This window comes from Rhinopithecus roxellana, chromosome 20 (genome assembly GCF_007565055.1).
Source record: "Rhinopithecus roxellana isolate Shanxi Qingling chromosome 20, ASM756505v1, whole genome shotgun sequence".
In the NCBI taxonomy this organism is placed as follows: domain Eukaryota; kingdom Metazoa; phylum Chordata; class Mammalia; order Primates; family Cercopithecidae; genus Rhinopithecus; species Rhinopithecus roxellana.
Window position 1 is genome coordinate 81,794,585 of NC_044568.1, and position 61,199 is coordinate 81,855,783.

The window sequence follows — 61,199 nt, forward strand, 5'->3', positions numbered from 1 at the left end:
TGGACGGCCCGGAGTCGGGCTGATAAGGAAAACTGCCACCATTCCTTGGCTTCCTGGGTGCCTCGCTCTAGAGGGGAAACTGAAGCTCCGAGTCGAGCCTGCCCGAGGCGCCACATCCCTGGCGGGGCTGGGATTCGAACCCGCCTTCCGCCGGCGCCCCGCCCGTGGGACCCTCGGGACACTGATCCGGCCGCGCCCCGGCTCCAGAGGTCCCCCAGCCCGCTGCGGGCTACGGAGGACCCCGCGGGCCGCGTCCCCGAGCCCCCGAGCCCCCGAGCCCCCGAACCCGCCAGCACGCGCCCGTTGAAGCCCCGCCCCGCCGGCCGCAACGGGGAAGGGGGCGGTGCGCGCTCGTGCCCGCCGGGCGAGCGCACGGGAGCAGCGCCAGGATAGAGGTTCGCGAAGCCGCCATCGTAACGCAGGCGCGGTGGCCAAGTGGTAAGGCGTCGGTCTCGTAAACCGAAGATCACGGGTTCGAACCCCGTCCGTGCCTGGTGTCCAGCCTTACCCTGTAGGGTGAAGACTTTTTAGGAGTGGTCGACTCCTGCCGCATTCTGCGAGTGGATCCTTTCCCCTGGACTGCAGACCTAACCAACTGTTTTCCTTCAAGGGTTTGGATTCAAGCTCCCCTCATTCCCTCGCAGAAAGTAGAAGTCTGGGTGGTCCAGCCTCGGCGCGTCTGGGCCGCAAATCTGGCCGACCCCGGCGATCGGCTCCGTACACACAGCTACCCCTGGGACGCTACATCCCCTGGGAGAAGGTGGAGGGCTCCGGGAGTGGGGCGGGACTCGCAAACTCAAAGGGTCGGCTGCAGATCATGGCCTCAGGGAAGCTCCAACACCCTTGGGGCAAGGAGACCTCCAGCTTCTGGCGTTTGGCTTAAGGGCCCCTCCACATTCTTCTGCACAGGAAAATCCAATTTTATCCGCTCCAACAAAATCCCTGCCGTTGCCTGATACAGAGCCCACACCCAGAGTCAGCTGGTGTCTGTCTGGCTTGCTATTTTTGAAAGGAAATCCACTGTAGGCAGTGCATTCGAAAAAGAAGCATCCCTGCCCAGGCTTGGAGCAATTCTGACACGCAAATCTGAAACCTCCCGCTCTGAGCCCTAGCTTGCCCCTCTGTAAAATGGGCGCTTGTGAGCAGCTGCCGGGAAAGGCTGCTGCTTCGGAGGCGGCCTCCGTAAACGGAGCTCCCGACAGATCACACAGGTTTTCTTTGCATCACGAAGGATGCACCAAGGGGCTGCTGGAATGGCTTTCAAGACGTTATGCAATGACCCCAATCCAGGACCGCCGCATCGTGCACTCTGAAACCCAGCTTGAGTGAATTTGGGGAAACCTGTATGAGTCTGAGATTCCTAACTGGAGGAGGCGTTCGTGGAGCGCCTCCTGTGTGCCTGGTGGAACTGGATTCTGCCCTTCCCTCGGTGAACTGGCCAGGCCAGAACGGGCTCTCGGAGGGAGACACAGGGAGAGAGGGAGGGAGCAGGAGCTCCCAGGGGTAAGTGTCCCCCTTCTACAGCAGGGGTTCCACACTTGTGAGCGTGCATCCGCCTCCCCTAGAGTGCTTGTTAAACACGGATTCCGCATTCAGCAGCTCGGAGCTGGGCCCAGGTCATTTGCATTTCTAACGAGCTCCCTGGAGATGCTGATGTTGGACCGCACCTTGAGGACCACTGTTCAAACGAGAGCAATATTCTTTTTTTTTTTTTTTTTTTTTTGAGACAGAGTCTGGCTTTGTTGCCCAGGCTGGAGTGCAGTGGCACGATCTTGGCTCACTCCGAGATCTCCGCCTCCCAGGTTCAAGCAATCCTCCTGTCTCAGCCTTCTGAGTAGCTGGGATTACAGGCGTGCGCCACCACACCCAGCTAATTTTTGTATTTTTAGTAGAGAGGGGGCTTCACCATATTGGCCAGGCTGGTCTCAAACTCCTGACCTCAAGTGATCCACCCACCTCGGCTTCGCAAAGTGGTGGGATTACAAGCGTGAGCCCCCACACTAGGCCATGACAGCCATATTCTAAACCCAGGAAGGAGCCTCTGTGTAGACGTATATATAAATAGGTAAGTTAATGATATAAAAATAGCAAATACCAGTGCTTCTTACACTTCAACTTGGGGAATCTTGCTAAGAAGCAGGTTGTGACTCAGGAGGTCTGGAGTGGGGCCTGAGACTCCGCATTTCTAAGAAGTGTCTTGGGGTGATGCTGGTGCTGCTGGTCCCCAGGAGCGGTACACAGGGGGTGGAAGGGTACACATCCCCTTGGAGGGAGGTAGACTAGGAAAGCTGTTGAAAGGCTTCCTTCACTTCTTACCAGGTAAACGTGTGCTATACATTGTTTGGGTTTTCTTCAAGATGATTGTATTACATGTGCAATTTTTTTTCCGGAATCACTCTGTCCCTCAAAGCCCCCACCCTAACACAACAATAACCTTTTGGGACACAGGCAAATTAGAACAATTCAGAATTAAAGCGAATAAATGTCGAATGTTCTCGTTTTCACTGAAGCATCTATTCATTTCTTTTTATTTTACTTCTGTTTTGGAGACAGGGTCTCGTGCTATTGCCCAGGTTGGAGTGCAATGGTGCTATCATTGAAGCTCCCTGCAGCCTCAAACTCCTGGGCTCAAGCAATCCTTCCAACTCAGCCTTTCAAGTAGCTAGGACTACAGGCGTTAGCACCACACCTGGCTTTTTTTTTTTTTTTTTTTTTTTTTTTTTTTTTTTTGCTTTTTCCTGTCGAGCTGGGGTCTCGTTATGTTGCTCAGGTTGGTCTCAAACTCCTGGGCTCAAACGATCCTCCCACCTCAGCCTCCTGCCTCAGCCTCCCAAAGTGCTGGGATGACAGGCATGAGCCACCATGCCTGGCCCATTCATTTCTTTTTGAAGTGGTGCCACAAAAGATCATGTATGGGCCAGGAACGGTGACTCACGCTGGTAATCCCAGCACTTTGGGAGGCTGAGGCGGGTGGATCACTTGAGGTCAGGAGTTCAAGACCAGCCTGGCCAACATGGTGAAATCCCATCTCTACCAAAACTACAAAAATTAGCCGGGCATGGTGGTGCGTGCCTGTAGTCCTGGCTACTCAGGAGGCTTAGGCAGGAGAATCACTTGAACCCAAGGAGGCAGAGGTTGCAGTGAGCCAAGATTGTACCACTGCACTCCAGCCTGGGTGACAGGAGTGAAACTCCATCTCAAAAACAAACAAACAACAAAAACAAACACTGCTCCTGGGCAGGTAGGCCAGTATCTGTGAAAAGCATGGAATTGTCCACCTAGATGTCCTGTCCTTGTCTTTCTGTCCCCATCCACAGAATAGACCAGCACTCCTTCTCTGTGACATCACCCAGGGAGAGAGCCCATTCTCATCCATCCCCACCACTGCCTGTCTGCATCAGGTGGAGAATGTATTGGGAAAGCACAATTTACATAATGTACTGTAGATACCATTTATGCAAAACAAGTCACACAAAATGACTAAGGATATATATATGTGTGTATGAAGAAGTGATTGCTGTTTTGTTTTTTTATTTTCAAGCCTGAAAGATGACACGTAAGTCTCAAAACTGTAACTTCTCCTTGAAATCTGGGGGTGCCTGAGCTGCAAAAGCAGTTTGGCACACGCTGCAGTATGGGAAACTAGTGAGCTAAATCCTTGATACACGTTCTGTTTAGACTGAAACAGGCGAAGCTGATCATGCGTCTGAATAAACAAGACATGTTGTGTTCATTTAAACCACTTGTGTTCCTGAATCTATAAAGCCATGTTTGGACTTCTATAACTTCTGTATGAATTTCATGTCTGAAAGTCACCTTGAAGTCAACTCTCTTTGTTCTTTGCAGAATCAATCCCTCGTCTCTGTTGGACGTGTAGAGGGAAGATAAGAAGGGCTCTGATGCTGGGGTTGGGGAGGAGAGGCAGGTGAGACAGAGCCTAGAGAGACGCTTAGGGACCCCAGCATGCAAAAATGACCATGCGGGAGGGAGGAGGTAGATTTGCATAAGGAGCCCGTGGCTTTCTGGGAAAGAAGGAATTAAACTCCTCCAACCCACCTGTCTGTTCTTCACAGTTAGTGGCAGAATAGGGTTCAACAGAACTTTTCATTTATTTATTTTGTAGAGATCGGGTCTTGCTCTGTTGCCCAGACTAGAGTGCAGTAGCACAGTCATAACTCACTGTAGCCTCAAACTCCTGGGTTCAAACGATCCTCCTGCCTCAGTTTTCCAAGTAGCTGTGACTACAGGTGTGCACCACCACACCCAGCCTAACAGGACTTCTGAAGCAAGAGAGAAAGGCAAGGTTCCTGTGAGGATCCTAGCTTTAGCAAGGACGGGCAGTTTGTCAACAGAGGCTGTGCAGGAGCAAGTTTAACAATACACCTTGTGGAGGCATGAAGCAAGAGCGGTGCTGCAGTGCGAGACTCCGCTCTGCCCCTACATCTCTTGGGAACTGGTGGGAGCCTTGGACTGGCCACGTGAATGGCTCCGTGCCTCAGTTTCTCCCGTTGCAAATTCAGAATGACACACATTAACTCGCTTCCTCTGTCATGGAGTTCTTCTGACAACATTTTAAACATCCGCCACCCAGGACGGTTCAGTAAATGCTGACCCATCAATGTCATGATATGGTAGGAAGCCATTTAAAGGAATGATTGATGGGTTGATCTGACATGATAATGAATATAGTTAAGTGAGAAAAGTTGATAGTCTGGTTTTTCTGTTTGTTTGTTTGTTTTGTTTTAAAGATGTCTGGAGGTGTAATTGACATACCAGAAAACTGCACATATTTAATGTGTATAATTTGATGCATTTGGACATATGCATGCACCTGCTGATAGTCTCACCACAATCAAGAATCAAGTATTACCTTGTAATCCCAGCACTTAGGGAGGCCGAGGCAGACTGATCACTTGAGGCCCGGACTTCAAGACCAGACTGGCCGAAATGGTGAAAACCCATCTCTACTAAAAATACAAATATTATCCGGGTATGGTGCGCCCATAGTCCCAGCTACTCAGGAGGCTGAGGAATGAGAATCATTTGAACCCAGGAGGCAGAGGTTGCAGTGAACTGAGAGGACGCCACTGCACTCCAACGTGGGCAACAGAGCAAGACTGTCTCAAAAAAAAAAAAAAAAAAAAAAATTCAAGGTAATAAACATATCTATCATCTCCAAAACTTGCCATGTGTCCTTTTGTGTGTGGAGTAAGAATATTTAACGTGGGATCTACCCTCTTAACAAATGTTTATGTGCACTGTATCCTATTGTTAGCTATATACAGCAGATCTCTCAAACTTACTCATCTTGTATCACTGATTTTTGATATCTTGTTTTTGTAAAAATAAATATACATTTATCATTACATATGTGTGTATATGTGTGTCGGTTTTCGTTTCTTGGAGTGTAGAGAAAGTCCATACCCCGTGAAGGCTTCGCCACGCCTCATGCTATTGATAATATCTCCAGGTGGGGTAAGAAGTGGGGAGGAAATTGCAGAGAAAATTCCAAGTTTTTTCCTAGTATTATGGCCTTGGCAAAGAGATGCTATATGGCTTTTGGATTCACTATTTTTGCAGCAAAATGTACAAAGTTAACAACAGAAAAAAGAGAAAATATAAAGAGTAATCAGATCTCTGGGCTCTGGGGAGCAGAGGCGTTAACAGGGAGTGGCCACTTGCACGGAGATGATGCTAAGTTCCCAGTGCGAAAGCCCTGTCCTGTCATCACGCTGACCCTCTCCAAGGGGAGGCCTCCAGTCCCCCTGCCCTGTCAGATTTCCCATCTGGGCTGACATCATGCGCTTAGGAAACCTACATTCGAGAATTAAAAATGGAACTCTTAATAAGGGAACGGGTGGTTTGCAGTCGTACATGGGCTGAGAACCACATTTCAAAACCAGAAGTGTATTTCAGGCGTGAGTAGCACTTAAAAGAAAATATTGTGGCAGGCCCCTGGAAGCAGCAGACGTTGTTTATATCACATCAACTTGAGTTTTGCTGAGCAAATCACCAGGCTGGCGCACAATGAACGTTTCCCACCATTCTGGGTTTTTTTTTTTTTTTTTTTTTTTGCTTCCACCCTGCCCTTCTAATTCAGGTGAGCAAGCTGACTTTTACTTGCTGTGGGTAAAAAAGAACCCCCAAACTTAGGCCTTGCTAAATGCAAAACCTGTAACAATTCTTGAAACGCACAAATAACAAGCCCCTCATCTTCCTTTGAGAAGTATGGTAAATAGACTCTAGGATGCCCCCAAGTTATCCCTGTCTTCTGAGAACCATGCCCGTCCCCTACTCCTTGGACAGTGATATGAGCAAGAAATAAACATGTATTGTGCTAAGCCACTGAAAGATCGGGGTTGTCCATAACAGCAGCTAGCATACCCTAACAACAAATATACCACTATTCTGCCCCAAGTGACTGTGGCCCTGTGGGAACACAGGCTCTCTGCTGCCAAATCTTTGGATCATCCATTTCTTTAAGAAGCGGCCAGAAATCTGGATTTTTAAAATATGAAATGTCCTGATTTAAAAATGTCGGCCACTAAGTCAAATTTATTATTATTTTTAAATGCTCCACAGGCCAAATGAAACACATATGTGGGCTCAACTTGGCCTGCAGGCTGCCAAGTGCAACCTCTGGTCAAAAAACTTGAAATGCAGCAGCATTTATTTTTAAGTTGGTGTTGGTCTGAGAGTCGGTGCCGCAACCCTGGTCATGTGGGTTCCAGAGAAAAGTTCTATGCTGATAGGGAAGTTGATCAATTCTTTCATTTCCACTTGGGTTAGAATTATGTTAGTGTTTTTTGTTTTTTTGTTTTTGTTTTTAGACAGAGTCTCCCTCTGTCACCCAGGCTGCAGTGCAGTGGTGTGATCATAGCTCACTGCAGCCTCAAACTCCTAGGCTCAAGCAATCCTCCTGCCTCAGGCTCTCAAGTAGCTGAGACTACAGGCGCATGCCACCAGGCTCAGCCACTTTAAAAATTTTTTTTAGTAGAGACTAGGTCTTACTATGTTGCCCAGGCTGGTCTTGAACTCCTGCCCTCAAGCGATCCTCCTGCCTCAGCCTCCCAAAGTACTGGGATTACAGGTGTGAGCTACTGTGCCTGGCCTTCCTCTAGTTTCTTGACACATGTTGGCCACTCTGCCAAAACTCTGAGACTAACTTTTCCTGCCTGGGTGACCAGGTCCAGCCAGGCCAGGCTGGCCCAGGCTGGACCACCCAGCTAGACCAGTGCCTTCTCCACTTTGATTTCAGTGGACTGAGTGGCAAAGATGAAGCTAAAACCAGGAATAACCAACTATGTCTTAAAGGAGAGAAGACAGCACTCCTGGCCCTTCTAAATCTACTCATAGCATATGCAGGCATAACCGTTTATCGCCACATTTAATAGCAAATGATAATTGCTACAATTTATTGAGTGCTTAGTACATGCCAGACCATACACGCAGTTATGGGTACCATGCAACTTAACCCTTTCACATCCCTGTCATTGCTACCAAGGGATCTGAAATTCGAAAGGGCTAAGAATTGATCCCAGGTCACGGCTGCATTTCTGGTATCTCTTTTCATGGTGAGGCCAGGCTCTGAACCAGCCTCTGGAGTGACTGTGGCATCACCGCCTTAGCCGGCGAGGATCTTCTTCCCAGCCCACCAGGAACCATGGACCCTTTTGTAGATCTGGGGCGGTTTGTCTTTCTGTCCACCCAGGGCCTGGAGCTCTCGGCCTCCTGGGAGCCCTGCCATCACCACAGGGGGAGGGCACTGCAATCCCAGCCCCATTCCCTCCCTCCCTTCTTCTTTTTTTTTTTTTTTTTTGTGTGTGTGTGTGTGAGACAGAGTCTTGCCCTCTCACCCAGGCTGGAGTGCAGTGGTGCGACCTCGGCTCACTGCAACCTCCACCTCCTGGGTTCAAGCGATTCTCCTGCCGCAGCCTCCCAAGTAGCTGGGATTACAGGCACCTGCCACCATGCACGGCTAACTTTTTGGTATTTTTTAGTAGAGACAGGGTTTCACCATGTTACCAGGCTGGTTTCGAACTCCTGACCTCAAGTGATCCACCCACCTCTGCCTCCCAAAGTCTTAGGATTACAAGTGTGAGCCACTGCACCAGGCTGCTGCTGCTGCTTTTTTTTTTTTTTTTTTTTTTTTTTTTTCTTTGAGATGGAGGCTGGAGTGCAGTGGCATGATCTTGGCTCACTGCAGCCTCTGCCTCCCAGGTTCAAGCGATTCTCCTGCCTCAGCCTCCCAAAGAGCTGGGACTGCAGGTGTGCACTACCATGCCCAGCTAATTTTTATGTTTTTAGTAGAGATGGGGTTTCACCATGTTGGCCAGGCTGGTCTCCAACTCCTGGCCTCAGATGATCCACCCGCCTTGGCCTCCCAAAGTGCTGGGATTACAGGCATGAGCCACTATGCCTGGCCTGCCATTCATTTTCTAACACACCTTCATTGTGCCCCACCATGTGCTAGACCCGGCATGGTGCCAGGGCTGCTGGTCACGAGAGACGGGTTGCCTCCCCCAGGGGATTCACAGACAAATGGCAGGGGACTAATGAATGTGATCATAAGAAAAGGACTGACACAGGCCGGGAGGAGTGGCTTGAGCCCGTAATCCCAGCACTTCAGGAGGCCAAGGCAGGAGGATCACTTGAGCTCAGGAATTCGAGACCAGCCTGGGCAACAGAGTGAGACCTCATCACTACTAAAAATGAAAAAATTAGCTGGTGGTGGCCAACATGTCTGGAGTCCCAGCTGCTATGGAGGCTGAGGTGGGAAGATCACCTGAGCCTGGGAGGTCGAAACTGCAGTGAGGTGAGATGGCACAACCACACTCCAGCCTGGGCGATGGGAGTGAGACCCTGTCTCAAAAAAAGAAAAGAAAAAAGGGAAGGACAGACGCACATGGGCGTGAGCAGAGATAGCACTCACCTAAACAAACTCGTGGTGGGGCTTGGAAGGCGTGGAGGAGATGCCCGGGGGGTGGGGACAGGGGGCTAGCAGAAGATGCTCCAGACACAGAGACCTTAGCATCAATGACATAGGGGCATCTGTTCAAAAGTGGGGGTACCCGGGCCGGGTGAGATGGTTCATGCCTGTAATCTCAGCATTTTGGGAGGCCAAGGCAGGTGGATTACCTAAGGTCAGGAGTTCGAGACCAGCCTGGCCAAGATGGTGAAACCCTGTCTCTACTAAAAATATGAAAATTAGCCAGGCATGGTGGCACACACCTATAATCCCAGTTACTTCGGAAGCTGAGGCAGGATAATTGCTTGAGCCCAGGAGAGGGAGGTTGCAGTGAGCCGAGATCGTGCCACTGCACTCCAGCCTGGCCGACAGAGCGAGATTCTGTCTCAAAAAAAAAAAAAAAAAAAAAAAAAAATTAACGTGGGGGTATCCAAAGGGGGACCTTGTACAAGTCACTTCCTGTCTTTGTCTTCTGTGCCTTTGGAAGCTATTAGGATGCCCCAGGGAACTGTCAACCCCACCCATGGGGCTGAGCATGAGGGGCTGGCAGTTTGCACTCGGTTTCCCAGCATCCTTCTAGCAGTTTCTGGACTGAGGAGCCTGAGCAAGTAACTGCACTGCTGTGGCCTCAGTTTCTTCATCTGTCAAATGGTAATAAATGACAGTTCCTGCTTTGCAGGGTTGCTTTGATGGTGAAGTGGTCTCAGGTGTAGAAAATGCCGAGCACACAGTCAGGACATGATAAAAGCTTGGCACTGTCACAGGCTCTGCCCCGAAGGCCAACCGCACAGAGCAGAAGCACCTACAGCTCTGACTTTCCTTGTGTTTTTCATTCCACACAGCAAAGTTAAGGTGAGGTCCACAGGGACCTGGAATTTTATTTTACTCTATTATTATTGTTATTATTATTTTCTTTCTTTTTTTTTTTTTTTTTTTTGAGACGGAGTCTCGCTCTGTCACCCAGACTGGAGTGCAGTGGTGCGATCTCGGCTCACTGCAAGCTCTGCCTCCTGGGTTCACGCCATTCTCCTGCCTCAGCCTCCCAAGTAACTGGGACTATAGGCGCCCGCCACCACGCCCAGCTCATTTTTTTGTATTTTTAGTAGAGATGGGGTTTCACCGTGTTAACCAGGATACTCTCGATCTTCTGACCTCGTGGTCCACCTGTCTTGGCCTCCCAGAGTGCTGGGATTACAGGCTTGAGCCACCGCGCCCGACCATTATTTTTTTTCTTATTTTAAGGAACTGATGACTCTGTATATCTAAATTCTTTTTTTTTTTTTTGAGATAGGGTATCACTCTGTCGCCCAGGCTGGAGTGCAGTGGCACTATCACAGCTCACTGCCGGCTCAACCTCCAGGGCTCAAGTGATCCTCCTGCCTCGGTCTCCTGAGAAGCTGGGAATACAGGCATGTGCCACCAAACCCGGCTAGTTTTTTCATTTTTATTTTTATAAAGACAGGGTCTCACTATGTTGCCCAGGCTGGTCTTGAACTCCTAGGCTCAAGCAATTCACCTGCCTCAAGCCTCTCAAAGTGCTGGGATTACAGGTGTGAGACACTGTGCCCAGCCTGGAATTTTTTTTTTTTTAGACTGAGTATCTATTGCCCAGGCTGGAGTGCAGTGGTACCATCTTGGCTCACGGCAACCTCTGCCTCCCAGGTCTAGCGATTCTCATGCCTCATCCTCTGAGTAGCTGAGATTACAGGCACCCGCCAACACTTCCAGCTAATTTTTGTATTTTTAGTAGAGACAGGGTTTCACCATGTTGTCCAGGCAGGTCTCCAACTTCTGACCTCAAGTGACAAGTGATCAACCTGCCTCAGCCTCCCAAAGTCCTGGGATTACAGGCATGAGCCACCGTGCCTGCGGCCTGGAATTTTTTTTTTTTCTTTTTTTTTTTTTTTGAGATAGAGTCTTACTCTGTCACCCAGGCTGGAGTGCAGTAGCGTGATCTTGGCTCACTGCAACCTCCGCCTCCCGGGTTCAAGCAATTCTCCTGTCTCAGCCTCCTGAGTAGCTGGGATTATAGGCACCCACCACCATGCCCAGCTAATTTTTGTATTTTTAGTAGAGACAGGGTTTCACCATGTTCGTCAGGCTGGTCTCGAACTCCCAACCTCATGATCCGCCTGCCTCGGCCTCCCAAAGTGAGGATTACAGGCATGAGCCACTGTGCCTGGCCTCTGGAATATTTTTATAAGGCCCCGGATGACTTTAAGGAAGGGTAGGCAGCTCTTGTCATCTGACATCTCGGCTCCGAGGGCCTGGGCCACAGAAAGTTGGTTTTACTTTACTGCCCTTGACCCCAATTTCTGCTGTTACTGGCAGAGGGGCAAATACTATCAAGGCAGGTGGGCAAGGGCACAATGAAAGGCCTCCCAGTCGCCCCTATCAAGGGTCCAAGGCTGAGGTGGGTGAAGACACTTCTGGTTTCTAGGTAGCTTTGGATCCATCCTGTAAGAGCCACTTGACCTAAAATCTTGTATTCAGAAAGATTTTCAGACTAGATTCCTTTTTTTAGAGACAAGATATTACTCTGTCACTCAGGCTGGAGTGCAGTGGCACGATCACAGCTCACTACAGTCTCAAACTCCTGGGTTCAAGTGATCCTCCAGCCTCAGCCTCGCAAGTAACTGGGACTACAGGTGCCCACCAGCCACCGGGCTTGCTTGCTTTCCTCTTCTCTTTTCTTTTTTTATTCTCTTTCTGTACCTTTCTTTCCTTCCTTCCTTCCTCTTTCTTTCTCCTTCCTTCCTTCCTTCCTTTCCTTCCTTCTTTCCTTCTTTTTCTTCTTTCTTTTCCGTCCTTCCCTCCCTCCCTCCCCTCCCCTCCTCTCTCTCTCTCTCTCTCTCTCTCTCTCTCTCTCTCTCTCTCTCTCTCTCTCTCTCTCTCTCTCTCTCTTTCTTTCTTTCTACATAGAGGTCTCACCATGTATCCCAGGATGATCTTCAGCTCTTGGCTTCAAGTGGTCCTCCTCCCACCAATGCCTGAAGTTCCATCATCATGGACGTAAGCCACTGCGTCAGGCCTAGATTCGTCTCTTAATGTTCTCTCCAGAAGATATCACAGGGTGGGCACAGCCTTCTTCTGATGTGGTTGAATGAGAAAGCCATCACACCACTTCACACTGTGTCCCAAACTGGGTGCAGTGGCTCACGCCTGTAATCCCAGCAGTAAGAGAGGCCTAGGTGGGCGGATCACTTGAGGTCAGGAGTTGAAGACCAGCCTCACCAACATGGTGAAACCCCATCTCTACTAAAAGTACCAAAATAAATTAGCTGGGCGTGGCACACGCCTCTAATCCCAGCTGCTTGGGAGGCTGAGGCAGGAGAATTGCTTGAACCCAGGAGGCGGAGGTTGCAGTGAGCTGAGATCGTGCCACTGCACTCCAGCCTGGGCAACAAGAGGGAAACTCAAAATAAGTAAATAAATAAATAAATAACCACCAAAAAAACAAACTGTCCCAAGGATGCCTCTGGAAGCACCTATATTGCACCATTGTCCCATGGCTAGCATCACCATATGGCAATGGACTTGTGTGTCTGTTTTTTATAAGCCTACATTTGTTCAATCCAAGTGTTTAAAACCTATCACACAATACTTTCTGTATGTTCGCTTGGGAAGTTTCTCATTGCGGGTATTTTGGGAGGCTTGGGAGGTGGCGGTAACTGGGTGCTTGTACCCTCCTGTCCTCCTTCCCCAGGCCTCAAGGAAAGCGCCCATAGGCGAGAAGGGCAAGGCCTGTGCCCACCCTCTCTGTGCGGCCCTGGAAGCCCGGAGTCCAGGCCTTTCCCAGAGGCTCAGCACAGCTGCGGCCCTCCAGGGCTCCTTCTGCCTGGTGTGGCTGCTCCCTAGTTCTGGCTGGGGCCTTGGCATCACCCTGGGGCCAGAAACCTGGGTGCGGGTGGGGCTTCTTCCTGGGAGAAGGCCAGGGTTGGCCTCTGGGGCTTCCGGCCCAAGAGCGAGCTGTTTTCAGGAGTCTGGCAGTGCTTCCACTGCTAAACTGGATTTCAGGCCGCCACTCGCTTGAGTCACGGGGAAGCTAAGCCAGGCCTGGCAATGGCAGGCCTCAGAAGGATCCAGGGGGCATCTCCGATGGGGATTTCAATTGCAAGAAAAGGCAGGGCCCTGGCTGCCTTTGGTGGCCTGGTTTTTCCTTCTGCACTGATCCAGGTGTCACAGAGCCCAGGCAGGGCCTGAACTGGAGAGATGAGGTGAGCTTCCAGAATCTTGTGACTCAGGGCACAGAGGTGGGTGGGGGCAGCACCTGGAGGCCCCCAAGCCAGCACTGCTGCAGCTATTTTAGTTCTCCAGAGGGGCCGGCCGGGCCGTTACACATGCAGTGCCTGCTGCCCCGACTCCACCCCTCCCACCAGCCCAGTGTATTCCTTTTTTTGAGACAGAGTCTCGCTCTGTCGCCCAGGCTGGAGTGCAATGGTGCAATCTCGGCTCACTGCAACCTCTACCTTCTGGATTCAAGCAATTCTCCCACCTCAGTTTCCCGCATAGCTGGGACTACAGACACGCGCCACCATGCCTGGCTAAATTTTGTAGTTTTAGTAGAGACGGGGTTTCACCATGTTGGCCAGGCTGGTCTCGAACTCCTGACCTCAAGTGATCCTTGGCCTCCCAAAGTGCTAGGATCACAGGTGTGAGCCACTGCACCCAGCCCCAGTGTTTTCCTTTTTCACAGTTTCAGCTCAGACATCCCCTCCTCCAGGTGACAGCACCAAGCTCACCAATCACTGTTGCCATGTACTCCTACAGGAAGTCTGTCTCGGGTAATCCCCCTAAAAGTCCTATAAGGCAGGCCTTGTGACTCCTACCTTACCAAGGAGGAAACAGAGGCTCAGAGAGGTGAAGCAGTGCCCAGGGCCCCCCAAGCTGGCGACACGCAGCAGGGGGAGACACAGCCTCTCTCTTTCAATACAGCTTGAAAGACGAGCCGGCGAGGATGCTGCAGGCTGGATGGAGACAACTCCTGCAGGAAGGGCCAGGGTAGGACACCCCCAGCCCAGCCTCGCTCTGTTGCGGTGCCCTGGACCATAAGGGCAGCAAAGTGCTCACCTGTTGACTCAAGTCTCTCCCTGAGACATCTAGTTCCTCAAGGGCAGGGACCTGTGCTGTTTATCATCTTAGCTCTAGGGGCTGTAGCAGCAGCTCTGTGCCTGGCACACAGAGGGCCAGCAGGTATTAGTTCCATGAACAACTGACCTCTAAGCTTCAGTCTTTTCTCTTTTTATTTTTGAGACAGAGTCTTGCTCTGTCACCCAGGCTGGAGTGCAGTGGCACAATCTTGGCTCACTGCAGCCTTCACCCCCCAGGATCAAGCCATTCTCCTGCCTCAGCTTCCTGAGTAGCTGGGACCGCAGGTGCTCACCACCATGCCCTGCTAACTTTTTTGTATTTTTAGCAGAGATGGGGTTTCACCATGTTGTCCAGGCTGGTCTCAAACTTCTGACCTCAAATGATCCACCCGCCTCAGCCTCCTAAAGTGCTGGGATCACAGGCATGAGCCACAGTGCCTGGCCTAGCCTCAGTCTTTTCATCTGCAAAATGGGTTAGTTCAGTAAGCTACTATTCTCTATGTGCTTACGTCTTCTAGGGGTGGGGTGGGGGGAATGGGGACTGTTATTATCAGTGATCAGCTGTTGCCTTTTTTGCTACATTTCCTCTCCAAGTTGCTATTAGAAAAACCACCCCGAGGCCGGGCGTGGTGGCTCAAGCCTATAATCCCAGCACTTTGGGAGGCCGAGGCGGGCGGATCACAAGGTCAGGAGATCGAGACCATCCTGGCTGACACGGTGAAACCCCGTCTCTACTAAAAAATACAAAAAACTAGCCGGGCGAGGTGGCGGGCGCCTGTAGTCCCAGCTACTCAGGAGGCTGAGGCAGGAGAAAGGCGTGAACCCGGGAGGCGGAGCTTGCAGTGAGCTGAGATCTGGCCAGTGCACTCCAGCTTGGGTGACAGAGCGAGACTCCGTCTCAAAAAAAAAAAAAAAGAAAAACCATCCCGGGGTCCCCGTGCCCAGGGTCCAGAATGAACACAGCCTTCCTTGCCTCCCCTAGAGCAAGGAAGAAACCCCTCCAGATTTCTGAAATTAAGGCCCAAAGAGGAAAAGGGGACATGAGCAAGTTCTGTGCATCGGCTGCAACATGAGAAAGATGACCGATAATCCCAACATTTTGGGAGGCCAAGGCGGGCAGATAACCTGAGGTCAGGAGTTCCAGACCAGCCTGGCCAACATGGTGAAACCCCGTCTCTACTAAAAATACAAAAATTAGCTGGGCGTGGCGACGCCTGCCTGTAATCGCAGATACTCAGGAGGCTGAGGCAGAATCACCTACACCTGGAAGGCGGAGGTTTCAGTGAGCCGAGATCGCGCCATTGCACTCCAGCCTGGGCAACAGGAGCGAAACTCCGTATCAAAAAAAAAATAAGAAGAAAGAAAGAAAGAGGACAGAGAGTGCAAGGACACAGCAGGCAGGAGGAGAGGAGTCCAGCTCACTCCCCCTGGCTGGGGCCCCTGGGACCCCCTCTGTGGCATCAGGACTGCCCGCTGGGTTGAGTGGTGTGTTTTGTGAGTGTGACCCGTGTTGGCCAACAGAGGACAGCAAAATACATTTTTTATGATCCTGGGAGGTTCAGGCCAGTCACGTTTTCGCGCAGAGAGGCGGGGCAGTGGAGAGGGACAAGTCATGTCTCAGTTATGTGGATTCTCTTTGCGAAAGAGGGGCCACTTCTGCAATGGATTTGGGGGTCCCTGGGCAGGGGTGTGGGTGGGGCAGATTTTAGGAGGGGGATGAGCTGCTGTGGGGGCGTCTCCCTTACTGCGGGAAATGGAAAGTATTACAGCTATGGCTGGTGAGAGTGTCAGTGCCAGAGGCCAGGTCTTTGCCAGGTGGAGAGGACACCCTTAGGCCCTACCCCCAAGTTCCAGCATCTCTCCAAGAGCCCTTGGCCCCGGAAGCAGCAACAAAGTGACACTGGACTGGGGAGGAGGAAGCACAACTTTATTTTGTGGCCCGAAGGTGGGTTGGTATTTGGAGGAGTTCTTGGGAACACAGTGTGTCTGTGCAGTTTCAGCCCTGGGGGATCCAGGGGACTCCAGCCATCCCAGAGGAGGTAAGGGAACGTCCTGGGGTGGGTGTAAGAGGCTTGGAGACCCCGCCTGATGCTGCTCCTACTTTTACTGTTTGTTCACGGGGTTGTGTGTGGGGGGGAAGGGGGTGCTGAAAATTGGGGGAAGGGCCAGAAGCGCCAGCTGGCAGTGGCACCGGGTGTTCCCGAAAGAGGGGGGCAGACCGGGTCTCAATCTTCAGTGGATGCACCCCCAGCTCCGGGATACCTCAAGTGCCTTTGGAGGACTCCCGCACGCCCCTCGGGAGGGAAGTCCGGCCTCGGTTCCGTCTCTGGGCTGCGGTGGTACTGGAAGTGGGGACTCTTTACCCGCCTCCGTGCCCTCAGTTTGAAGCACCCCAGGCTCTGCCCCCCGCCCCCAGGTCGAGGCTGACGTCGCCGCCGCATTTCTAGGAATGCCCCTATCCGCTGACTATATTTGGCGAGGGTTTCTAGGAAGGTGCCCCCCCACCCCGGCCCCCGCCCCCACTCCCACCCCACCCCCACCCCCCACCCCTACCCCCACCCGGGCGGGCGCGCTCGGCTTCCAGGCTCTTGCCCTCTCTCCCGGGCTGGGGAGGAACCGCCCCGCTGCCTGGGCCGCCGCCGCCGCCGCCTCCCCAGCGCGGCCAACCCCGGGCTGGCCCAGCCCCCGCCCCGGGCCGGCCATAGGGCGCTGGGGGGGCGGGGGGGGCCGGGGGCGCGGCTTTGTGGCGGCAGCGGACCGTGGAGGCCGGGTGCAGCCCCGTCGGCTGCGCGCTCTCTGCAGAAAAGGATTTTCTATGCTCCCCGCCCATCACTTGGATCTCGTCTGGGGAGGGGCGGATTTTTTTTCTGGAAGTACCCTTCTTCTTCACGGTGGAGGATTTAAGGCTGGGCTCCAATCGAGGCGGAGGCTGCAGGGCCCACGGGGCACCCCCCACGCCTGGCGCACGCCTGCCTGGAGCCTGGGAAGGCGCAGCCCCGGAAGGGGGGCCGTGCACCCCCGGAGGCAGCAGCGGCGGTGAGTGCTCCCCTTCTTCCCGCCTGGCACCTTCCCCCAGCCTGGGCAGGGATCGCGGCAGGTGGGCGCCCAGGCCCCCAGGGCCGAAGGGGTGTGGGGCGGCTGCCTGCGGGGTGGATGGGAACGGGAGCGGGGAGGTGGCGGCGGGGGAGCGCGCGGCTCTCTCGGGATCCGGCGCGAGACGCTTGTCTGGGCTGCGATCGCCGCCGCTGCCGCCACCCCGGCTCCCCCTCGAACCCCTCCCCCGCTCCCCAGAGGGGCGTGTGAGGCCGGGAGGTAGGAAGGGGGCGAGGCCGCCCCCAGCCTCCCTAGTGCCTGGGCTTGGAAATTGACTAGGCGTTGGAGCGTCCGCGTCCCCACCCCCACCCCGGAAAGCCCGCTCGGGAAACTGACTCGCTGCGTGACCCCGATCTCAATGCCGCGCGCGGAGCAGGCCGGCCGCGCCCGCCGCTCCACGTGCGCCCGGGCCCCGCTGGCATGGGCGGCGGCGCCTGCGGGGGCTGGGCCCCGGGGATTCCGGACCAGCCGGGAACCACAGTCCCCAGAGAGTTACCGCCGCCCCCTAAATAAAGTTGTCTGCGCCCTCCTCCCGACAAGCAGGCAGCTCTCGCGCATTAGCTTTAGCTTCTGCAGGACGGGGGCAAAAAAAAACTAGGTACCAGGGTGCGGAGCGGGGTGTCTGTGCCCGAGACGACACCAAGTTAGGAAAAAGTAGTTAGAAAAAAAGAAAGAAAAGGAAAAAGAAAGGAAAAAGGCACTTTGATTTGGGAGTGGGGGGAGTGGCGTTTCTGGTTTCTCTTTGCTTCCAATCCCCACCAAGCGGAGCGTTGGAATGCGCCGCTCATGTCCTCTGAGGACACATCCATATTTATAATTTATTTTTAGGAGAAGTTGTGAAAAAGGGAGGGGGGTTAAAATGAAGAGAAAAGGTGCGTGGGGGAGTGGCCTTTCCAGAACCTAGAGGCTAATTGAGCTATTAAAATGGAAATCACTTCCCCCAATTTGGGCGCGCAGCAAATTTGACTTTAATGAGAGACGATTAAGGACACAAATAACCAAACTTTTTTTAGCTGGAGATGGCGTGAGGGGGTGGGTGGACTGTACGAGACATCTCGGACACCCGATTTATCCGCTGCTAAGGGACGTTGGGGGCACCCCCTCGTGTTCTCCGGGAAGCTTTCAGGCCTGTTTACTGGGCGAGATTGGTGATTGCTCCCTGAGGGAGGAGACACCCCGGGATCAAGCGATTCTCTTGCCCTCAGCCATGGGGTGGGCAAATGCCCCCTCCTCCCATAGCGACCCCCTGGCATTTTGGTGAGATGAACCGCCGCCCCGAGGGAACACCCAGTAACGATTCCTTCAGCGATCCGGGATTCTCCAAACTCCTGCCTCAAAGGCGGCCTGCCCCGGTGCTGTCAGCCGTGAATGGGGACTCACTTCTTAGGAAAAGAGGCTTTGGAGGCTGTGGTCTCAGAATCGGGGTTTTGAGGGCGAGATGAGTTTATGTTTTATCCAACTGGCCCTCAAAGTCCCGCTTTTGGGATCATTCTGGACAGCGAGGGACTCAGGCCCGGGCAGTCCCAGGAGGGTGAGGGCAGAGAGCTACTACCCCCAGGGAACGCATCTAAAACCCGGCTGCGTGGCGGAGCTGGGGAAAGAGGGGGAGGTCTGCTACTTGCATAGAACTAAAAGGCCCCTTCGAGGGCGGTATTCTTATATATGTGTGTTCTCAGTTTGCCGAACCTACTGTGTTTTCCAAGGGCGTCTCTCCTTGGGAGGCCGAAAAACGATGCAAGGAGGAGAAAGTACATCCCCCCTGACCACCCCCACAATGGTTTAAGGGACAGGATTGGATTGGAAAGGAATTAGTAGGATGTCAGTTGTGGCAAAGTGTTTGAAACCCCTAAATAAGGCACTCCTGAAATGATGAATTGTAATGACATTAGATTTGTCTTTACGTTTGTTAAATTAGGAGCAACCAGCTGTTTGCTTCCACCTGGAATTGCAACATTTCTTTGCAACTCTTTGCTACTTTGCTGTTGAAGGCGTTCTTTTTGTTTTTGTTTTTTGTTTTTTGAGACGGAATCTTTGCTCTGTTGACCAGGCTGGAGTGCAGTGGCGCGATCTGCAACCTCTGCTTCCCGGGTTCAGGCGATTCTCCTGTTGCAGCCTCTGGAGTAGCTGGGATGACAGGCCCGTGTCACCAAGCCCAGCTAATTTTTTGTATTTTTAGTAGAGACGGGGTTTCACGGTGTTAGCCACGATGGTCTCGATCTCCTGACCTCGTGATCCACCCACCTCGGCCTCCCAAAGTGCTGGGATTACAGGTGTGAGCCACTGCACCCAGACAGGCATTTTATAAAAGGCTGGTTAATACGTTCAGGGTAAGTCTCTAAAGCAAGGGTAGTGGGTATAAATCCCCCTCGCGGAACATTAACCTTCAGTTGTGTGTACACACACACACACTCCCTATATAGTTGTAACCTATATAGACTTCCACACACCCTAAGTTATTTGCAAGTCTAGATTTAAATTAAGTCTACACAGCAGGGAATAGAAGTGAGCCGTACCTGGAAAAAACTTTTGAACACAGCGTTCTTGATACGAGATTTAGGATTTGAAAGACATGGCACATGTACACACAGATGACATTTGTGCTGCCTTGGCAAAAACAGTTCTTTACTTCCAGAGTTCTTTCTCTTTAGTATGGGACACGATGAAACAGCACAATTTTCAGGAGCCCACAATTCCAGGGAGGCGCATGGATGGGAAATTGTCACGTTGTGAATTGTGTTTGTGCTTTGCTAAATCGCCACCCGGAGCTGACTGTCAAATCCTATTTGCTTTGCTAAATAAGGATATCTCATCAAATTAGCCTTTAATGATACTTCCACAAATAGGGTGTTTTACGTGAATTAACGAGGCCGGAACACTGACTGTTTCTCCAAGATACTGAGCTATAATGGAGGCGACGAAGCCGAATGTTAAAATTACTGAATTGTTAAGTGTGCAAAATCAGACAGAATTTAGTGCTAAATGTGAAACAATTTCTGCTTTAATGGTGAGCGTTCGCAACAGCACAAGCATTACTTATATTCAGCCGTCTGAAACTGTGCATGTAATTATGAATACATTTAGCAAACTTTTTCCCCCTCTGAGTCTGGAAACAGTCTAGTATGGTGAAGAGATTATAAATCAGCATTTTGCAGTGAGAAGTCATCATTAATTCAGCAAAGAATCACAGCTTCTTTTCAGATCCTTCCCACCACCCTCCTACACAACCCCCTAAACCAATAAGGGGAAAAAAAAAAATTCAACATGGAACTGCTGGATACACTGAATATATTTTGGCTTTTCTCTTTTTGCCTCTGTGTGAGAAACTTCATTAAGCAGTTGCTGTTCCCTCCCCAGCCCCGCCAACCCTCAAAGAAGTGTGGATTTAAGAAAAACAAAACAAAAAAAAAAAAACAAGCAACTTTGAAATTTGTTCTTAGCAATACTCAAGCCATAGCTGATCTCAGAGAGGCAAAAAATATGTTTCAATAGAAAAGAATACGGTATGGCCAGGGGTAAAATATTTAGAGGTGGTTCTGCAATGAGTATGATACTTCCTTAAAAATAAAACGTGCATTGGTGACTCAAACCAATGCAAGTTGGAAAAGTCCCTCCAAGGGACTCTGTTTCCCTTCCCAGCAACCCCCCAACTTAACGTTATGAACAGAAAGATGAAATTTCTTGCCAGATCAACTACAGCCTCCTAAAAGTCCATCAGCTCGCCCTCCTTTAATTTAGATTGTGGAGTAAATACAGCTATTTTAGCCATGAGGATAAAAATGAGTGCAGGGAAAAGTTAAAGCAAACTTGGTACTTAAAATCACTCGCCGGAATAAAGTGCGTGTGCAAACAAAACACTGCTGATCAATTACTTTAAGCAGGCATTTTCTTTCTCGCCTGAGCACCCTGAACACAGGAAAATGTAGAGTTCCTTTTGCTTCTTGTGTCTGGAACAAGGTGAAAATAAACCCTAAACAAAAACACTGACACTCACAAACATGATAGACTTTTCAGGCCTAGTAGCCAAGCCGGACTTTTCAGGGAAACAGATGGATGTTGAAAGAATTTAGAATTCTAGAGTGGACTTGGGGTTCCCTCCATCCCCCCGTGCCCAGGTGACCCCTTCTGCCCTTCTCACGACCTTTTTTCAAAGCAGCCAGTGTTCAGGTGCTGCCTTTCCAGCGTCCCCAGTTGTAGGGGACATATGCACATATTTACCAAGCTTTAAAATAAGGTTTCTGATTTTACATCATCTTCCTTATATGAAACATCTGAGTTTACGGAATCACAAAGCAAACTTCTTTCTCCATGTCCCTGAAGTGCTGCACCACTGCAGCGAAGGGGACTTCACCTGGGCGGGGCGAGAAGTTAGTGGCTGGTTGCGCCTGAGGTTAGCTGTGCGGTGTGGTATGAAAGTTTTCTCAGAGATGTGCAAAAATCTAGGCTGTCTTGCTGGAATCATGTGTGAAATCAGTGCTGGGCCTGTTGGCATTGGCATTTGTGCCCAAGACAGCCCAGACCTCTGCCAGCAAGGCCCAGATGTGGCCTTAGGGCCACTACTGGTGCCGAGATGAGTCCAGACAGGTGCCTGTGGGTCTTTCCTACCGGGACGAAGCCTGCAGCAGTTCAGCCAGAAGATGGGGTGTTTGGCTCTCAAAGGCAGCCTCCCCAGAGACTCTGCAGGGTTTAATAGCCTGGTGACCCTGTGGGCTCTGGTGAGGGCAGAACCCCGCTTTGCTAAGCACAACCTTCCAAATGCTCAAAGGGGCTGTGAGGCTATCCCACAGGCTCAGATGAGGCTATCCCACAGGCTCAGAGAAAATCCGTCCTGTGTGAGTGCAACCATTGCTCTAGAAGATTCAGAGACAAAGCTGAACTTCTGCAGCCCAGCCCCAAGCCCTCTCTCTGGAGCACTAGGGCTGCGATCCTTGGATTTGGGACGGGCCTAGGAGGCGTAGCTTCCAGCCAGGAAGACAACATATAACACATCTGAGTTACTGTGCCTGTGTTTGCTGGTCTCCTCTCCAGCTCTGCGAGGCCTCCTACTTGGGAGCTGAGCCTTTTGCTTTGATCGGGCTGGGAGGAAAACCTAGGCCAGGAGGGGCAGGGCTACAGGCTAGAAGTGGAAAGAAGTGGGCCAGGTAGACAGAAAAAGGGGCCACCAGCTAAGCCACCTTGGGGGTCGGCCCAGAGCGAGAACTGGGCTGGCATTCTGGGCTCAAACACACAAGAAAACAGTCTGCAGCCTCTCTGCTCTGACACCAACATGTGCCTGCTCCAGGAAGTCGCACCCAGCCCTGAGTCAGCCAAACCCGTGGGACTCCCATTTGGCCCCGGTAACTGGACTCCAGGCCACCAAAGGCCTCGTGGGTTCTCGATCGTATCTTAGAATGGCGTTAAAAGGTCCAGACCTGGCACTTGTAGGCCATGCCGTATTTAGCCCTAGGTTCACCGGGAGAATATTTTAGGTGCTGCTTGAAAGAAGAGACGTGGGCCCTAGTCGCCGGCTGTCACATGGCAAGGGTAGAATCGCTCCCTCACAGGCCTGGCGGAGATGGCCGGGTGCTCACTGGTACAGATGCCCAGAGTCCCTGCCAGAGCTTCAGGCCCACACGACGGGTGCCAAGGAGCCAGCTAGCGACTGGGGAGTAGGTTCTGTATGGGGATGCCTTTTCACCCCCTTCTCTATCTGAAGGCCGTGAAGCCACTTGTGTTCACAGAAGTCACAGAGGCTGTTTTCAGGCCCTCTCCTCTCTGAGATGGCCCAGTGTGATATCCCAGCCTGTGGAGTGAGCTTCTCCTCCGGTGTCAGCCATGTGGAGGGATTAACCCTTTCCCGGCTCCCAGAGTGCTGGCTGGCACAGGGGGCACCCACCTGCAGGGCCTCAAAGGTCATATGCCCTGGGGAAGACACCCTGGACTCCTCAGTCCTCAGATCTTAGTGGCTGAACAAAGAGATGGCACCCAGGACCTTAGCGGTAAAACCCTTCCCCCTTTTCTTTTTGAGACAGTGTCTCACTCTTTTGCCCAGGCTGGAGTGCAGTGGTGAGCACGGCTCACTGCGGCCTGAACTTCTGGGCTCAAGCCTCAGCCTCCTGCGTAGCTGGGACTACAGGCGTACACCACCATGCCTGGCTATTTTTTGCAGAGACTGGGGAGGTCTCACTGTGTTGCCCAGGCTGTTGTCAAACTCCTGACCTCAAGCAATCCTCCCACTTTGGCCTCCCAAAGTGCAGGGATTACAGGCATGAGCACCCACGCCTGGCCAGTTTGCCCCTCTTGCCCCACCAGTGATAACCACTCAACTTCCCCACCCAAGTCCTAGCCCTTCCGTCCATGTTGTGGAAACCAGATATTTTCATCAGCGTTTCCAAGGGGACTAAGTTTCTCCCATTCCAGAGGAGGAGGTGTTGAAGGATTTGTTGTTCACTTAGATCATTAATGAGGGTCTGGAACATTCATTCGAAGTTTGGGGGAAACGTCGCGTCTCCTATGATGCGCCTGGCTTTAGGAAATAATCCTTGTATCCATTTTGGGAACCTGCTCTGGGATTCCAGATCTGTGGTTTTCTGGGCACGTCTGTATGGAAGCTGCTGCACTGAGACCTATTTAGCCAGTTATTGAGAAGATGAGGTCCCTTTCGTGAGTCTGCACGGAGCCGCCGTACACCATGAAAGCGCTCACTTGTTTAAAGTTTGCTCTAACTTTGTACATTTTTTTCCTTTTTAGTTTTGGCTCTTGGTGCTCTGAGCGCTACCACTTCCTGCCAGCTGGTTCGTTACCGCAGGGAAAATGAGGGACTTTTGGGGGCAGATGTGTTTCCATTCCACTATCATAATGCCCCTAAAAATCCTTATTGCTCTTGCAGTATTCCTCGGGGGTCCCTGGGCCGGAAAGACATCAGCTCAGAGTTCCTCCAGCAACTCAAGGAAGAAAGCTGGTCCCCAAACTCTCCTGCTATAGCGCCTTCTGGGTCCCTGGTGGATGCCACTTGTGCTCAGAACTGGTTATCACTCTGAAAAACTGAAAGACGCCATGCGCAGACACTGGTTGCTAAACGTGCTTTTCCCCTCCAGGGGCAGACACTGAGATCCGGCCTGGGAAAGCCGTACAGCTGTCAGCGTCAGCGTTTGCTCTGGGGGGTTGGTTGTTGGGGGAGGTAAGGAAAGCGAAAAGAAACAAGTGTTACCTGTTTGACAAGGCCTGGTCCTTGCAGCCAGGGCCTCGGGGATCATCGCCTTGGCAGGGGGCCCTGAGCAGTCCTGGCTCTCCTACTAGCTCCCTGAGACAGAACACTTCCCCGCTCGCTGCCTCAGTTTCCCCATACACCAAGGGAGGGGCAGCACCCCCTGCTCTGGCTTCAAAGGGTTCTTAGATGTATCCAATGTTATATATAATAAGCTCTAACGACGCATAAGCTCTGAAGGTGCTTTCTGAAGGCGATAATATGAATACAGGCAGAGGAATTCATGGGTGGGGAGACAGCAGCCCGCCACTGAGCCCGGGGTTCTGGAATCAGCCAGGCCTGCATTCCAGCCCGAGCTCTGTGACTCTCTTGCTGTGTCACCCTGGACAAGCGAGTCAGCCTCTCTGAACCAGCAGCTCCTCAGGCATGAAACCTGTGACTTGAAATAGATGTCTCCCATCTGATGTTGCGGGGCGCCGGCTAAAGGTGAAAATTCTCCTAGTAGGTATTTTCTTTGCACCGCTGATTGCTATTTCAGGCAATTGGTTGGTTTTCCATTTAGGGTTGGGAGACAGGGGCCCTTTTTTTTCCCCCCATCAATTGATGTCAGTTAAAAAAGAAAGAAGAGTGGGTTTTTTGGAAGAAAAATATTAAGCAACTACAGGTGCCCTGAGGATGGGGCAGAAATCAAGAAAGTCGTTTGTGAAGTTTCAGAGGTCCACTTTTAAAGAATTCTTGTTTATCTTAGGGATTTCCCGCACCCCTGTAGTCGGTGTGGGGAGGGGTGGGGGCAGAGCGGGGAGTTGCCAATTCAGATCTATAGAGGGCTCCAGCATGACAGAACTTGGTGTCACACATCTTCCTTTTGGGGGGGGGAACCACCCTTCCCTGCTCACTGACACCACTGGGACCTCTTACCCCCCACCCCTGCATTGATCCATAGCTCGGATTTCTCTCTCATGTTAGGGTCATGATGACTCAGCACCCTCCTTTCTGGCCAGGGCACCTCCCTTGGCCTCTAGGGGCACTTGCCTGACAGGCCTCACTGTGCCGGACCTGGGCACCAGCTGCCCACCAGCCCCCTGGGACTGTGGTTTTGCAGGGAAACAGTGGGTGATCAGTCCCAGCCGGCAGGGGCCAACTCCGGTTTCACTTTCTGCTGCGTCATGGGGTGAGGGGTGGCAGCGGGCCCCCGCTGACCAGCTAGGGCTGGCACCAAGAGGCCTGTAGACAGCTGCCGGCCCTGCTGTCAGAACGCACCCCCCACCCACCCCCTGCACCCTGCCAGGATGGGGGCTGGGCTCTCAAGCACCTATTAAATCTCTCCACCTGCACAGTGTCGGGGGTCCCCAAGTGAGAAAAGCCTGGAGCCGATGAGATGGTTTCCTGAGTTGTTGGAGATTCCCCCAAAACAACCTTTTTTTTTTTTTTTTTTTTTTTTTAATTGAGACAGGGTCTCTCTTTGTCACCCGGGCTGGATTGCAGTGGTACAGTCATAGCTCACTGCAGCCTTGAACTCCTGAGCTCAAGCGATCATCCTGCCTCAGCCTCCCAAGGCGCCTGGGCTACAGGTGCATGCCACCGAGTCCTGCCCAAAACAAGCTTGTAAATCACGTAGCCTGGAAATTCAAGAGAGCTGTGGCTGTTGCTTCTGGGTGGGATTGCTGTGGCTGGACACTGCTTCTGCCCTTCCTTCCCTGGACAGATGTCTGCTGAGGCCCTACTGTGTGCTGAGCTGGGTGCCAGGTGCTGGAGGTACAGCAAGGAGCCAGACAGCCCCTGCCTGCATGGGGCTCACAGCTGAGTTGGGAGACAGACAAAAGAATCAAAGAAATAATGCCACATTACGATGAAAATTTCAAGCTGAATACTTGGTGTTAGGATCTCAGGAAGGGATCATGCATGCGTGTCTGTCATGAGTCAACTCCCAGAACACACAGCATAGGAGGCAAGTGAAGGCTGCTCCTTCACCCTCTAAAAGTTTGCTAAAAATAACTGACAGGCCAGGCATGGTGGCTCACGCCAGTAATCCTAGCACTTTGGGAGGCCGAGGTGGGAGGATCACTTGAGCCCAGGAGTTCAAAATCTTCCTGGGCAACATAGTGAGACCTTGTCCCTATTTTGTATTTATTTTAAAAAAATTTTTACCAAAGAAATGACAAGTGGATTAATAGGAGAAAAAGGCATATGAATTTATTCACCATGCGTAAACGCCAGGGGAGTGGCGGGAGAATGATTACCCAATAACCCAGTGAAGTCCAGATGCTCATAAACCCTCCATCGGCCTGGCACGGTGGCTCACACCTGTAATCCTGGCAGTCTGGGAGGCCAAGGCAGGTGGAGTTCGAGACCAGCCTGGGCAACATAGTGAAACCCTGTCTCTATCAGAAATAGAAAAAAAATTAGCCAAGTTAGATGGCACACATCTGTGGTCCCAGCTGCTTGGGAGGCTGAGGTGGGAGGATCACTTGAGCCCCGGAAGCAGAGGCTGTAGTGAGCCGAGATCACGCTGCTGCGCTCCAGTCTGGGTGACTGAGACCTTGTCTCAAAAATACATACAAATATAAATAAATACCTCCATCATAGCAGGGAGATGGGGGAAATGTGGCCACTCTGAGGGGTAGTAAATGATTTTTCGGAGGAGTGAATGGGTCTGATGCTGGGACAACAGTCAGTGAATAATTCCCTTAGAGAGTTGAATGGGACCGGAGAACAGATGATAGTTTGGGATGAAGTCTGTCTGGGCTCCAGGTGTAGTGTTTCATTTCATGCTCTTCCTCTGCGATGAGTTTTCATCTGTGGTTAATGAAATTTCAGGGAAGGAGTTGAAGGCAATTGTGTTCCTCTCTGGCGGGTGTGGTTTCCAGGTAGATAAGGGAACTCCAGGCAGCGGCCTCCTCCTATGCTTTGGGACAGACAGAGGATGGAGAAACAGGATTGGGGCGGGGGTGGTGGTGTTGGAGAGACCTTGAGGCTGCTTTAGTTCAGCACATCAAAGAGCCACATTTTGGGTATGGTTTTCTGAGCCCCAACAATAGGTAAGCTTAAGAACAGAGACCTGGAAGCCAGCTGTCCTGTGTTTGAACGTGGACTCTTCTGTTGAGTGGTCGGGTGACCTCTGCCAAGATACTTACCCTCTTTGTGCCTCAGTTCCCCCATCTACAGTTACTAGAATATTAGGGCACAGCATAGGGATGTGGTGAGGATGAAATATGCGAACGTCTGTAAAGAACTAAGCACGGCGCCTGACATTGATGATGTGCTATATAAGTCTTAGCTATTATATAAGAATAATAAATGTGAACTATTATTGTAAGATGAAATGCGCCAGCCACAGCAGGCCAGGAACATCAGTAATGTGGCCGAGCCTGTCCTCTGTGCGAAACGCTTTACAGGCCTTATCTCACCTAATGGCCACAACCAACCTGCAGGTGAGCCTAATTGACATCTGAGGCTGGGGAAACTGAGGCTCGAGCCGGTGAAGAGAGGTATTTGAGGCTAACCAGCGGGCAAGCAGTGCGACCTCAGATGCAGGGCTGGTTTCCACGGACTGGGACCCACATTTAGTTGACTGCTGTGAGGCCAAGGCATGGGGATTACTTGAGACCAGGGGTTGGAGACCAGCCTGGGAACCATAGCCAGACCCTCATTTCTTTAAAAAAAAAAAAAAATTACCCAGGCATGGTGGCATGCCCCTATAGTCCCAGCTACTCAGGAGGCTGAGGCAGGAGGCTGATGCGGGAGGCTGGCTTGAGCCCCGGAAGTCGAGGCTGCAGTGAGCTGTGACAGTGCCACCTTAATAACTTTGCTCTAGCCTTAATAACTTTGGAACAAGGGGCCTCAGATTGTCATTTTGCGAATTATGTAGCCAGTTCTGCCCTGATCTAAGGTACTCCAGAGCTGGCACTCGTAACTCCTACCAGCCACATATCACACAGCCAGGCCCACCGTCATCTTCCAAGTCATCAGCATGGTGTTTTGTAGTGGGACTGAGACCCTGAGAGAGTAGGAAGACTCCTTACAGGGCTGAATTGCCCCCACTAAAAGGCAGGCAGGGGCAGTTGCTAAGGGCAGAGGGCATGACTCCTTCATTGCTATAGCCTCAGGGCCTCATCTGTGTTAGATTAGATGTTCAGTTAATAGTTTTAACACGAAGCCAGTGAATCAGAGACTGCTTATCTCCCCGGACCCAGCCTACTTAAATGACACCTTCCAGGGAAGTATTGACTAGTGGTGCAGTGTCAGATGTCAGTCATCTCAGTCACCACTCCCCATCCCCCAGTAGGTTTCTGGACAGCCCCTGAGGGTCCCCTAAGACCCTCCCCCTGCCCCAAACCTGCGTGCCCACACCTTGGAGTAGATTCCTGCTTAACGGGCTCTGGTGGGGGGTTCAAAGGTAACACAAGTATTTAAAGGCATATGGAGGCTGGGTGCAGTGGCTCACACCTGTAATCCTAGCATTTTGGGAGGCCGAGACAGGCAGATTACCTGAGGTCAGGAGTTTGAGATCAGCCTGGCCAACATGGCAAAACCCCGTCTCTAGTAAAAATACAAAAACTAGCCGGGCATGGTGGCATGTGCCTGTAGTTCCAGCTACTGAGGAGGCTGAGGCAGGAGAATCGCTTGAACCTGGGGGCGGAGATTGCAGTGAGCTGAGATCGCGCCACTGCACTCCTGGGTGACAGTGAGACTCCATCTCAGAATAAATAAATAAAAATAAAGGCATATGGGCTTGGCTTTCCGAGTGCCTACAGTGGGGAAGAGGCAGAATATAGCCCAAATAATACTTGGATGTTAGTTCTGGGCAGGTTCAAGACCCAGCCAGTAGTCAGGGGTTTTGGTCTCCCGAACTGGTTAATGAGAGGGTCTGAAGGAAAGATCCCTTTTCCTCTGAAGTTGAAAGTTTATTGACACTCAAAACTCCAAAATCTAAATGGTACTAAGAAGCAAAGAATGGTTTCAAAAGCCTAGAAGATATTTACAACAAAACAATTTTTTTTTTTTTTTGAGACAGCGTCTCACTCTGTGGCCCAGGCTAGAGTGCAGTGGCGCCATCTCGGCTCACTGCAACATCCACCTCCAGGGTTCCAGTGATCCTCCCACCTCAGCCTCAGTAGCTGGGATTATAGGCACACACCACCTCGCCCAGCTAATTTGTGTATTTTTAGTAGAGATGTGATTTCACCATGTTGGCCAGGCTGGTCTCAAACTCCTGACCTAAAGTGATGTGTTCATCTCAGCCTCCCAAAGTGCTGGGATTATAGGCGTGAGCCACCACACCTGGCCAATATGTATTTATACTGTTTTTTTTGCCAGCTGTTTGCACAGGCACCATCTGTTATTTCAAATAACCCTGTGAAGCACAAGCTGTCCTCATTTCCTAAATAACATCATAACCATCGATATGTATTGAATGCTTTGTATGTACTACGGATTGCACCTGTATGAAGTCATTTCAGTTGCATGAGCAACATATAAAAAGGGATTGTTGGTCTCTCCAGCTTACTGATGAGGAAAGAGAGATGCACTGACTTGTCCAAGGCCACACACCCAGCATGTGAGGAACTGGGGCTCAGGCCTGGATCTTCCATTCCAAGGGTCAGCAGCCCATTTCTGTAAAAGGCCAGCTTGTGAAGATTTTAGCCTTTGCAGGCAATACAGTCTCTGCTGCAGGTACTTAACTCTGTCTTTTTTTTTTTTTTTTTTTGGAAGTTGGGGATGGAGTCTTGCTCTGTTGCCCGGGCTGGCGTGTGGTGGCACAATCTCGGCTCACTGCAACCTCTGATTCCCTGGTTCAAGTGATCCTCCTGCCCCAGCCTCCTGAGTAGCTGGGATTGCAGGTGCCCACCACCACGCCCAGCTAATTCTATTTTTGTCTCAGTGGTTTTATTTATTTATTTTTTATTATACTTTAAGTTCTAGGGTACAACACCCAGCTAATTTTTGTATTTTTAGTAGAGATAGGGGTTTCAGCATATTGGCCAGGCTGGTCTGGATCTCCTGACCTCGTGATCCACCCCCCTCGGCCTCCCAAAGTGCTGGGATTACAGGCGTGAGCCACCGCGCCTGGCCAACTGGCATTTTAACTCAAAGGTAGCCACAGATACACAAACGAATGGATGTGGCTGTGTGTTGCAATAAAACTTTATTTACAAAAACAAGGAGTGGGCCGAACTTGGCCCACAGGCCGTATTTCCTGACTCCTGTTCCAGAGCAAAAGCTTATCCTTCAGTTAGAACATCATGAACTTGGCCTTGGCCATGTTCTTTTCTCCCCACCTGTGAGGTGACAGAGTTAGGTTTCAGAACAGATGACCACTGCCTTTGGAGAGGTTAGGTTGGCTCCTCCTTCTTTGAGGGAATTCTGCAGCTCTTGGAAATCAGATTAGGTGACAGCCAACAATAGAATACCCTGGGGATTTCAACATTGTAATTTTAGCAGCTGTCAACTGAGTAACTTTTAAAGAGGAAAGAAAGTGTTGTAGTTTAGAAACATACCTCAATGGTTCACCTTGCCTCTGGAAGCCACTTCTTTAAAGTGAGAATATATATATATATTTAGAATCAGGGTCTTGCTCTGTTGCCCAGGCTGGAGTGCACTGGTGTCATTAGAGCTCACTGCAGCATTAAACTCCTGAGCTCAGGTGATCCTCCTGCCTCAGCCTCCTGAGTAGCTGGGACTATAGATTAATATCACTGTTGGCCTCTTTTTTGAGACGGAGTCTCGCTCTGTCACCCAGGCTGGAGTGCAGTGGCGTGATCTCGGCTCACTGAAAGCTCTGCCTCCTGGGTTCATGCCATTCTCCTGCCTCAGCCTCCCAAGTAACTAGGACTACAGGCACCCGCCACCACACCTAATTTTTTTTTTTTTTTTTTTGTATTTTTAGTAGAGACTGGGTTTCACTATGTTAGCCAGGATGGCCTCGATCTGACCTCGTGATCCGCCCACCTCGGTCTCCCAAAGTGCTGGGATTACAGGCATGAGCCACCGTGCCCGGCCACTCTCGGCTAATTTTTTTATTCTTTTATAGAGTTGGGGTCTCACTACATTGGCCAGGCTGGTCTTGAAGTCCTCCTACATCAGTCTCACAAAGTGCTGGAATTGCAGGCATAAGCCATCATGCCCAGCTGAAAAATAGCTTAAGACAGAATGGCAGGGGTGTGTGTGTGTGTGTGTGTGTGTGTGTGTGTAGGGAGAGGGTAGAGGAGAGAGAGAAGGGATTTCCCAAGAGGGCAGGGAGCTGAAGCCAAAGGATTCCCAGCAGGAGGGTCAGAGAGGAAGGTGTGACTTCTTTTTTAAAACAGCTTTATTGAGAAATTATTCACTTAAAGTACACTTCACCCATTTAACGTGTACGATTCAGCGTCTTTGAGTGTATACACAGAGTTGTGCAACCATCATCACAATTTATGTTAGAACACCATCACCTCAAAAAGAAACGCTGGGCCGGGCGTGGTGGCTCACGCCTGTAATCCCAGCACTTCGGGAGGCCAAGGCGGGCGGATCACCTGAGGTCAGGAGTTTGAGACCAGCCTGGCCAACATGGCGAAACCCCATCTCTACCAAAAGTACAAAAATGAGCCAGACGTGGCGGCGTGTACCTGTAATCCCAGCTACTCAGAAGGCTGAGGCAAGAGAATCCCTTGAACCCAGGAGGTGGAGGTTGCAGTGTGCCGAGATGCTGCCATTGCGCTCTAGCCTGGGCAACAGAGTGAGACTCCATCTCAAAAAAAAAAAAAAAAAGAAAGAAAAGGAAACCCAGAACCCTCCTGCACTCTAATCCTCCAACGCCGCCAACCCTGAGCAATCACGAATCTACTTTCTGCCCCTGTGGATTTGTTTATTCTGCACATTTCCTATAAATGCAATCACACTCTTAATGTGGTCCTTTGTGACTGGATCCTTTTACTTAGCATGACGTTCTCAAGGTTCAGCCACACTGTAGCATGGATCAGAACTTCATTCCTTCTTACAGCTGAATCATATTCTATTTTATGGATGGACCAACATTTTGTTTATCCACTGTCAGTGATGGACAGACGGGTTATTTACACTTTTTGGCTGCTATGAATAATGCAGCAATGAACATTCATGTTTTGGTCTTTGCGTAAACAGATGCTTTCATTTCTCTTAGGCATATAGGTCAGAGTAGAATTGCTGGGCCATAAGGCAACCCTATGTTTAACATTTTGAGGAACTGCCAGGGACAAGTCTTAATGTATTGCCTTTTTAATTTTTGTTTTTATTTTCTTGAAATGGGGTCTGGCTCTGTCACTCAGGCTGGAGTGCAGTGGCGTGATCACAGCTCACCACAGCCTTGAACTCCTGAGCTCAGGCCATCTGCCTGCCTCAGCCTCCCGAGTAGCTGGGACCAACAGGCACATGCCACTATGCCTGGCTAATTTTTTATTTTTTGTAGCGATGAGGTCTTGCCATGTTGCCAGTTGGTCTTGAATTCCTAGGCTCAAATGATCCTTCCACTTTAGCCTCCTAAAGTGTTGGGATTAGAGGCATGAGCCACTGTGCTTGGCTTTTATTGCCTTTTTTTTTTTTTTCCTTTGAGATGGACTCTCACACTGTCGCCCGGGCTGGAGTGCAGTGGCACCATCTCAGCTCATTGCAAGCTCCGCCTCCTGGGTTCACGCCATTCTCCTGCCTTAGCCTCCTGAGTAGCTGGGACTGTAGGCGCCCACTACCACGCCCGGCTAATATTTTGTATTTTTAGTAGAGACAGGGTTTCACTGTGTTAGCCAGGATGGTCTTGATCTCCTGACCTTGTGATCCGCCTGCCTCGGCCTCCCAAAGTGCTGGGATTACAGGCGTGAGCCACCGTGCCCGGCTTTACTGCCTTTTTAAACTTTGTATTATAGAGTTTAAATTGTGAGTGATGGCTCACACCTATAATCCCAACACTTTGGGAGGCCAAGGCCAGAGGATCACTTGAGCCCAAGAGGATGGGACTACGGTGAGCTATGATCACACCACTGTACTCCAGCCTGGGCAACAGAGCCAAACCCTGTCTCTAAATAAATAAATAAATAAATAAATAAATAAATAAATAAAACCCCACCACTTTGTACTACGGAAATTTCCCACCATACCTGAAAGTAGTATGTGGTATATAACAGGCACCCAGTACCCTTCATCCAGGTTCGACACTTCTCAGCTTTAGCCTGTGTTGTTCCCAACTGAGTATTTTAGAGGCAGCTCAAACATTGCACTTGATGTTGTTTCTGTGTCTGAGAGGTCAACATTTTCTTTTGTCCCAAAGCTTCCAAGTCTCTTACACCCACATCCTTGTGTACGATGGGATTTAGGGAGAATAGAGATATTGGGGCAGAATCAATGTGGGGTAGGAAAGGAACAGCCCCTGAGTGGGGCAGGACTGGCTACCTAATTTGCAGGACCCAGGGCAAAATGAAAACGGGAAGCCCTTTGTTCAAAAATTATAATAAAGTTGAAGACAGCAACAGCGTGAGCTTGTGTCACTGCACACGTTCCATGCCTCTGACAGCTAGCCTTCTCCTGAGGCCAGCAAAAAGGTGCCCAAGCAGAAGTGATTAAGGGGACACAGGAATTTATAGAGCCTTGGGCGTCTGGGTGAGACACTAGCACCTCTCACCTCCAATCCCTGGAAAGAGTCCAAGGACAGTTGGGTCTTCCCTGGCATGTGGGACAAGACTCAAGCCCATTTTGTTTGAATTTCCAAAAATAAGATGACCCCAGCTGACATGTGGGTCATACACACTTAAGAAAAATAACCATTTGTCTTAAGCCTTCTTCCCTAAGAGCCCACAGTTGTTTTATTTGGCCACACCATTTTGTCCTGGATTCTGAGTGTACTCTGATATCCCAGCAGATGACTGAGCTGCAGTCTTAAAAACAAGTCCCCTGGTTAGCAAACGACACAGAGCAGGACCAGGGACGCCCAACAGGGCAGGTGGCCATGGGAGACACTGCCAACCAGTCATGGCGCCCAGTCCCTCTGAGCTCAGACAGAACTCCATTAGCTTTGCCAAAGGATCATCTTTACTCAAAACACCCAGAGATTCGGAACCTCCAGTGTGTGTTGGGCTGACATCCAGGGACTTATACTAACAGGACGCAAGGTGCACTTACACTAACAAAGCCTTGTCATGAAGGGGTATAGGGTGACTGGAAAATGTGCGGAGAGGGTGGCAGAAAGGGACTCATTGAGAACAGATGAGAACTGTGCAGCTCTTCCCGTTCGTTCCCTGGAGGATGTTCATTCATTTCACTACCTGTGTACCTACTGTACATAGGCGCTGGGGACTGAGCACGAGCTGTATCGTAATCAACAAGACAGATGAGGGTCCGACGCGTATGAGCAGAGGCAATCATAAACCAATGACTAAAAGTCCATTTTAAATCTGATCAAAATCGCATAATGACAATGACAAAAAAGAACTACAGCAACAGGTCTGAGTAAATCCCAGCTGGCAACTCTGGGGTTTGTAGACAACCAAAGTGGGATCTTCAAGCAGAGTCTGGCTCAAGATTGAGACGATTCCCAGCAGAATGAATGGAGCAGTAACAGAGTCAGAAGGCCTTGGGGGAGGCAGGTGGCTCTTCTTGTTCCTGCCAGCACACTCTCCCCAGCTTCTGATAACAGACCCGCCAGTACCATGGGAAGATGGCCGAAAATGGCTACCCACAGTACTTTTTCCTCAGCTACAGTAATTGGTCCATGTGTAGACATGTGACCCACCATGACCAATCATAGCAGCCCACTTCTGAGCCGGGATGCAGTGATTGGTCCAGGTGTAGTCATGTGACTCAAGCAGGGCAAATTCAGGATTGTCTGCAGAGCTTGTGAGGAGGGTGTTTCTTTCCCTCCTCCTCTCTGGCATCCAGGCCTTAAAGAGGTGGACTTGGCACCACCAGTGGCCTCAGACAGTAAGGCCAATAAGTAGAGAGGAGGAGAAATGAAAGATGAGGTGAGGGGGATAAGGCAGGAAAAGAACCCAGAGCTTCCAGTCCCTGGATCCTAGAGAGCAATAGAGCCTCTTCCCCTTCCTCATCGTAGCTACCCAGTGAATAAATCCGTCGTTCTACCTCATTCAGATCAACTTCAGTGTCTGCTGTTTGCAACCCACAGTGTCCCAATTCAGGACTTGGGAACTGTTCTCCTTTTCATGGATTGTGTAGAACTGAAAGAGATAGGGCATTCTCAGAATTTATATTCCTGTCCCGATGTGCCGACTGTACTTAAAAATCAAAGACTCCCAGATCCATCTCCATGTTCACCACCGCCCCTCCTGTTAATTTCCAGCTGAACTGCAGCTCAACACACATGCTGGGATTTCAAGTCCGGCCCTAATCAATTTACTCCCACCTCCCCAACCTTAACCCCAACCTACACGCAACTTCCCACGCTGGCCTGCGAGGGCAGCCTGCCCTGGCCTCTGCTGTGACGCCTACCACGTTATATTTGTTGGATTTGTTTATGACTGTCCCCGTACTAGGGAAGGCATCGAACCTGAGAATGAGGCCTCATTCATCTGCGTACCCCAGGCCCTGGTACGCAGCAGGCAGATAGCAAGTATGGGAGGGAGGTGGGGGAGGAAGAAGGAGGGAAAAAGGGAGTTCCTTCCTATTTTTATGTGTCACTCCTAGGCTCAAGTTCTGTATTCGTTCCCTCTGCCTGTTTTCCTTTTTCTTTTCTTTCCTTTTTTTTTTTTTTTTTAGTGGAGTTTTGCTGTCGTTGCCCAGGCTGGAGTGCAATGGCGTGATCTCAGCTCACTGCAACCTCCGCCTCCTGGGTTCACGCAATTCTCCTGCCTCAGCTTCCCAAGTAGCTGGGATTACAGGCGTGCGTCACTATGCCCAGCTAATTTTGTGTGTCTGTGTGTGTGTATATATTATATATATATTATGTATGTTTTATACATGTTTTATGTTTTATATATAATATATATTTTATGTTTTATATATTATATGTTTTATATATATAATATATTGTATTGCTCTCTAGGATCCAGGGACTGGAAGCTCTGGGTTCTTTTCCTGCCTTATCCCCCTCACCTCATCTGAGACCACTGGTAGTGCCAAGTCCACCTCTTTAAAGCCTGGATGCCAGAGAGGAGGAGGGAAAATAAAATATATGTATGTTTTAGATATATATGTTTTATATAATATATATATACATATATATATATTTTTTTAAACTAGAGATGGGTTTCACCATGGTGATCAGGCTGGTCTCAAACTCCTGACCTCAAGTGATCCACCCACCTTGGCCTCCCAAAATGCTGGGATTACAGGCCTGAGCCACCATGCCCAGTCCCTAGTTTCCTTTTTCTGCCTCTCTTCCCTCAGGTAGACACACCCCTCATGCCCTCACCACCTTCAAGCCTCTACTCCAATCCCCCTTCCTTGACCCCCTGGTCCCTGTTTTCTGCTTCCTCGCTCTCTGTAGCACCTGCTACCACCATCCACCCTCCTCCGTGTTCTATTTATTTTGTTGATTTCTCCCTCATTGAAATGTCAGCTCCAGGCAGGCACGCTTCTTTGTTGTGTTCTATGCTGGCTGTATCCTCAGCACCTAGAACTGTGCCTGTCACCTAATAGATGCTCAGTAAGTGTCTGTAATGAATGGATTATTTGTGTTTGCCAACACAAACAGGTCTATCAAACTTGTCTTCTCATGAACCTGTGCATTTCATGCTTCTAACAGGTATAAGGGAAGTCTGGTTATATCTTTTTTTCCTGGGACTGCTATAACAAATTATCACAGACCACAGGGCTTAACACAGCAGATTCATTTCAAAGTTCTGGTGGCCAGAAGTTGGAAATCTAGCAGGGCTGCACTCCTTCCAGGCACACAACGCAAGATGTGTGTCTTGTCTTTTCCACCTTCTAGTGGCTCTGGCGTTCCTTGGCTTGTGGCCGCATCACTCCAGTCTCTGCCTCCATCTTCTTATCTTCCTCTTCTCTCTGTCCTGGTCTCTGCTTCTCTCTTAGAAGGATACATGGATTGCGTTTAGTTCCCATCTGGATAATCCAGAACAAATGCCTCCTCTCAAGATCCTTAATCAGTCTTTCTCCAGGGATTCAATTTGAAAGTAGACATACTTTCTCTCTCTGGGAGCTGCTATTTAGCCTACTGCAGGTTATCTGCATAAATAAATCAGAAAGGCAGAGATTCTCACCTCCCCCCAACTCCATTGTCCTAGCAGGCATGCAATAAAGAGAGTATTATTGCGGTATTGTTATTACGGAGCACAGAATGTGGAAATGATTTTTAAAACACCATTGTATGTTCTTTAATTGTGCCAAATTTTAAAAATGAAACTATGCCTATAGTGAGAAAAAATACAAAAGAGAGTAAGGTGGAAATAAAGGGATGATTTGCCTTTTTAATTAATTTATTGTGTTTAGAGACAGGGTCTCACTCTGTCACCCAGGCTGGAGTGCAGTGGTGTGATCATGGCTCACTGCAGCCATGAACTCCTGGACTCAAGCGATCCTTCTGCCTCAACCTCCAGAGTAGCTGGGACTACCGGCTCATGCCACCCTTTTTATTTAATTATTATTATTAGTAGTAGTAGAGATAGGGTCTCACTATGTTGTCCAGGCTAGTCTTGAACTCCTGGCCTCAAGCAATCCTCCTACCTCATCCTCCCAAAGTGCTGGGACTATAGGCTTGAGCCACCATGCCTGCCCTGCAATTTTTCTTTTCTTTTTTTTTTTTTTTTTTTTGAGACGGAGTCTCCCTCTGTCGCCCGGGCTGGAGTGCAGTGGCCGGATCTCAGCTCACTGCAAGCTCTGCCTCCTGGGTTTACGCCATTCTCCTGCCTCAGCCTCCCGAGCAGCTGGGACTACAGGCGCCAGCCACCTCGCCCCGCTAGCTTTTTGTATTTTTTAGTAGAGACGGGGTTTCACCATATTAGCCAGGATGGTCTCGATCTCCTGACCTCGTGATCCGCCCGCCTCGGCCTCCCAAAGTGCTGGGATTACAGGCTTGAGCCACCGCGCCCGGCCTGCAATTTTTCTTTAACTCCAACTTCACTTTATAAGACAACCACTGTGGGCAGTTTGCACAATCTTTATAAATTTTGAAAGCATGCACTTTTTTTGGTTCATAGTGGTAAGAAAGTTGGGGGTATATAATATATCCTGACAGCTCTTAGACCCATCTCATTCTTTTTAATGACTTCTAGCATTGCATCATACTTCACCTGTCTTCTACTGGCCAATATTTCAGTTAACTCGAGGATTTTGCCTTTATAACATCTATAGTCTTTGGCATGTGACCAAGAATACTTGTAGGATAAATTCCTAGAAGTGGAATTTCTTGGTCAGAGGAGATGTGCTTTTTCTTTCTTTCTTTTTTTTTTTTTTTTTGAGACAATCTCACACTGTTGCCCAGGCTGGAGTGCAGTGGTACCATCTTGACTCACCGCAACCTCCACCTCCTGGGCTCAAGTGGTCCTCCTGCCCCAGCCTCCTAAATAGCTGGGACTACAGGCATGCACTACCACACCCAGCTAATTTTTTTGTATTTTTTAGTAGAGACAGGGTCTCACCATGTTGCTCAGGGTAGTCTTGAACTCCTGAGCTCAAGCCATCCTTCAGCCTCCCAGAGTGCTAGGATTACAGATGTGAGGCCCCACTCCCAGCCAAGAGGTGTGCAATGTAAATTTCTACAGCTATTGCCCAGGGCCTTCAAAAGGTTACCATTCACGTGCACATCAAGGGTACACCTGTAGAGGCTGGGCTCGGTGGTTCACGCCTGTAATCTCAGCACTTTGAGAGGCTGAGGCAGGAGGATGGCTTGAGCTCAGGAGTTCAAGACCAGCCTGAGCAACACGGCAAAACACTGTCTGTACAAAAAATACAAATATTAGCCAGGCATAGTGGGGCATGCCTGTAGTCCCAACTACAGTGGGGGGCTGAGGCAGGAGGATCGCTTGGGCCCGGGAGGTCAAGGCTGCAGTGAGCTGTGATTGTAGCACTATACCCCAGCCTGGGTGACAAAGTAAGACCCTGTCCCTCCCCCACCATAAAAAACAAACCTACATTGGTGAGGGTGCTCTTTCTGACACCCTTTTCTACCCCAGCAAGAATGCGGTGTGTCAGGAGAAGCAAATCCCACATGAGGTAAGTGGATTTTCTGTGTGGGCCTGGGTCGGGGCAGACATGGCCTCTGAGGTTGTCCCTGTAGCTGTCTGAGGAGATAAGCTATTTAGAGCTCTTGTTAGTGTAGGTTTTATTAACAAAGGCAGAGTTTGGGGAGGTGAGCCAGAACCGTGTGGCAGCGAGAAGCGTTGTGCAAGTCAGTATTTATTTCTTTAGTGCAGTTACAACTTAAATATGGTCAAAACATATTCTTCTTTTAATTTACACAAACAAATATGTTCCCAGGCTGACACCTCCCGTGCCAAGTTTCTAGGGGAAGCAAAATTCTGCTGTGAGATTATAAACCACTTGAGAGAAGATGAGAATGGAAAAGCCGCCGAGAGTTAGCGCTCTCTACATGCCCAGAACTGGGCTGCTAAGAGGTGTCTTTTTTTTTTCATTGCAGATAAACCTGCCAGTAATTTCAGCAAATGAAATGTGGAATGCGTCAAGGCCAGAGGATGGAAAAGGCTCCAGTTTTGATAAAAGGAGGCCTGCTTGGCTTGGAATCCTCTCTCCTGCTGGTTGGAAGATGCAAAGATGTTTCCAGAGAGGGGCTGAAGAATTGAGGGGAAAGAAATGAGCCCAGTATGAGTCCCCTTTCAGGGCTGAGCGCATATAAAACCAAACAACTTGGAACTGCTCCAAGAGAGGGGATTAAAGCAACATGTTATTCTGAGTGATTGCTTAATTTATTGAGCTGCGGCTGGATCTGTAATGAAATACAGCCCTTGTAACTGATAACCTCCTGCTGCAATTGAACTTCTACAATTAAGGAATAATTTTACGAGTTTCTCTGGAACGGCTCTGAATTTTTAGCCTCTGTGACAGGGTGCTTCTGAACATTTGTTTTCCAGGCAATTTTTTTTTTTCTTGAGTATCAGGCTGATGTTAATAAATAAGCAGCATTTTATTGAGTGCTTTGTGGGAACCAGGAACTTTATATGCATTATATCTAATCCTGACACTAATCCTGACAATATCCCGTGAAATAACCCCTATTATTCCCTATTTACCACGAGACGTTTGGTCATTTTCTAGAGTGGTGCTGTCCAAGACAGTAGCTGTTATGGCTCCTTGTGGCTATTGATGTGTAAATTAGTTAAAATTAAATAAATTTTAAAGTTGACTCCCCAGGTTGCACTAACAATGAGTTCAAGTGCCCAGCAGCCTTATGTGGCTGATGGCTGCCACGTTGGACAGTGCAGATATAGACCATTTGAAAGTTGCACGAGTGTTATTGATCAGCACTGACTCAGATTTCCTTTTTTTTTTTTTTTTTTTTTGAGATGGAGTCTCGTTCTATCACCCAGGTTGGAGTGCAATGGTGCAATCTCGGCTCACTGGCACCACCACCTCCTGGGTTTAAGCGATTATCCTGCCCCAGTCTGCTGAGTAGCTGGGACTACAGGTGCATGCCGCCATGCCCAGCTAATTTTTGTATTTTTAATAGGGATGGGGTTTCACTGGCCAGGCTGATCTTGAACTCCTGACCTCTCAGGGGATCCACCTGCCTCAACCTCCCCAAGTGTTGGGATTACAGGTGTGAGCCACCACGCCCGGCTGGGTTCAGATTTCATAGCTAGAACCTGGCAGTGCCAGAATTCAAGCCCAAGCTAATGGGCTTTGAAGGCAGAGTTCATCTGCCAGCTGTGTTGCTTCTTTTTCTTCCCTCTGCTGAGAAGCAAGGAACAGAGCGGTGATTCTAACCCCTGGCTACACATTAGAATTACCTGCAATTCTTTTTTTTTTTTTTTGAGATGGAGCCTCGCTTTGTCACCCAGGCTGGAGTGCAGTGGTGCAATCTCAGCTCGCTGCAACCTCTGCCTCCCAGATTCAAGCAATTCTCCTGTCTCAGCCTCCCAAGTACCTGGGATTATAGGCGCCTGCCACAATGCCCAGCTAAGTTTTGTATCTTTAGTAGAGATAGGGTTTCGCCAGGCTGGTCTTGAACTCCTGACGTCAGGTGATCCACCCACCTTGACCTCCCAAAGTATTGGGATTACAGGCATGAGCCACCATGCTAGGCCTACCTGCAATTTTTTTTTTTTTTTTTTGAGGCGGAGTCTCTCAGTCTCCCAGCCTGGAGTGCAGTGGCGTGATCTTGGCTTACTGCAAGCACTGCCTCCCGGATTCACGCCATTCTCCTGCCTCAGCCTCCCGAGTAGCTGGGACTACAGGCGCCCGCCACCTCGCCCGGCTAGTTTTTTGTATTTTTAGTAGAGACGGGGTTTCACCGTGTTAGCCAGAATGGTCTTGAACTCTTGGCCTCATGATCCACCTGCCTCGGCCTCCCAAAGTGCTGGGATTATAGGCGTGAGCCACTGCGCCCGGCCCCTGCAATTCTAAAAATGATGGTAGGGTCCCAGGCCCAGAGAATCTGACTGACTTCACTGTGATTAAGCCGGGTGGGGACAGGCATCAGAGGTGTTTATACTTCCCCATGTGATGCCAGTGTGCAGCCAGTATGTAGAGCAGTTAGGTGTGAGGACCCACACAGAGGACGCTGAAAGCAGCTGGTTCATCTGCCATGAGAACGCAGTTTCTTGTGACCAAGAAGTGGGCTTCTCCCAGGGCCACTTCTAAACCACCTCATCAGAGAGCTCAGGTTCATATCCGAGGGAAGAAACTTAAGTGCTTTCTCACAAGCTTCCAGCTTGATGAGAATCACAGTGGGGAGCTTTGCTTTTACAAACAGGCTTTGTCACGTGGTCATGGAAGAAAGGAGATGCCCACGTAAGATCACAGAGACAAGGTGAAAAACCTGTAGCCCCAAATTGGAATTGGAAGCATCAGTATGAATTCGTGCTATATTTTTGTCTTACAAAGTAAAGCAGATGTTTGCTAGCTCTGTCCACCACAAAGTTTAGAAATAATGAGCCATCCAGTAGCAGTGGACACCCCAGCACCCAGGTTATGGTTTCTAAACACCACTTCTGACTAGAAACGAGGGCATGGAGAAATGACCAATTCCAGGTCTGAGGTAAGAAAAAAACTCAAGATGAGCCTGGAATATCTGGTCATTCCTTGCTTCGTTGATAGCAAGGAAGGTGTCAGTGACTTCCAAGGTCCTATTGAAAAGGATGCAGGAGACAACATGGAGTGGCTCCCAGTGGGACAGTTTGAGCATCATTAAGAATAATGACTGTAGGCCGGGTGTGGTGACTCACACCTGTAATCCCAACACTTTGGGAGGCCAAGGTGGGCGGATCACTTGAAGTCAGGAGTTCGAGATTAGCCTGGCCAACATGGTGAAACCCCATCTCCACCAAAAATAATAAAAAGTAGCCAGGTGTGGTGGTGCATGCATGTAATCCCAGCTACTTGGGAGGCTGAGGCAGGAGAATCGCTTGAACCCAGGAGGCGGAAGTTGCAATGAGCCAAGATTGTGCCACTACACTCCAGCCTAGGTGACAGAGCAAGACTACCATCTCAAAAAAAAAAAGGAATACTGACTGTAATGGATTGAAACATATCGTATATGTCCAAATCTATGAGTTGACAATACTTAAAAAAAAAAAAAAGAAAAATAAATTCATTTATCACCTCGGGAGGATATTGGAAAACCAACTCATTTTGAAAACTGTCAAAGGGAAAGAAGCATTTATCCTTTTTGGTACAAACCATACTCTGTGGTAGCCAAATAGTTGATACATTGATACATTTTATAGATACATGTCCACTACCAAAGACAGAATCATAGAATCAGTATGCTACCATGTTGTAATCTCTAATGAAATAACGGGCCAGGTGTAGTGGCTCATGCCTGTAATCCCTATACTTTTGGAGGCTGAGGTGGGAAGATTGCTGGAGGCCAGAAATTCAAGACCAGCCTGGGCAACATAGACCTATCTATGCAATAAGATCCTGTCAAAAAAAAAAAAAAAAAAAAAAAAAATTAGCCAGGTGTGGGCATGTGCCTGTAGTCCCAGCTATTCAGGAGGCTCAGGTGGGAGGATCCCTTGAGCCTGGGAAGTCAAGACTGCAGCTACCACTGCACTCTAACCTATGTGACAGAGACAGACCCCTCAAAAAAAAAAAAAAAAAAAAAGGAAGAAATTGTGGATCTAGACAATGATTATCAACAAATCAACAATAGCTGCTAACATCACAAAGAGGAACAACCAGATAGTATGTGCCTTTGAATGGAAGTACAAAACCACCAATAGGAAGTACTCATACCAAAAAAAAAAAAAAAAAAAATCAAACATCAATCTAAGTGAGCTTCTAGACCTAACTACCAATTTCTAAGAAATATAGCGGGAAGAGGAGCACATGACACTTCTGTGGAGATGCTATAACCAAAATTCAGACCACAGGAAACTACAGAACAAACAAGTTAGTTTCTTCAACAAATAAATTGCAAGGGAAGAAAAAGACAAGGGGAGAGAACTTACAGATTAGGAGAGATACAAAAGCCATCCCAACCGATGGCAGCATTCAAACTTTACGCGGTGGCTCACGCCTGTAATCCCAGCACTTTGGGAGGCCAAGGCAGGTGGATCACAAGGTCAGGAGTTCAAGACCAGCCTGGCCAAGATAGTGAAACCCCATCTCTACTAAAAATACAAAAATTAGCCGCGTGCAGTGGTGTGCACCTCTAATCTCAGCTACTTGGGAGGCTGAAACAGGAGAATCTCTTCAACCCAGGAGGCGGAGGTTGCAGTGAGCTGAGATCACACCACCACACTCCAACCTGGGTGACAGAGCAAGACTCCGTCACGAAAAAAAAAAAAAAGGCGTTGGCCGGGCGCGGTGGCTCAAGCCTGTAATCCCAGCACTTTGGGAGGCCGAGACGGGCGGATCACGAGGTCAGGAGATCAAGACCATCCTGGCTAACATGATGAAACCCCGTCTCTACTAAAAAATACAAAAAAACTAGCCGGGCGAGTTGGCGGGCGCCTGTAGTCCCAGCTACTCGGGAGGCTGAGTCAGGAGAATGGTGTAAACCCGGGAGGTGGAGCTTGCAGTGAGCTGAGATCCGGCCACTGCACTCCAGCCTGGGCCACAGAGCGAGACTCCGTCTCAAAAAAAAAAAAAAAAAAAAAAGGCGTTTTATAAGATCACCAGAGAAATGTGAATACTAACTGGATATTTGCTGATAGTAAAAGCATTATTGTTACTAAACAGTTTGAGGAGGAGTGAAGGTGGCCAAAAAAATTTTTTTGGAGTTACACATTGAAATGTTTATACAAGAAATGACTGACGTCTGAAATTTGATTCAGAATAATCTGGGATGAGGGAAGGGGAAGAGGGCGTGGATGGAATAAGGTTGGCTGGAACTTGACTGCTGAAGCCAAGCTTATTGTACCACACGCTCCGTTCCTATGTGTGCTTGAAGCTTTTCACAATAAAAAGAAAAAAAGAGGTAAAGACCAGCCTTTTCCTTCCTTTCTCTCAATGCTTAGTGTGTCCACCCACTGCAGGCATCTCTGGGACAAGCCTGGGTAGCAGGCTTGAGATAGATCTTCACGCATCCCACCCCCATCTCCATGGCAACCAGTGGGGAGGGAAAACTGCATCCACAAAGTTCTGGTCCCCACAGGGGTGAGGCCAGGCCACCAGTGTCATGCCAGGCCCTGTGTTGCTGGAGAATTCCCACCAGAGCTGCCTCCCTGCGCCCATTCCCCATCACTGTGGCCTTCCCTGTGTGCCCCCTGAAGAAGTAGGATCCAGTCAGTGGAGAGAACAGGATTCTGAATCAGATCCAGGTTCAAATTCTGACTTCACCACTTAATGGCAGGATCGGAAACCTCCCTGAGCCTCGTTTTTTTCATCTATAAGATGGGCATATGGTTTTATTTAATGTTTAAAAAAGACGGGGGGTGTGACTGGGCATGGCTCTTGCCTGTAATATCAGCACTTTGGGAGGCTGAGGCAGAAAGATCACTTGATCCCAGGAGTTTTAGACCAGCCTGGGCAACATAGTGAGACCTCATCTCGACAAAAATTTTTAAAAATAGGCCAGGCGCAGTGGCTCATGCCTGTAACCCCAGCACTTTGGGAGGCTCAGGTGGGCAGATTGCTTAAACTCAGGAGTTCAAAACCAGCCTGGGCAACATGGCAAAACCTCATCTCTACTAAAAACACAAAAAATAGCAGGGCATGGGGGCACACGCCTGTAGTCCCAGCTTACTTGGGAGACTAAGGTGGGAGGATCACCTGAACCATGGAGGTCGAGGCCGCAGTGAGCTGTGATTGTACCACAGCACTCCAGCCTGGAGGACAGAATGAGACCCTGTCTCAAAATAAAATAATAATAAAATATATAAAGCTGGTGTAATGTCACCTTTGTTGAGTTAGTTGCTCGACACATCTTTACTATGAATGGACAGTGACAAAAAAGGATCTAGTCTCCAACTCATGGAACTCTACACAGGGGCGAGAGGCAATCTCCATAGGCCACTGCGCCTGACCTCACATCCCACTTTTTGAAAAAAAACTAGCAGTTGCAACTCCTAGTCATACTTTTCACTAACCAGAACGTCCATACGTTCCAACTACTGAGTAGCTATGGCAAACACACAGGATCATTTCATTTAATTCAGCACTCACATTTCTTATTTATTTAATTTAATTTAATTTATTGAGATGGAGTCTCACTCTGTTGCCCTGGCTGGAGTGCAGTGGCATGATCTCGACTCATTGCAATGTCTACCTCCTGGGTTCAAGTGATTCTCCTGTCTCAGCCTCCTGAGTAGCTGGGATTAAAGGCATGCACCACCATGCCCAGCTAACTTTTGTATTTTTAGTAGAGATGGGGTTTCACCATGTCGGCCAGGCTGGTCTTGAACTGATGACCTCAAGTGATCCACCTGTCTCCGCCTCCCAAAGTGCTGGGTTACACACGTGGGCCACTGTGCCTGGCCTAGTGCTTACATTTCTATGAGCTAAGTCACGTTATTCCCATCCTGTGGAGGAAGAAGCTTACGCACAGAGGTGAGATACTTTGCTAAAGCCCACACTGCTGGTATGAGGCCCCTGTCTTCTGTGCTCAGCCCTCTGTGCATTGATGAAGGTTTGAAATGGCACAGCAGGGCCAGGAAATCAGTGCTGCCAGAAGACTGAAAAGCTCTCCACATCATTTTCCAAATGAAGAAACAGTGGCCCAGAGAGGCCAAGTAACTTGACTGGGGCCACATAGCAAATGGGTGGCTGAGCCTGTGTTCACACTGCTTCGGGAGATGGTGCAGGGAAGCCCTGTTCGGTGAGGGAAGCCAACTCTTACTGCCCCCATGTAATCCTGTCCCAAAGCAGGGTGGCCAGCCATCCCAGTGTGCCTAGGACTAGGAGGTTTTTGGGACTGGAGACATCAGGTGCTAAAACCAGGAGAGCTCTGGGTCAACTGGGATGAGCTGGGCATTCCGTCCCATAGACAGTAAGGTGTCTAAATGGTTATTTCCAGGAAAGGAGGCTTTGGGATGGAGCTGGCTGACAAGAACCATCAAGACCCCATTGAAAGATCAGGGTTTTATATCTGTGATACCCTGGAGGTCCCACCTATGTGTCATCTCAGTGGCCTCCGTGGGGGCCCATGGCCTGGCATCCTATTCTGCCCCCAAACAGCTAAAGTGCTCTAAATCATAAACCTAATTGCCCCATGTCCCAGTATGCAAACCTAAATGGTTTCTCATCTTCCCCCCATTGCCTTAGGACAAACTATAAACTTTGCTGGCCCAGGAGACCCTTTGTGGGCTTGCCTCTGTCCACCGGGTGCAGCCTCTCTCTGCAACCCGCCCCACCTCACCCCTACAAAATTCCAAGCAAGGACAGGATAACCAGACTTCTCACTGCACCATCCCCTCACCCACGTAACCTTCACCTTAGCATCCCACCCTTTTCTTCCATGACATCAGTGCAATTGTAATTACACAGCTATTTGTATAATTAGCTGATTATTAATATCTAGCCTCCCCCACCCCTGGCTAGACTGTCAGCCCACAGGGGCGGGGGCGGGTGTGTGATGTTCACTGTTTTACAGCCTGACTCAGTGGAGACACAGGAATAACACTCAAAAGTCACTGAATGGGCCAGGCGTGTGGCTCACACCTGTAATCCCAGCACTTTGGGAGGCCGAGGTGAGTAGAATGCCTAAGGTCATGAGTTCGAAACCAGCCTGACCAACATGGCGAAACCCCATCTCTACTAAAAATGACAACAATGAGCTGGGTGTGGTGACAGGCACCTGTATAGTCCCAGCTACTCGGGAGGCTGAGGCAGAAGAATTGCTTGAATCTGGGAGGCAGATGTTGCTGTGAGCCAAGATCACATCACTGCACTCCAGCCTGGGGAAAAAAAAGGAAAAGAAAAAACTGGCTGGTCGTGGTGATCCCAGCACTTTGGGAGTCCAAGGCAGTTGGATCACTTGAGGTCATCAGTTCGAGACCAGCCTGGCCAACATGGTGAAACCCTATCTCTACTAAAAATACAAAAAATTAGTCAGGCATGGTGGTACATGCCTGTAGTCCCAGCTAGTCGGGAGGTTGAGGCACAAGAATTGCTTGAACTCGGGAGGCAGAGGTTGCAGTGAGCCGAGATTGTGCCACTGCACTCCAGCTTGGGTGACAGAGTGAGACTCTTAAAAAAAAAAAAAAGGAAAAGAAAAAAAAGTCATTGAATGGCTCCTCCAGAGACTGCTATCACCTCCAACTGGGCCGCCATCTGAAATCACAGAAACCCTCCATAGCCACCAGGGTCTCCACTATCCATTTCAGACAGGCTGCTATCCGTGATGTCACAGGATGGAAAATGATCCCAGAAAAAGACCGGCAAAGAGAGAGGCTCCTGGAGGAGAACGTCGAAGGCAGGATTGGTGTGCTTTTTAATTACTGTACCTGTTCTGACCACATTTTCTTAGCTCTGCTCGCATCCCTACTTCAACAGTAGCTTGGGACAACAAAACAAAAGCAAACATTAGCCCCAGAGTTTGAGACAAGATATCTCACTGGTTCCCTCTTTGCTGGTAATTAACGCTGAAAAGTTTCAATACTTATCTTGGCAGCAAAGGTAATAATACAAACGCACAGCCTGATTATTTGGCTGCTAATTCCCTTCTTGGTGTTTTTCTTCCCCTTTCCTTAAATTAATTCCAGAGTTCTTCCAGATTTCTCGTTGCTAAGCTATAAAGTTCCAGGTTTCTGCAGCATGGCTGCTAATTGGCAGGGAGTTACCAGGCAGCTCCAATCAGAACCAGGTTGTTGAAAGGAGCGTCCACATGACAGCTCGCTCAGAGGTTTTGGAATTTTCTCGCTGACGTTATGAACCGCAAAGGTCTTTGCCTAACTCTGCAGAACCTGTTTTCTTGATTTGGCTGTTGGGGGACACCAGAGGCCTTGGAATTTCCCTAGGAGGCGTGGGGAGTCCCTGGGTCTCCCGGCTAGGGTCAGTAACAGGGATGCTTAGAGCCCATTCATGGCTGGCCACAGACAACGTGACTCCCAACACTGTTGCAGAAAGGGTGCCCCAAGCCCCCCAGGACTGACCTCTCACTTCCGTCTCCCAAGCATGGTGACAGACTATCTGGAGGAGGCTGAGGACACTTCTGAACTTAGGATTTTAGGGGTGAAGGTCATATTTGTAAAGCACTTTAAAATACCCAAATGGAGGGCCATTTGGTGATCTACCTCCAGAACTGTAATGAAAACCATCACCATGAATTGAGTTTCTACTGTACACCACAAACCACATTCCCATCTGTTCCCATCCTAAAACTCCCACTGGACCGGCTGGGAACTTGACAGCTGCTGCACCGTTGGTTCCCCTTGCCTGCTGCCATCTTCCAGGAGCAGAAAGTCATGTGACCCAGGCCTAGCTACTGTGATTGGCTCTGTGATGAGCACATGACCAAGCTGGGCCAATCAGAATCTTCCTTGAGACTTTTCTGCCAGGTAGGAAAAGACAACCAAACCCTACCATTGCTGAGCTGCTTCCTACTGGGAATACACATGGAATGTGCCTGACAAATATAGGAAGCCCCCAAAGATATGCGGTCCCTGTGACAATGCTTGAGCCTCAGATGCAGCTGTTGAGGAAGCCAGATCTACTTCCTGGATTTGACAGTTACAGGAATAATAAATTCTTTTTCTTTTTAAGCCAGTTTACCTTTGTGTCTGTGGCTTCTCGCTGACAGAGTGCTAAGTAATGGGATTACATAGCTTCTCTGCATGGTGCCTTGTCTCTAAGGCACGCAGTTTGCTTATATTCCTGCATAGGGTCTTCACAATTACCTGGTGAGGCACTCCATTTTGCACATGGGGAAACTGAGGCCCAGAAGGGTGAGGGAGGCTTGCCCAGGTAACATGGTCACTATGTTCTCAGGAGTTCAAACCTGGGCTAATTCTTTGGTGTCTTTGTGGCTCTCAAAACTGAATTCAGGAGCCTCCCCCGAAACTCATTTCCCTCTGAGTTCCCTCATCTGCCACTCTAGAAATGCTAACTAGAAGCCAGGTACCAGGCACGGTGGCTCACGCCTATAATCCCAGCACTTTGGGAGGCCGAGGCAGGCCTCCCATAATATAACCCCATCTCTACTAAAAATACAAAAATTAGCTGGGTGTGGTAGCACGCGCCTGTAGTCCCAGCTACTCCAGATGCTGAGGTGGGAGAATCGCTTGAACATGGGAAGCAGAAGTTGCAGTGAGCCAAGACCATGCCATTGCACTCTAGCCTGGATGACAGAGTGAGATTCCTTCTCAAAAAAAAAAAGAAACCAGGTACCATCTCTGACCCCTCTAGGTCCCCTCTCTCCCACATCCCAGCCTCACTAAGTCCTGTCCATCAATTTCTTTGGCGGCCCTCGCAGCAGCTTCTCTCCCTGTCCCGTCCATATCCCCACCCATAATCAGGCCGCCCTCACTTCTCCCTGGCCTTCTGGAAGTGCATCTCTCCTGGTTCTCCTATAGCCACTCTTGCCCCTCTCCTCCAGGCTAGCTCCCCACCACACCCAGAGGAACTGTCTCAAAATGCAAATCTGATCACACTGCCTTGCTGGGACAGGTTGCATTTTATTATTATTATTATTTTATTTTTTATTTTTTTTTTTGAGACGGCGTCTTGCTCTGTCACCCAGGCTAGAATGCAGTGGTATGATCTCAGCTCACGGCAAGCTCCACCTACTGGGTTCACGCCATTCTCCTGCCTCAGCCTCCCGAGTAGCTGGGACTACAGGAGCCCGCCACCACGCCCAGCTAATTTTTTGTATTTTTAGTAGAGATGGGGTTTCACCGTGTTAGCCAGGATGGTCTCAATCTCCTGACCTCGTGATCCCAAAGTGCTCGGCCTCCCAAAGTGCTGGGATTACAGGCATGAGCCACCGCGCCCAGCCTATTATTATTTCTTGAGACAGAGTCTCATTTTGTCACCTAGGCTGGAATGGAATGGCACAATCATGGCTTACTGCAGCCTCAACCTCCTGGACCCAAGTGATCCTCCTGCCTCAGCTTCCCAAGTAGCTCAGACCACAGGCATGTGCCACTACACCTGGCTAACTTTTTTATTTTTATTTTTGTAAAAACAAGATCTCGCTCTGTTGCCCAGGCTGGTCTCAAACTCCTGACCTCAAGCGATCCTCCCGCCTTTACTTCCCAAAGTGTTGGGATTACAGGCATGAGCCACTGCGCCCTGCCTGGTTGGGTTTTAGGATGTTGAATGCATACATTTGCCTCTGAGGATGTTTGAGAATCCTGCTGTCAACCCCTTGGTCCCACCCAGCTTTCGGGCACAAAGTCTTCAAGCCCAAGAGCTGGGGAGGACACAGCTTGCTGCATGCTCAGCCATGCCGTCGTTTATTCTGAAAATATTTACTAGTGTCTCCCAGGCACTGTTCCCTATGCTGGAACTACAGAGACGAGTAGCAAAAAGTGCGCATGTTCACAGTGTGTGTGCTGCATGCCAGGTCTGGGCTCTGTGCCTCAGGACCTGGGAGGAGGTGGCCTCTACTGTGCAGGAGCCAGCAGGGCTGCCCCTCACAGCTGCCCACACTGGCCACACCTGGCCCCAGCCCATAGGGATGTGTATTGGCAAACTCCTTTTGCTGCTGAACTCTGCAATGGCAAGCTTGGCTGTTTTTCACAGTTAGAGTCTGATGACGTTTAACTAAGGCTGTGGAGGGGAGTGCATGTGTGAGTGAGAGGGGTGCTTGCACAAGCTCGCATATTTCCCAAACACAAAGCCTGCAGTAGAATTGACTGACACTCATCCCCCACCCCTGCCACCCCTCTTCCCACACAAACACAGGTGATGAAAAAGTAAACTAAGCGAGAGGTCAGGTCTCTTTAGAAATCAAGGGTGTTTGAACTCAACAGCAAAGAGCTACTGTTTATTCTAAACCCCATGAAATAAGATGACTTATCATTAACAGATAAGTCAGTGGGGCTACATGTTGTTTGAACATCAAAAGCCATTTGTCAATCCATGCATCCATTTGTCTACCCATCCACCTACCCATTCATCCACGTACCCATTCATCAGTCCACCTACCCATCCATCCATCCACTCACCTATCCATCCATCCATCTACCCACTCATTGATCCATCCAACCACCCACCTACCCATCCATCCATCCACCCACCTATCCATCTATCCATCTATCCATCCACCCACCTATTTATCCATCCATCTACCCATCCATCCACCCACCTATCCATTCATCCATCCATCCACCTCCCTACCCATCCATCCATCCACCCAACCTATCCATCCATCTACCTACCTATCTACCCATCCATCTATCCATCCATCAATTTGCTAAGTTCTCAATATAATTACGACAGTAATATTAATAACAGCAATAATAGCAGTGGTTCCCATCCACTAGGTACTTTCTAAGAAACAGGTTTCTACACTAACTACTTTGGATGCATCATCTGTTTAATTTTCACAAACAATTCTATGAAATAGATGCCAAAAGACCCAGTTTACAGAAGAAAGTAAGGCACCAAGAGGGTAAGTGGCTGGCCCCAGACTTCACAGCCTACTGTGGTAGATTAAATATGACCAGAAATTCCCTGTGGCTTCTCTCACAAGGAGGTGAAGTCTGTTTCTCCATTCCCCTAAATATAGGCTGTCCTCTTGACTTACTTCAACTGAGAGAACATGCCAGAGGTAGTGTTGTGCAAGTCCTGAGAACAGGCTTCAGGAAGCCTCGAAGCTTCTGTGTGAACTGACTTGGAATGCTTATCCAAAGCTTCCATGTAAGGAAGCTAGTCTTTCCTGTTGGAAGGCGAAAGGTCACATGAAGGAGAACTGAGGCAACCCAGCCAACAGCCAGAGCCAATGGCTACACATGTGAGGGAGGCCATCTTGGACCCTCTAGCCCAGTAACCCCCAGCTGACTGCAGGCCATGAGTGAAGTCAGAGGAAGCAGCCAGCATGAAAAATTATTATTATTATTATTATTATATATTTTTTTGAGACGGAATCTCAGTCTGTCACCCAGGCTGGAGAACCATGGTGCAATCTTGGCTCACTGCAACCTCCGCTTCCCGGGTTCAAGCAATTCTCCTGCCTCAGCCTCCTGAGTAGCTGGGATTACAGGTGCCCGCCACCACACCCAGCTAATTTTTGTAGAACAATAAATTATTCTTTTAAGTCACTACATTTTGGAGACTGTTTGTTATGCAGCAAAGATGAACAAACACATTATAAGAGGCCAAGACATGATTTTAACCCAGGTCTCCCATCCTAGGATCTGGGCCTCTCAGAGGCAGAGGCTGTGGTCACAGAGATGAAGAGGACAGTGTCCCTGAGTACCAACAAATACCCTGCCAAGTCATCCATGTGAAGAGAGGTATGTCCCAGGGGTGGGTTCCCTAGACATTAACATCAATGTTTTATTTATACAACAATCAATTGCTGCACACCTACCATGTGAGAGTCACCATACAAGGTGTGAGGCATGTGGCAGCAAGCAACAGACACGGTCTGTGATCTCATGAAGCTTGACATTTCAGGAATAAGACAGACAAAATTAAATCAATCACCAAACAATTACAAAATACGCAGAGTCTTGAGAAAGAAACCAATAGGTACTGAGGAGAGAAAATTATGAGTAGAATAACCTTAGATCATGTGATCGGGAAAGACTGCTCTAAGAAGACAATGTTTAAGTTGGATCTACAAGAATGAAACATACAAAGAGTTGCAGGAAAAGTATCTGGGTAAAAGGAACTGCATAGGCCACATCCCCAAGGAAGAACAAAGACAGATTTCTAGGTCTGGCTGCAGCAGAGCGAGTAGGGAGGAAAGTGAGTTAAGACAAAGATGTAAGGAAGGGTGGGCCAGGCCAGATCATGCCAGCCTTGGAGGTTACATGAAAGAGTTGAGAATTTTCTCCTAGTGTGTTGGGAAAGTAATGGGAAGTTTTGACCAGAAGAGTAACATGGTTTTCTTTTTCATTTATTTTCTTTATTTTATTTGTATTTACTTTTTACTTTTTAAATTAATTTTTGATTGAGTGGGTTTGATTAACTGGATGGAGTACAGAAGTATAATCATAGCTCACTGCAGCCTCAAACACCTGAACTCAAAGGATCCTCCAACCTCAGCCTTCCAAGTAGCTGGAACTACAAATGTGTGTCACCAGGCCTGGCTAACTTTTTTTAGAGACGGGGTCTTACTATGTTGCCCAGGCTGGTCTTAAACTCCTGGCCTCAAGTGATCCTTCTGCCTCAGTCTCCCAAAGGGCTGGGATTACAGGTGTGAGCCACCATGCCTGGCCTATTTTACTTAGATTTTAACAGATACCTCTGCTGTATGGACAACAGATCGAAGAGAAGCAAGAATGGAAGGAGGGACATTAATCAAACTGTTGGTGCAGTTACCTAGGTCAGGGATGGTGGTGGCTTGGGCCAGGGCAATGACTGTGGAGTTGAGAAACACATTAATTTGAGATGTATTTTGGAAGAATTGATAGGACTTAGAGATTGGATTAGAGGGTGAAAAGAGTATTAGAAATTAGCTTGATCTCTCCCAGAAGTGGACTATAAGACAAGGACTTGAGTGGTAGAAATCATTTACGTAAGAAGAGACTTGAGGGCCGGGCACAGTGGCTCACGTCTGTAATCCCAGCACTTTGGGAGGCTGAGGTGGGTGGATCACCTGAGGGCAGGAGTTTGAGACCAGCCTGACCAACATGGTGAAACCCCATCTCTACTGAACATAAAAAATTAGCCAGCCATGGTGGTGTGCACCTGTAATCCCAGCTACTTGGGAGACGGAGGCAGGAGAATTGTTTGAACCCGGCAGATAGAGATTGCAGTGAGCCGACACTGCGCCACTGCACTCCAGCCTGGGCAAGAGCGAAACTCCGTGTCCTTAAAAAACAAAAAAACCAAAAAAAACAAAAGGGCGGACTTGAGGAAGCAAGTCCTCAAGTAGGGCAGGAAGTGGGAAAGAGAAACAAGAACGGAAGCCCTCCCACAGGAGCATGTTACAAAATGAGTTACCTCTGTGGGCAACTGCAGCTCAGTCTCACTCAGGAACTTTGGGAGATAATGTTGAACATACCCTGTTCTCATCTGAGAGGCAAGAGAGCTGGGGTATTTATACTCCAGACCTTGCCAGTTATTGGTTGAAGGCTGCTCCCAGGAAGTGTTAATATGTCTGTATTAGTCCATTTTCATGCTGCTGATAAAGACATACCCGAGACTGGGTAATTTACAAAAAAAAAAGAGATTTAATGGACTTATAGTTCCACGTGGCTGGGGAAGCCTCACAATCATGGTGGAAGGCAAGGAGGAGCAAATCACGTCTTACATGGATGGCAGCAGGGAAAGGGAGAGCTTGTGCAGGGAACTCCTCTTTATAAAACCATTAGATCTCATGAGACTTATTCACTATCATGAGAACAGGAAAAGAAAGACTAGCCCACATGATTCAATTACCTCCCACTGGGTTCCTCCCACAACAGATGGGAATTCAAGATGGGATTTGGGTGGGGACACAGCCAAACTATATCAATGTCAGTATTCTCTCCTGCTATGTGAAAAGGTAGAATGAGCTCCAGAAGTCAGAAGATGTCCTCAGGCAAAGAAATGCAAGTGCCAAAGTTGGAAGCCAGTCCAGGGACAGGTTGATGGGATACATCTCGGTCACCAGCAATGCCTGCCACCATTAGCAATGACTCATGTATTCCTGGTTTGAGCAAGTAAGTTTTTTTTTTTCCTTTAAAAAATAATGGAGATGGGGTCTCACCATGTTTTCCAGGGTAGTCTGGAACTCCTGGCCTCAAGCAATCCTCCCACCTCAGCCTCCCAAAGTGCTGAGATTACAGACATGAACCACCATACCCAGCCAAGAAGTAAGTTCTACCTTCATGGAGTCCTCCATGATATCTTTCCTGCACTTCAGTGGCTGTCTCTTCTCCCATCTCAGCCCTCCTGTTACCAGACATTTTTTTTTTTTTTTTTTGAGATGGGGTCTCACTCTGTCGCCCAGGCTGGAGTGCGGTGGTACAATCTCAGCTCACTGCAATCTGCCTCCGGGTTCAAGTGATTCTCCTGCCTCAGGTCCCAAGTAACTGGGATTACAGGTGCCCACCACCACGCCCGGCTAATTTTCGCTCTTGTCGCCCAGGCTGGAGTACAATGAATGGCGCAATTTTGGCTCACTGCAACTTTTGCCTCCCAGGTTCAAGCGATTCTCCTACCTCAGCCTTCCAAGTAGCTGGGATTACAGGAACCCGCCACCACGCCCAGCTAATTTTTGTCTTTTTAGTAGGGATGGGATTTCACCATGTTGGCCAGGCTGGTCTAAAACTCCTGACCTCAGGTGGTCCACCCGCCTTGGCCTCCCAAAGTGCTGGGATGAGCCACCACACCTGGCCTAAAATGTATGACTTCTGACACTCAGCCCCAACACCCCCTCCTCTCCCAGTCAATGACTCTACTTCCACTCAAATGCTCTAGACCAAAAACCCTAGGAGTCATCCACAAAAATCTTCTCTTTCCTACACCTCAACATTCAATTCTATTGACTCCACCTCTGAAATATTCTGAGTTCAGCCAAGTTTCTCTGCTTCCATTTCCCTCCTCACCCCAACCGCATCTTAACTCTCTGCCCTGATTCTACCTGAGTCCAGAAGCCAAAGTGATCTTTTATGGTAAAACCAGACCACATCACATTCCTCTGCTTACAACCCTCCATGGGTGTCCCTTGGAAAACTACGCGAACACTGAAGCTCTCACCCTGATCCCAGGTATGCAAATCCCTGCCCTGAATGCATCCCCAAGCCCAACCCTGCCATTTTCCTCCAGCTCACCGAGCCCCCACGCTGGCACCCTATTGATTCCTCAAACACATCAAGCTCTTTCCGGCTCCTGGTCCTTCGCACGTCCTATTCCTTCTGCCTGGAACAGTATCTCTACCAGGTCTCTGTGGGATTGACTCCTGCTGGTCATTTCTAGCTAAACTCAAAAGCCAACATCCTCATTTCTTTATTCCCATGGCGGTTTTCTCCTACCCCCACCCCCAACCCCAGAACAGAAGCCCCATGATCCAGAGACTCTATTCTTATTCACCTCCACACACCACGGGCAGTGTCTCCAACATGTCTGAGGCATAGCAGGAGCTCACAAAACATCTGTTGAATGAATGAGTGTAGTAACGACAAAACCTTACTTTACCCATAGGGTTTCTAACCGTAGCTACATGTTTCCGGCTGTGCTCAGTGGTAGCCAGGTTCCCATTTTGTCCCATCTGGAGGTAAGCCTGTTGGCATGGTTCTCATGTGTGATCTCAGTCCCCTTAGTGCTGGAAATGTCCAGTGTCATTTGCTGAGGCTCTGGAAAGAAATTGGACCTGATGGCCGTCACTGGAGCTGAGTCCCCCTTGCTGCCCTGCCAGAAGCTGCACCTCTCTGGTGTGGCCCTCCTTGGACAGACCAGAGGGCACTGGGACCCTGTGGCTGAGTTAAGGTGGGGGAAGAGAGAAGCCAGACCCATAAGGCTTCTTTTATTTTTTTATTTATTTTTTGAGACAGTCCCTCTGTCACCCAGGCTGAAGTGCAGTAGTGCGATCACAGCTCACTGCAGCCCTGACCTTCTGTGCTCAAGCGATCCTACAACCTCAGCCTCCTGAGTAACTGGGACTGCAGGTACACACCACCACGCCCAGCTAATTTTTTTTTCTTTTCTTTTTTTTTTTTTTTGTAGAGATGGGAGTCTCACTATGTTGCCCAGGCTGGTCTTGAACTCCTAGGCTCAAACAATCCTTGTGCCTCAGCCTCCCAAAGTACTGGGATTACAGGCGTGAGCCACTGCACCCCCTACATTGAAAGGGAAGGCTGGGGAAAGTTAAGCCCCAATCAAATATGAACAGCTGGCCGTTCCCTTCCCTCCGTGGGTGGGAGCCTCTACACTCACTCAGCAGACATCACAAGCGGAGGTGCTGCCGCTCAACCCCCGCTAGCCGAGGCTGTTCCTTCATCACCAGGCCTCTGTGCTGCTCCCCGCCCCAACCTGTAACTGGATACTGTGATGTCGGACTCCACCTTCCCCTTTCCGGTCCACAGGCACCAGCTGTGATGCTTGCCAGCTGTGCTTCCTTGGGCAAGTCACTTAACCTCTCTGAGCCTCAGTTTCCCATGCAAGAAATCAAGGTGACGAAAGCACCCACCTCATGGTGCTCACAGAGGGTCTATAAGAGCTGAGAGCAGCTCCAAGCACAGCCAGCACTCTCTTAGCACAAAGCCTAGCTCAGTACATTTCTAAAAATATGTTGTATTGGATTTTCCTTCTGAGCTACAGAAGCAATGTATGTTCCTTCAAACAAGCCACACAGCAGACGTGAACAAAGAAAAACCCAGGTTTCTTTCTTTCCCTTCCCGCTAACCTCGCAACCTCCAGACCCCTTCCCCACCCCCACATTCCCCAGAGGAGGTAACCAGTGCCCATTTTCCCTTGTGCACTTTTCTCTCTGCACAGTCATCCACCTGCATATATGTGGTTTTTGCATTTTTACAGAAATGGGCAAATTCCATACACATCGTCCCAGGCTAATACAATGTGGAAAGATCAATCTTGTTCTTTCTAGCAGCTTGCTAATACTACCCATTGGCAATGACCCTCAATGTATTTTAAGGCATTGACCCCTTTCCCAGTGATGGATATGTAGGCTGTTTCCAGCCCTTCACTCAACCAGCGGCGCTTTGACCTGTCTCCTCATGTCTACAGAAAGATGCCCAAAGCGTGGTTATTGGGTCAAAGGGCACAGTTTCCATTTGTGTGTTTGCTTTTTAGAAACAGGGTCTCACTGTCTTGCCCAGGCTGGAATGCAGTGGTGTGACCATGGCTCACTGCAGCCTTGAACCCCTGGGTTCAAGCAATCCTCCCACCTCAGTCTTCCAAGTAACTGGGACTACAGGTTCACACCACCACATCGGGAATTTTTATTCTGTATTTTTTGTAGAGAGAGGGATCTTGACATGTTGCCCAGGCTGGTCTTGAACTCCTGACCTCAAGCAATCCTCCTACCTCGGTCTCCCAAAGTGTTGGGATTATAAGTGTGAGCCACCACGCCCAGCCCTGTTCTTAGTACTGAGGACCCTCACTCCCCTTGTCTCTTGTCACTGCCCTATCCCCAGACTTTGGCACAGTGCCTAGCACGCACGGTGCCTAGGATGCAATCGGTGCTCAGCATTTGCCACAACCAAAAGAGAAACCATTCCCACAGCCGGTCTGAGGACAGAGCCAGGGGCTTAGGGCATGACCTCCAGGTCACTGGGTTGCGGCGTCCCCACTGCGACGACACAACTCCCTCTGCAGCACATCTCAGGGTCACTGGGTTACGGCGTCCCCACTGCGACGACACAACTCCCTCTGCAGCACATCTCAGGGCGTGGATTGCAATAGCCAGGTTGTTTCACTGCTTCCACCCCCAGTCCCCAAAGGCAGAGGAGCTGATGGCATGGGAAGGAAGGCCCATGTGCCCTTGCCTCACGAAGCCAAGACATTCAACACCAGCTGGGCAGACTTGAAAAGGCCAAGGGGCACCAAGGCCAGGAGCTGGCACCTCTCTGGGTTTCTGTCATTTAAGGTCAGCTTCTCACTGACTACTGCCCACCACCCATAAGTTGAGCTCCAACCCAGAAAAGCAACTCTTCAGGCCCTGCGAAACCAGTCCCCTGCCCTCCCTGCTCGCCACACCAGGTGCTCCAGCCATACACAACGCCTCAGCACACGCATTCACTTAGCACACAATTATTTATTGAGCATTTACTGTATGCCAGGCACCACACCAGGTCAGGAGATGCAGTGGTGAGCAGATGAAGCTCTGTACTCCCAGCTATCATGGTTGTGGTTGTAGCTGGCTGAGCAACAGCCCCCAAAGATGCATACATCCTAATCTTAGGAACCTGTGAATATGTCACCATATGTAGCAAAAGGGACTTGGCAGAGGAGATTAAATAAGACATTTTGAGATGAGGAGATTATACTAGATTATCCAAGCGCACCCAAAATAATCACAAGAGTTCTTACAGCAGGGAGGCAAGAGGGTCAGAGTCAGAAGACGTAGGGATGGAAGCAGAGGTCAGAGAGAAGAGAAGATGCTATTAATACATCACTGGCTTTGAAAACAGTGGAAGGGGCCACAAGCCAAGGAGAGAAGGTAGCCTCTGGAAGCTAAAAAGCACATGGGAGCAGATTCTTCTGAGCCTCCAGAAAGAATGCAGCAGCTGGGCATCATGGCTCACACCTAGAATCCCAGCACTTCGGGATGCTGAGGTGGGAGGACTGCTTGAGGCCAGGAGTTCAAGAACAGCCAGGGCAGCCGGGCGCGGTGGCTCAAGCCTGTAATCTCAGCACTTTGGGAGGCCGAGGCGGGCGGATCACGAGGTCAGGAGATTGAGACCATCCTGGCTAACACGGTGAAACCCCGTCTCTACTAAAAAATACAAAAAACTAGCCGGGCATGGTGGCGGGCGCCTGTAGTCCCAGCTACTCAGGAGGCTGAGACAGGAGAATGGCGTGAACCCGGGAGGCAGAGCTCGCAGTGAGCCGAGATCCGGCCACTGCACTCCAGCCTGGGCGACAGAGCGAGACTCCGTCTCAATAAAAAAAAAAGAAGAACAGCCAGGGCAACACAGTGAGACCCTGTTCTTATGAAAAAAAACCATTTAATTATTCTGTGTGGCAGCACACCCCTGTAGCCTCAGCTACTTGGGAGGCAGAGGTGAGAGAATCACTTTTGCCCAGAAGGTTGAGGCTGCTGTGAGTGGTGATCACATCACTGCACTCCAGCCTGGGTGACAGAGTGAGACCCTGTCTCTAAAATAAAGCAAACAAAAGAACCCGAAATAAACAGAAAGAATGAAGCCTTGTGGACCTAATTTAGACTTCTGACCTCCAGAACTATAACAAATGTGAGTTGTTTTAAGCTGCTGATTGAGGAAATTCACCACAGCAGCCATAGGAGACTAATGTGATGGTCTGGCAGGGGAAACAGCCCACACGTCCCATAGGACTGGTGACATTATTTGTTGTGAGGCCCAGCCGAAAATGAAAATGCAGTTTCCTTTGTTCAAAAATTAGCAGCAGCTGGGTACAGTGGCTCACGCCTGTAATCCCAGCACTTTGGAGGCCAAGGTGGGTGGATCATTTGAGGTCAGGAGTTCGAGACCAGCTTGGGGAACATCATGAAACCTCATCTCTACTAAAAATACAAAAACTAGCCAGGAGTGGTGGCGTATGCCTGTAATCCCAGCTGCTTGGGAGGTTGGGGCAGGAG

At 49.6% G+C, this 61,199-nt stretch overlaps 1 long non-coding RNA gene and 1 other non-coding gene across 2 annotated transcripts; both read left to right on the forward strand.

Moving 5' to 3' along the window:
- The first annotated feature begins 421 nt into the window (after nt 1–421).
- On the forward strand, nt 422–493 carry TRNAT-CGU. Its single transcript has one exon. It is a non-coding gene; the product is annotated as a tRNA-Thr (tRNA).
- A 16,302-nt stretch (nt 494–16,795) lies between these two features.
- On the forward strand, nt 16,796–40,154 carry LOC104664874. The gene is made up of 2 exons (XR_004055324.1): nt 16,796–17,094; nt 39,882–40,154. It is a non-coding gene; the product is annotated as an uncharacterized LOC104664874 (long non-coding RNA).
- The last annotated feature ends 21,045 nt before the right edge of the window (nt 40,155–61,199 follow it).